General features: G+C 39.4%; 6 protein-coding genes across 12 annotated transcripts; 3 read left to right on the top strand and 3 right to left on the bottom strand.

Moving 5' to 3' along the window:
- Positions 1–17,854: 17,854 nt before the first annotated feature.
- Positions 17,855–18,248, bottom strand: RB195_005261 (uncharacterized protein; the record flags this gene model as incomplete). Its single annotated transcript, XM_064177644.1, has 2 exons — positions 17,855–17,973; positions 18,032–18,248. 2 exons carry the CDS (start codon positions 18,246–18,248, stop codon positions 17,855–17,857), a joined length of 336 nt encoding a protein of 111 aa, XP_064034768.1.
- A 5,194-nt stretch (positions 18,249–23,442) lies between these two features.
- RB195_005260 (uncharacterized protein) lies at positions 23,443–49,048 on the top strand (the record flags this gene model as incomplete). 4 transcript variants are annotated; one of them, XM_064177640.1, is made up of 19 exons in its annotated part: positions 23,443–23,604; positions 29,289–29,408; positions 34,064–34,201; positions 35,956–36,117; positions 36,184–36,279; positions 36,881–36,976; positions 37,102–37,245; positions 37,316–37,433; positions 38,450–38,520; positions 38,698–38,931; positions 38,986–39,075; positions 39,326–39,456; positions 39,618–39,816; positions 39,873–40,088; positions 41,052–41,159; positions 41,576–41,707; positions 41,840–41,911; positions 43,144–43,246; positions 43,390–43,499. In XM_064177640.1, the coding sequence occupies 19 exons, from the start codon at positions 23,443–23,445 to the stop codon at positions 43,497–43,499; spliced, it is 2,502 nt and encodes an 833-aa protein (XP_064034767.1). The 4 variants fall into 4 exon arrangements, with proteins under 4 accessions (XP_064034767.1, XP_064034764.1, XP_064034765.1 ...); XM_064177643.1 differs by lacking the exons at positions 23,443–23,604; positions 29,289–29,408 and adding exons at positions 45,605–45,697; positions 49,029–49,048 and having other exon boundaries at positions 34,103–34,201; positions 38,992–39,075; positions 43,390–43,467; XM_064177641.1 differs by lacking the exons at positions 23,443–23,604; positions 29,289–29,408 and adding exons at positions 45,605–45,697; positions 49,029–49,048 and having other exon boundaries at positions 34,103–34,201; positions 43,390–43,467.
- Positions 44,921–49,679, top strand: RB195_005259 (uncharacterized protein; the record flags this gene model as incomplete). The annotated part of the gene is made up of 3 exons (XM_064177639.1): positions 44,921–44,967; positions 49,257–49,482; positions 49,536–49,679. The coding sequence occupies 3 exons, from the start codon at positions 44,921–44,923 to the stop codon at positions 49,677–49,679; spliced, it is 417 nt and encodes a 138-aa protein (XP_064034763.1).
- A 2,902-nt stretch (positions 49,680–52,581) lies between these two features.
- On the top strand, positions 52,582–58,663 carry RB195_005258 (uncharacterized protein; the record flags this gene model as incomplete). 3 transcript variants are annotated; one of them, XM_064177636.1, is made up of 13 exons in its annotated part: positions 52,582–52,698; positions 52,820–52,891; positions 53,058–53,147; positions 53,206–53,276; positions 53,336–53,435; positions 53,985–54,107; positions 54,237–54,329; positions 55,499–55,591; positions 55,667–55,748; positions 56,956–57,085; positions 57,197–57,257; positions 58,180–58,286; positions 58,504–58,663. In XM_064177636.1, the coding sequence occupies 13 exons, from the start codon at positions 52,582–52,584 to the stop codon at positions 58,661–58,663; spliced, it is 1,299 nt and encodes a 432-aa protein (XP_064034760.1). The 3 variants fall into 3 exon arrangements, with proteins under 3 accessions (XP_064034760.1, XP_064034762.1, XP_064034761.1); XM_064177637.1 differs by having other exon boundaries at positions 52,651–52,698; XM_064177638.1 differs by lacking the exon at positions 55,667–55,748 and having other exon boundaries at positions 52,651–52,698; positions 56,956–57,053.
- Positions 58,664–60,886: 2,223 nt separating this feature from the next.
- On the bottom strand, positions 60,887–64,587 carry RB195_005257 (uncharacterized protein; the record flags this gene model as incomplete). Its single annotated transcript, XM_064177635.1, has 8 exons — positions 60,887–61,047; positions 61,904–62,003; positions 62,926–63,000; positions 63,061–63,306; positions 63,368–63,446; positions 63,503–63,564; positions 64,317–64,466; positions 64,549–64,587. The coding sequence occupies 8 exons, from the start codon at positions 64,585–64,587 to the stop codon at positions 60,887–60,889; spliced, it is 912 nt and encodes a 303-aa protein (XP_064034759.1).
- Positions 64,588–66,181: 1,594 nt separating this feature from the next.
- Positions 66,182–69,878, bottom strand: RB195_005256 (uncharacterized protein; the record flags this gene model as incomplete). 2 transcript variants are annotated; one of them, XM_064177634.1, is made up of 6 exons in its annotated part: positions 66,182–66,277; positions 66,367–66,443; positions 67,799–67,841; positions 67,928–67,975; positions 69,631–69,717; positions 69,774–69,878. In XM_064177634.1, the coding sequence occupies 6 exons, from the start codon at positions 69,876–69,878 to the stop codon at positions 66,182–66,184; spliced, it is 456 nt and encodes a 151-aa protein (XP_064034757.1). The 2 variants fall into 2 exon arrangements, with proteins under 2 accessions (XP_064034757.1, XP_064034758.1); XM_064177633.1 differs by lacking the exons at positions 69,631–69,717; positions 69,774–69,878 and having other exon boundaries at positions 67,928–68,014.
- Positions 69,879–71,257: the final 1,379 nt, after the last annotated feature.

Here is a 71,257-nt window from a genome sequence, read left to right as displayed (position 1 = left end):
GCTGTGCAACTCGAAAAGGAACTGTCTACCTTCATTTCATTTCATTCACCTACTAGGGAATAATTTTTCCCTAGTCCTTGTTTTTTCGACCGTTACCTTTGAAACAACTAGCAATTCAGAGCTGCCCCTAAGAATTGCAGAGGTTTCGTCAGATATTGACGTCGAACCGTTAGTAATTGGCTATATATTGTGCTCTCTAGGGAATGTGTGCAGTTGAGTGAGGCTATTTTGTTGGAAGAGACAAGGGAAGAAAGTAGTAAAGGAGCTTCTTCTTCTTCTTCTACATATGTGGCAAAGACCGAAGAAAAGAAAAATGCGGAACGTTCTTAAGGGGGATTCATATTGAATTATAAATATTTGAACTTCATAAGGTGCTTCTTCCGAGGAATTCTCCCCAGGAGAGCGAAGCGATCAAGAAATGCTTACGTACCAAATACAAGCTTCTCTTGAAAAAATGGAAAGCGTTGGAGATTTCCAAATAAAGTAAAATAATAAACAATCCTCATTTCCACAGAAAATGGATGTAGTTTCTCAAGAAAAAGTGAAAGATGTTTCCTGTGTGCTCTTCTATAAAAGTTTTTACCAAAGGAACTGTGGTCTTAAAAAATGAATTAGAACATAAATGCCTGTAGTTTTCACGACTATGATTCTTTTCCTTATTATGCCTCGAGTAATTATAAGAAAAAATGGTTTCATACCGGTTTCATACCTGAGCTTTTTCTTTGCTTCAGGTATACATACAAAGTACATTGTCTATCGAGCTAGGTTCTCTGTAATTAATCCTGGTTCAGCGTCAAAATTCCTGGTCGATTTGACCAGTCAGGATCATCGATTTTTCTGATCGAGGTTGGTTACGCCGAATGGTTTAATTGAAATAGTATGTGCGAAATGAAGTAGGGGTTAAAAGTTCTTCTCTTTGTTCCTCGCTGGACTAGTTGTTTACGTTTTGGTTATAGAACAATATTTACATGACCCAATTTCAAGGTTATTTTTTGAATTCACTGAATCAGCTTTGCAATGTCTTCGCTCGCATTTTGTGTTCTTTTGCAAACCGTCGCTACAAGCTCAACTTGGTGGTTCGTTGCGTACTATTCATTCATCGTTACATGTGGTTTCCATACGACGCTTGACGCGGAGCTTCAGTGGGCTGTTATTGAGTTGACTAATAGACGTGCGCTACTTGATATTCCTGTGAAAGTGCTGGCCTCTTTCAAAAGCAAGCAGGCACACAGCCGAACCGCGCATTATTCAATAAGTCCCGCTGTCTGAGTCAAGTGAGAATCGCAGCGTTCCATTATCTATTCAAAAGAAGCTTCTATAAAGTTATAGTTATTTTTTTCAAGGACTAATTGCTTAGATGCCGTACGGCTCTGAAACCTAGTGGTTTTTCTGGGCCTGAGAAGTCCAATATAGGCCATGATGTATATGTGGGTGCATTGTGGTGTACAGGGCCCGTCAATTCTCAACTTGAGAACATTTCGGCATCGTTTTCGTTGCGCAGGAGAGTATTTATTGCACGTCTCTCATCTTGCATTGATTTCTAGCACTACGGCCCACCCTCTTTTATTCGGGACGAGAAAAACGTTCACGACCATACAAGCGCCAACCAAGCCAGTATCGCCGCGCCTGGCGCCACCCGTCAACGCCTTTGCTACTCGTTGTTTTTGCTTCTTTGTGTCTTGCTTGGTTTCCAAAGTGTTCGAGTGGGTATTTCCTAACTTTTTGAATGTCATATGTATTCTCTCTCTCTGTTGTTCTTTAAGGAGAGTTTCAGAAAATAGCATTATACAAGTGATCTCTACATTTCCTCGTCCTTTCATCTATTTTCCGATTTTTTTTTGACAATACACAGTGCATCGAGCATTTCATCCGTCTGTCAGGTGTCCTGTGATTTCTTTTCTATCGCTCATTATGTTTACACTTCTTGAATTCCTCCTTTGTTTTTCATTCGTTCACCCTCATACTGGTTTTTTTCCTTTTTCTTGCAGTTTACTGATTTTTTAGTGTTACTGTCTTCTAACAGCAGATTCATGAGTGGCGTAAAATTACGTTAACACAAAAAGGGGCTTGAAAAAGCGAGACAAATTTAACCATGTTCTAAGAAGCAAAGTAACGCAAAAGCCAATTTTTGCTTTCTCCTTACCTTGTTCAAATCAATTATTTTCAATTCGTCTTTCAAAATAATTATCTTTTCAACACCTTTCCTCAATATTTAGTCAATTTTGCGACATTTAATCTAGCTGGCTTGATCTTCTCAAGTAAAGAAAGATGAGTGCATTACCATTACAGCAAAAGAGGAATCTTTTTTCTTTAAAATGTAAATGTTCTACATTTTTCGGAAATGAGAAAGTCAGGAAATATTCTGCAATCAAGAAATTTGTTCCGACAGATGAGGTTCACACAGAAGCCTACTGTGAAAGCGAGTTTTCGACAAAAAAGTACATGGTTTAGAATAACAAGATTGCCTTTGAGAAATTAAATTTGTGGTGACACTTTAACACAGTGAAAATGTAGAAATTAGGAGATTTCGAGAGGAAGAAATTTCTGAACGTTTCTTTTTCTTAGGTTTGACATAGCAGACATCTTCATAAGATTGTTGTAATACAAAAAAAAATTGAAAAATTGCACTTTTATGTAACTTTTTGGTGCGAAGTATTAGGTTTTTTGAAAAATCAAGAGTAGCCGTAGAGATCATTTTGCATTAGGATAGCGGATCCAAATTTCCATGTTACGTCCAGCAGCTCAGGGTAGATCTCGTGTTTTTTTTTTTTGAGTAATTGTGCAAAATTTGAGTACATTTCATCCGCCAAAAGTGTCCTGCTTCAGAACTCTGGCGTAGTACCCATCATGATTTTTATACAAATAATACTAATTTTCAACGAATGTTCGAGATGCTCCAAATATTGTTCTGTTAAATAAACTACGAGAACAGGTTTTCGCGATAAAGAACACCCATTTTGTGAACAACTGAAAACCCCCAGCCATATGTTTGCGTGGGCGACCGCAACGCCTCTGCAACATCCGCTCATTTCCTTCGCTTCACATACTTTTTTTCTACGCTCGCCTCTGTCCCAATCGATCGCAGTCATCTAAGCCAATAGAAGTTCTCCTTGAAATTTTAGGCAGAAGAACCTGTTCTTCTTGTGGCGAGAGTTCCAAATGTTTCTGAATGTTTTATACCTATATATCTGCCTTCAAAAATGCTAACATGTTTGTTTTTGTATGTAGCTCTTGATCGGACATATGCTGTTAGAAATTATGAATAAGAGGCGTGTGCTTTTACTCTAAATATTTCTTTCTTAATTTCTTTGTTTATGGTGCATTAGCACACCTCTGAATGCAGTAAATAAGCAAATAAATAGATAGCCCGTAGATAAATCTCCCTTCTAATTCTAATTATTTTTGAACTTGATCCAAAGCGTTGGGTTCTTCTACGATAGTAAGTAGTAAGCTAAATCATTTGATTGGTTCTAATTAAACATTTCAATTTCTTTTGTATTCTGCCGTACTTCACCAAAATATTCATTCCAACGAAAAGTTGATTCGGTCGTTTTACCCCTTCACTTAGTGAACCTACCGTGGACACTGAAGGAGAATTCTCATTAAGACATTCCATTGTTGTTGCGTTGTTTTCGACGAAGCATTGGGGACGTTAACCGATTCTTGAGCGATGTACTTTGTGAATCCCATCGTGGATGAAAATATTTGTTTCTCCAAATCTTGAACGTTTAGGGCTGTGCTTCAACAACTCATTTTTGCTACTTCCAATAACATAAGGCCCGACCGACAACGTTGACTTCGTGTTACCTTGCTTGGAAATATAGTGGGTACGTGGTTTTGTAATTTCAGATTATATTCCAGCTGTTTCTGCCATCCATAAGTATGGTGAGAACTCTGACGGATTTGCTCGTATATGATACTTGACCTAATCATAAATGCGGGCGGATGTTATCGCTGATTTTCGCATCCTCGTCGCGGTGTATAGTCCAGAATCAATCCAATCAGCGCTGTTTTACATTCCCAGCTCTGAACTTCCTTTTTCGGACAGACGGCTTTTTCTAGCTTGAACTTATGAACATCATCCTGGTGAAGCGATTGTTTGGTTCTAAAGATTTTTTTAGAAGATTGTAAGATATTTCTTTCAAGCATTGAAGCATTAGGCTGTGGAATAAAATAAATTAATAAGCTGCTTATGAAATTTTTATCGTAATTAATGACAATAGTTTCTCGTTTTACTATTAAAGTACCTTACTGGTGTGAATCGCAGCAACCACACTAAGGGTGGGGGGGGGGGGGCATTTTTTTTGCATTTTGGATTTTTCTAGGGCCAGTTTCAGTAAGATTAACTGCTAACATGAAATGGAGTGCATGATCGACGGTTCACGCTTTGAACTCTGATCTTTGTTCTATAACAAGTATGCGATATACTAGCTACGTTTTTTCTCAATCCTATAAAATATAATTTTTTTATGACGTAATAAAACAAATAAGCTAGAAAACATATAATTTATCAGTTATAAAGAAAATACGTCACGTGTGAAAAAGAGCTTAGTCATAAAAAAAAGCTCTAAACTGATTTTGTACGAAGAGGAAATGATGGAAATGCAAAGCTGTCCAAGATTTACTGTTACTATATATAATGTTAGCTTGGAATGTAATAACATAAGGGAAGAAGGCAGATCTAAACGCGTAGAATAATTTTTCGAGTGAATTTCAAAGTTCACGTTGATTTTTCTGTTTGTTGGGTTCCACCACATTCCCCTCTGAGCAGAAAAGAAAATGATGCAGGATAAATCCAGCAAGACGAATTATTCAAAATCAACCAACATTAACTCTCATTAGTCATTTCTCTGAAGATTTTCATTTATGAGAAAATGAGATGAAGTGGTATGATGTTGGTAGCATATTTGCTACCTTTGTACTCGAGCGAAGTTCATATTCAATGATAGTAAGCTTTGTGTTTAAAAGTTGCTTGAAAATAAGAAATTTTCTGTCGACTCGAGACTTCAAAAAACCTCTACAATCTGAGAGTCTTCCAAGATATCATCATTTTTGTTTCATCTTATTTTTATTTTCTGCCTTTTCTTAACAATATGTATGTTTTTTGTGGCCTGGTTAGCTACATTTCCACTATTTTTTTTAAAGCTAATGCCAATAAGGGTTTGTATATTACAGTCGGTAAGAGGTTCAGCTGCGGCTGCACTGTTGATGGCTCGAATCCGCCGTAGGTGAACTGAACCTTTCAGTCCACTGAGACATATAGATTTGTACTACGCCTTTCTGGAGAATAAAACTACTACTTGATTCGCTGACGCGCCCAGGTCATCGTAGAGGCTTCACGTGTGTTCATAAACCTCAGACCAGTTCAGACTTCGCCAGTAATCACAGCGTTGTCGGTCGCCTAGACAGGCTCTAAGGAGCTGATGAAAACGGAACGCTAAGCTCTCCATAGATGGCTACTCGCTTCCCCGCAAACCTCCCCTTTGTCCTCATTTGATCCTCTTGCTCATTCAATTCAGCTTTTCACCAGAGTGGGATTTTCATTATAAATCTATCGGCTCACTGAGCTGACTACTTATGTTTGATCCTTCAAAACAAGATAAACAGCGCACTGTTTGCGCAAGGACTAAGGGATTTCATCTAGATTAGTCTAATCTGGCGATAGGTCTTGTCCAGAAGAACTATGTAGGCAGCACAATAGTTCTGGGAACGGATGAGCTGTGTTAATTAAGTAAATACAATTCTTTTCCTTTAATCCTCCTTTTCTCTTGCTTTTATTTTGAATCATTATGGAATTGGATCCAAGAGCATAAACATCATCTCGTAACGGAGCTCATATCTGATCCACTCTTTGCAGCTTTTGGAGCAATCTCTTCTACAGCACAGTAACTCTGTTATTACAAAAATTGGGCTTCTATTCTAAGTTATGCAATAATCACTAAGTCAAACATTTCAGAACTGAAAAAGGCCGAGAAAACGAAAATACAATAAATGTTGTCTTTTGCTTTATTCATGAAGTTTGAGGACAAGAACCCCCACCGTTGCTATGGTGTTGAGAACCAGCTTAAAGGCATCACCCCACGAATCTGAGGTGGTACGGATTTCAGGTGGAGTATTCGTATACAGGGTCGTAGATTATGGAGAGAGGGGTGATTCCGTCCATTTTTTCCTAACTGCCGTAAAAAACGGCCCGGAAGAAGCGGCCCATGCACAGGGCTGGCGCGCTCCAATCGAATTCGTTGTAGAAAATAGTGCGCCGGAACGCTCGAAGCCGTATCTTTCGGGCAGTTTTCTACGGCAATTAAGAAGAAATAGACGGAATCACTCTTCTCTCAATAATCTACGATCCCGTATACGAATATCCCACTAGAAATCCGTACCACCCCAAATTCGTGGGGTGATGCCTTTAATTGCCCTCCTGGAGCAGAAGGTCATAGACCCAGAGGTGGCCATCTTGGAAGGGTTCATGTTAGTGTGGTTTATCTATCGCTACTAACTATTCTGCTATGTATAGGCTTAATGTCGAAAAGAGCACTGGAGCGATACGTTTTACAAATGCACTGCGTAAATATAAGAGAGACGCAATTGAATATTTCCCTATTTTTTAGTTGAATTTTTTTCCATGAGTGGTGAAATGTTCTGGTTGTTGAGTTTTTTTGCAGGTGGGAACTCACAGTCCTATGTCTATTCTCTTTGAAATGCATTCGGTTCACATTGCATGCTCTATGTAGCGAAGTATGTAGGCTGAAATAGTGAGCTAAACTTTCAAATGGAAACAATGCCGTGCCTTTTTTGCGCAAAGAGGCAGTTGAAGAGGTCTTTCTCTTGAGAAAAAAAAACTAGAAAATGCGGTTAGCTATAAATTCGAATAGTTCGGATCAAAATTGCGTTTTCAAATGAGAATTACAGTAGTTCTCGTTTTTACCCTCATATTTTTGACGAAATGATAGATATTGCAATGACCGGGGTGCTTTTTAGATCGACGAAAATGAACGCCAGCCGATGTCAGCGTAGGTAAAGAATTTTGCAAAATATGATTGACCTCTGAAATTTTGGATTCTTATTTGAAAAATTTTGTTGCGTAAGGTTCCGTTTAAAGAATTCCAAGTAATGAAGGTGTCTGTATTAAACGCTGATCCACTGTAGGAGCACTTCTTGCGTATAATCTATAATTTTTACGGAGGCGAAGTTATCATTTATGCGAAGGCGTCTACCCGATGGTAGATAGTTCTAAGTGCCATGCTCCCTTCATGTCGTGGTAGAAACGTGTCGAGAAAGAAGAGAAACGTCGGAGTGGAGTGGCACGGCGGTGTGATTTGTGCAGATCCCTGAAAACCACTGGTTTAGTCGAACAGACAGTTGCTAAAGTTGCTCACCTAACTAACAAAATATCATTGAGCAGTGTGATCAGATATACATTTTTCCATGCTTGAGCTTACTTCACTTCATTAAGGAATGTATTGCAATGCTGAATTTCTCCTGCGCACACAGCTGCATCTGAAAGTCTCAGTTTATAGTCTGTGCCAAATGTTTTCAATCGGATGTGCGATATGTGTCCTTGATTGACTAGGGCTAGAATTGGGACCGCGTATCGAGCAGAGAAATGGCTCTCGTTGTGGGAGTCGCGTCGCGCTCACCCTTCTGAACATATTCAATGTCAGCCATATTTGAACCTAGAAAAGTTGCAATTCTAGACGTACACTTTGCAGACTGCTAAAGGCTTCCTGTTTTCAGCCATGCGTATTTTTCGTACATTAACATCAATCATTGTTATCTAATGGTTACTAGCGTTGCTCAATCCTCATTTCCGATTACTAATCGGAACACGTTTTCTAGAGATCGTACACAGCAATAGGTTTTCTTGGCATTCATCTTGATGTTCAGCCAATTCATTTATATAGCGAACCTATTTATGGAAGGAAGAATGGCTATCCTATTGTATGGGGCTCGTCAAGGCTGAGCAATTGTTACCAGCAAGTCGATTATGCCGGTCTGCCGTGTAATTATTACATGTCTAGATCCAACTGCCTCACCAGTCCGAACCCATTAATGGTCAGTCTCGGGTTTTCTCCGCGTATCTGAGCTAAATATTTATACGTACTTGGCTAGCGAAACTTGCCCGTTCTTTAGGACAAGTGCCCAGGTATAAGTTTTGAGCTCAGATCACTTTAGTTCAAATTTCGGTTCCAACTGCTTTTAATCAATGTTTTCAAGAGAACCATTTGGCCCCACTTCCAAGGATTTTGGCAGTTTTCTGCATTTCCCTTTTTTGTGGCTACAGGTTAGGCGCGGTATTGTGTTTATTGCAGTCGATCGCAAACCACACTGCTAGTTTGAGAAGTACTAGTTTGGTGGAATAAAAAAAGTTTAGGAATAGCATTATTTCTTCGTAGAATTCTGGAGTTGACGTGATGAAGAAATGACATTCATGTTGACTCACATTTAAAAAAAAAACATCAAGAGAAAGTGGAAAGTTCTTTGCTTGTAAAAGAGAGAAGCGTATTCAAGTTTACGATCGCAGAAATCTCTTGGGTAGTTGAGCACTCATCTTCCGTTTTAAATTTTTTTCAAACGTTTGCACCTCAGGTATTCATGTCGTCTGCAGCAATGCTGCTATTCTTTTGTTTCCAGGCCTCTCGCGCGATAGGACCGGCTAGATTTTTGAGAAAGAAGCGAGAGGATACGATTGTTATCTACGGACTAAGGGTCTAACGCTGATTTTGTATTATTTGGCTCTGTCGTGTAGATTGAGGCACTTCATTTTCCGTTTTAACATGATTTTTTTTGATTTTAGGAACTTTCTAGGGCAACAAGCATAAGATCGTCGACTGGCCTGTGAAGAACTTAATTTGTTCGTTAAACCAGTTTTCGATGGATTATTTGATCCGTTAGAGACGGACAGAATCCTTAAGAATGGTCCAAATGAAATTTTTGAAAGCAGCATCTGTATGATCACACTTAAATAACGTCAGACATTAATTATGTATTAAGAATTACATTTTATGCCATAATTATGTACATTTTTATTGTAAGAAAATTCCATAATCGAGTCCCGAAGTGCTAGCGAAGTGTCTTTGCTGCAGAAGCAGAAAATATTCTCACATTATGCAGAAATATTGTTGTTTGGATAGTAATGTAACGCATATGCATAGCTAATATAAGATGTAAGTTCCTGTGGGGGCACGTGATGCTATTACTGTGAGGAAAAAGGCGATTTTTTAAAATCTTTCGTGATCTGTTAGTAGTTCAGAAGCGTATCCCTTAATTTTATAAGAGGCCTTTTCTTGAAATGCTGCGCAACATTATCTTTCTCAAAGAAATACTATCACAGCCGGATTTAGCCTCACTAATACTCTCCATATTACGGGATTTTTCCTGGAATTCTGAGAAGTAAGCCTGTTCAGCACCAGTCCTCATTTTATAATTGAAAAACTATTCTTGGTGAGTTCAGACTAATGCGTTTCTTTGGTTCCTGTGCTCTTTGAAAAGTCTGCTAACAAATATAACATCTTGCCTAGTTGCGTAATTCATATCTTACTGTACCATTACCGTGGGTAAACACTTTTCTTCTCGTAATCCCCTTAAACTTTATCGTGCGGAGTTATTTGTGGTGTTGATTATCGTTGTAACATCCTTTTTTTCAATCCATTTTTCCATTTTTTTTTCCATTTTTGTATGGTTAATTATTGTACATCTGGATGGATCCTAGCTTGATCGTCCCTTATTTTCTTTAGAAACCATAGTTAGGTCTTTTTTTAGAGTTGATAGAGTTTGAATTATCGGAATCGAAGAAGCGAAAAATGAGGAACGAGCGGCTTGTTTTGCATCTTGTTAAATTATATTTTTTAACTATTTAACTTATTTATTATTGTTTAACTCATTTATTTATTATGAAGTGAAAGCATATGGTGCTAAATCACAAGGTATTCTGATTATGGTTGCAGCTTGCTTAAGAAATGCTTGGCAGTTCCGCAAATCTAGGTCAATTTTATGATTATTGGATTTGTTTCCAAAAGATCTGATAGAATTATACATTTTAACTGTGAGATTAGACCTTTGCGTCATGCACATGGAGCACAAACAACTCCGGCACTTTTTCTTTATAAGTCCCATCCCAATTCTAAATCACGAATTTTACAAAGCAAAAATTACAGTTATTGCAATGCTATTTTTTTTGTTGTAAACACCATTACTAGCTAATTTTAGTTTATAACATAGCAACAAAAAGAGTTGTTTTTATTTTGGAAGTTCTCAAAGTATTGTATTTTTGGAACTAGTCACCCGAATGCTTTTGAAGCTTCCCAGTACAAGTATCACAAAACTCGCTAGTCTCACGTCGTTCTCTATTTCCTTGTCTGCTTGAACATACGACATGCTCTCTTTTTCTTTCTCTTCGCAATATGTGAAGTTAAAAAAAAACTAAGAAGGTAAAAGTTCAACGCGGAAAACCGCTGGAACGAACGGATTTCATTTTTTATCTGGAAGCACTGAAATAAGCTAGACAAGCGTGTCGCGCTAATTGATTCAAAGTACATATTTTCAATGTCGCACGTACTGCGACAGCCGAGTCCAGAAGGTAAGCTTTTTGTAGCTTTGTTGTAGCTGTGTCTTGGAAATGATTCCACGCTTATGAACCAGTGTGAATCTTGGATGGGGACTCGCAAAAGAAAAGAGGGAAAACTAATTGGTCCCGCGATTTTTATTGGTCGCCTCTCCTTTTTCACAAGAGACACCGTTTTTAATAAGAGAATGAATGAATCAGCGAGTAAACGAATGAGTATTGGCCGAATTCGATCAGTACGGTAGACTTAATCGTTCCTCCGCGGATTCTCCATCATACAAGTGGAGAGTAGGGTTTAAAAAACTTTTTGAGGAGTTTGGAGCATCGTTCACTTTTTTAGCTTTTACGTAACCAGCGCAGCGTGAGTCTTCAAAAATTGGTGGATTTGGAAGACAAATGAATTTCATACTTCCTGATTGATTTTTTGTTGTCAATTTATTAAATCATATAAGATCTTCTTTTTTTCCCCAGTAGATTTATATTTTGCCTCTGTTGACGTGCAGTAAAGCTAGTGCATTATTCTACATGTATCGATTTCTTTGCAACGTAGCTGTAATGTAACTTTGACTCGTTGATTTCGGAAATTTTCCGAGAATGCTCTGGAAAAGGCTGAACCTTATTTTATTTGAATTTATGCTGCAAATTTCTGACATTCGACTCCAATTCATGAGCATTTAGGTACGCTGGTTATCATTATCATCAAAGTGCATTTATCCTTGTTCTTCTAAGAAAATTCACTCCTTTGTTGCGCTTCCATTTTCTTCAGAATGAGTCGCAAACATTCCGTTCAGTGAGGTTTTAAAGAAGAAAACAGATGCAGTCGAGTTGTTTTTCAGGTGACTGGCGCGATTTTTCACAACATCCTCGATGACGTCAGCGAACGGTCGCTGCGTTGTCGTGACGTGATCGAGACTGATACCGGCGTGTCGAGCAGGTGACGACGAGTTGTACGAGCCGTCACACTAGGTGGTTTCGGTGTGGCTGTAGTGAGTTGGCGGCTGGCCAAGCGCGACCGAGGCCGAGCGGCCGGCGATAATCATACAAATTCTTCTCCAGCCAGCCAACACACACGCACACACACCCGCACAAGAGAGGCACTAGGGCCGGCTGCAGCAGCACGGCGAAGCGAAGAGAGACAGCAATGTGATCGATAATTCGGTGTGTGTCTGTTGCCCCTTCATAGTGTGTGCACCAGTGTCAGCCTCCTCGGTCCACAACCGTGTCGGCAATCCAGACTACTTAGCCGGAACGTCGTCCTTCCGGCCATGGCCCTTTTATCCGACATCTGTTACGTTCCCCCAAAGAATCTGAGGCTTTACCATTGTCGTTGGTTCACCATGCTCTATTCGTCTACAGTTCAGTGATCAGATGGTCTCCATGAACTCTAAATTCCCTTCCTCTAGTTGTAGATAAAAAAATCTGTTCCAAAAGCAAGACATCTCTTTAGATCCTTACTTTTTCTCCACAGAACTCTGATCACTACCTTGGAACTGTGCCAAATGTTCCCCATATCGCTGCTTTCGACGTCAACAACTTTAGCGAACAACTGGTTCATTCGTTCCATGAATCGACTATTTTGGACTTTTGACTCAGTCAACCATGTTTGCTTTTTTCAACGCTCTTCCAATCCTTTGCTTGCTCATTGGGTGATTACTGTACCGTGAATAGTTTCTTACAAGTTTTGTTTGATATTCTACGTCATTAGTAGTTGGTGTTCGTATAAACTCGTCCTCCTCTTGGTGCGTTGCGTGCACTTAATCGCAGTCACACAGTTTCTCCTTCAAAAAACACAAATTTCTATGCCACGCGGATATTCCACGTAGCGTTTCCAAATAACATTGGGATTACTGTAGACATATGTATACTGTAGCTTGCTGTGGATTAATTGGTATTATAGTGTACTGTAGGTGTAACTCTATGTTATTGTAGTTGTAATTGTAAATGTTCTGTGTATTTCATTACTGGACAACGGGTGCTATCTTGTTCTCCAGCACGCCTCAAATATTTGACTATATATTCCAAACTGAATAGACGAAACTGCTCTATATGGGGGCTACGGTATGCCCTACTGTAGGTCAAATCCTGAGATTGCCATTCAGACTGAGCTGTATTTTTAGTTTTTGAAATTTTCATGAGGACTTCATATACAAACTTCATCCATTCTCCTTCATGAGCTTGCATGAATTTCCTGTGCGGTCACTGCATTAAGTATTTATCAAGTGTTTGAACTGTCAGAACCCTGTAACTTGGCACCTTGTAATCTTTTTTGAAATTGTTGCGATGGTTCAGCGTCAAACAGCTCTGAAATAGCTTTTTGTTTGGACAACTGCCAAAAATCTATTGCTTTGTCGGATTAGAGAACATATGGAAGAGCGTTTTTTTGGGAATTTAACTTCATTGAGCTCTTACTTGACTTTTGTGATGTTAGAGAAATTTTACTAAAGAAAACAATTGATTTGTTTCAGTACAAGCCATTCTTAACAATGGAGTTAATGTTTCATCTATTTTTTATCTTCTATTTATTAAAAAAGTTCTATAGTAGTATTGCTTAATTAATTAATTATTTATTGATTGATTCCCTCTCATAAAAGATGAATGTGCAATTTCTAATGGTCGATTTTAATATTATATAGCATAGCAGATTATAGCATTAGCAGATTTGAGAACGTTTTTTGGGCTTTTTTTGTTGATTATGTCTCTCGTTTCCCAAGTTCGGTCTTTCTCAAAGATGTTCTGATTTTTCGGTGCCGTACGGAAATATCCCAATGAAAAGGAACAGTTGGTGGATTCTTACTGTTTCTTGATTTCTGAAGTTCACCAGTTTCACCAGGATGTTACAACCCCTCGCGGTGTTGTCCCAATGTGTTTCGACGGAGTTTATATCTCCACAGAACATAGAAGATGCTGAAAATCCCCCGAAGCTGTTCAAGAGTTAGCGACTGAAGTGCACTACGTGTCCTTAGCCGAGGCTTGTGACTTGCAAAGGTGAGATATGTGTGCAACAGACGAACGAAGACCTCGTTGCTGGTAGAGTAGGGCATTGATTGGACTGATGTTTGCCAGTTTTTCATCTCATCTCCTCCCCGCACCCGCCCCGCTGTACCATTCACTCCATGAAAGACAGCGACTAACTTGAATAACAATTTTCAGGAAGTGCTCGGTCATACAAAGCATTGAAATGTTTTTCTCCTCAAAAATGACAATTCAGAGGTTAATGATGTTTAGATTGTACTCTCCTCAGTTTGGGCTTTTTCCTACCGTTACGAAATCTCCCTAGTTAAGGAGATAAAAGAATTCTGTGAGGAACAACTATAGATTAACACTCTGACCATCACGACGTCATCCGTGCACTCCGACACTAACAACGATCTCTGCTCTGAAAGTTCACCTCGCTGTGGGTGGAGCGTTGGCGCGCTGCCAGCCGTGAACGATCTCTGTGCTCGTGTGGAATACGTGACTGCGGAGAAATTCTCCGTAATTCTTCTATTTCTCTGTTTTCTTCGGAAATATAGTGAAATGAGGTGTGCGTAGTGTATTTCATTGGGAACGACAGCAGATGACGTGTTCCTGCTGCTAGAAGCAGTGTTGCAGGGGGAAGGTTCGTGCTGGGGTGTCGCAGCCTTTCACTAGTTATTTTATCGCTGTATTTTGATCCTTCTTGTTTCTATACCAGTTCTGTTTGTTTCTTGAAGGTCTTATGCCATTTTGAATTGTTCAGTAGAGGTCTTAGTCGCACTATGAGATTGGGAGCTAAAAAAACTTATCTTTAGTGGTTTTCTTTCTTTCTCTCATCCCTCCGAAACAGAAATGGTCGAACGAATACTGTTTCAGAATGGAAAGTGAATAGAGTCAACAGAAGGATTTGCAATGTGGAAGTTGCTGAAGTCTAATTTCTCTTTTTTTATTGACTGATCCATTAAATGGACCAATACAAAAAAAGGAAAAAAGTGTAAATAGAATAGGAGAAGAATCCTTCAGATTTTCTAGCCTCAAAAATGGTTCGTAAACTAGTTGCGTAGTCCTCTGAAATGAGAATGTCTGTTTCTCTTTCTTATCTTGCTGCATATTTTTTCAAATTTTTGAAATCGGTACACAGATCCAATGTCATCCTTTCCTTCCTCTAGGTTTGAATCCACTTTCTCTGCTTGTGTTATGTGCTATGTAAATTTAGTCGTAGGCTCATTCACATAACATTGAAATTATCTCTCTTTTGCCTTCTCGCCTTTGATTTTTAGGTAGTACAGACACATAGTAGTTTTCTGTTTTTCTCTCGTCGTCCGAATTTGTTTTTAAAGGCATCACCCCACGAATCTGGGGTGGTACAGGGTTCAGGTGGGTTATGCTTGAACGGGGTCGTAGATTGTGGGGAAACGAATGACCCCGGAATGGTGTTTCTTAGGATTGCTTCTGTTGCAATTCGCAATGTTTGCGCCCCATCTGCGATTCGTCGAAAACTCATTCGGACGAATAGCAGGACAAGGCGGGCGCAAAGGTTGCGCATTGCAACAGAAACCGTTGTAAGAAACAGCGTTCCGGGATCGTCCGTTTACACCGATACGGGGAAATTAACGGAATCACCCTCCTCCCCATAATCTGTTCGTGGGCTGATGCCTTTAAAGGCATTACTCCACGAATCTGGGGTGGTACGGATTACAGGTGGAGTTTTCGTATACGGGATCCTAAATTATTGAGAGAGGGGTGATTCCGTCCATTTCTTCCTAATTGCCCGGAAGATACGGCTTCGAGCGTTCCGGCGCACTATTATCTACAATGAGTCCGATTGGAGCGCGCCAGCCTTGTGCGCGCGCCGCATCTTGCCGGCCGTTTTTTACGGGAATTAGGAAGAAATGAACGGAATCACCCTTCTCTCAATAATTTACTATCCCGTATACGGATACTCCACCTGAAATCTGCACTACCTCAGATTCGTGGGGTGATGCCTTTAGAGCTGTGATCTACGCGCACCTCTATAGTATCTTTTTGTTTCTCTAGGAATATTTTTTAGTTTTCGGCACTTTCTCTCAAATCTTCCAGTGTTTTTATAAATGTTTGGTAAACATTGTCAAACTTAAAACTACCGTCATTTCAATCTTCTCAAAGAGAAGATTCGTCAGCCAGATGGCATCCTAATGTGCGCATCATCGATTTTCCTGACTTTAACGGATGATAGGTTCCGGAACCGCGGCTCATTTACTTGATGAGAGCAAATGAGGAGACGTGACTGTTGTCCTCCAGGGACTGACTTTTTTCCTCTTTCGCATCTATTTAAAGAAAAACTATCTATCGTGAAACTGGGTGAGCTACATCATAAGTGCAGAAGTAGTTGTTTCTGATAAGCCCAATTTACTTCTGGTTTAAATACGTTGAGAAAATGCTAGACTGGTCACGTCTTGAAATGTTCTTCTGCTCTTATCTTTATTCGGAATGAGCTGGAAGTTCGTTTCAAATAAAGATTCTCAAAAAATCCTAGAACATGCAAATTCTGTGTTTCTAGGTAACTAACAAGCAAGTTTCGCAGAAAGGTTGAGCCGTAAATTTTAATTTGAAATACAGGGATTGACTGACGGTCGTTTGAAGACTTTGAATATTTTCTAATTTCCTTTCACTTGAGGGATTTGGAGATCTAGAAAATGGTTTTTGATGCAAGCGTGATGAAACAGAGGTATTGAATTGACAGTCTTTCGAAATTTTTGAATTACTCTCTACTTTTACTTTATTTGAATAGTTTACGACTCTGGGAATTGTCTATGAATGTTTGTGGCAAGAGCCTAATGGAGATATCGATTTGTTCTTAGGTGGTGAAAATATCAAATTTTTTTACTTCTCATCGATGAACACCTTTTGTAGAAATAGTATTTATTCACTGCTGTCCAACTTTTCCTGTTTGATTCACTCGGTATTACCCATCTCGCGCACGACAACCGACCATCTTTTCTCTATCATAACGTGGATGTTTTCCAGCATTTCTTCTAATACGTACTGAATCCTAGATTTCTAACGATTCTCAATTACTGTGCTTAGACTAGTACGCTTTGTGGATAACAAGACTTCTTAATTATGTATTCTTGAGTGTTTTATATCTGAGAACTGGAATTGGTATGTTTTCTGTGGTTTCTCTTCTCTCTTGTTGAAATTCCTCTCATGGCTTCTTCATTTTATTGTCCTATACTCTTTGGCTTTTATCCCTTTTTGAGTTAACCTCAACTTTTTCTTAAGAAGTTTTTCACTTTACTTTTCCGGAAGAGTTCCTTGTTTGTAGTAACTTTCAATACAGTTTGCATGCGTCCACACCGTTACGGCTCCGAACTCCTCTGAAACTTTCTAAATTTCCATGTTCTGGATTATTTTTGTCGATTTTCATGTTCTTTTATTGCTTTTTTCGAGAGGGCTTTTTTTGTTTCATTTAGGCACTGAGGAGGTTCAGAAGAAGGTTCTTTTATTCTTTAGGCGTCCCAGCACATCTCCTCTTTTCGAGTGTTTCAATCTCTAGCTCCAGAAGTAGATAGGCAGAAGAGGTAAAGTATTTTTCTGAAATAAAATATCTATGATTTCTTTCCGTTATCAGGCCAATCGATTTCGCCCTAGATTTCTCGCTAGTTTCTGTATGGATTTCCTCAAAATCATATCAAAATTTTCTTCATAATCGATTCCGTAATCAGGCAACTTACGGCCCCTTTTCAGCTAAGTACGCTACCTATACAGTGGTGCGAAACAGCTCCATTGTTAGGATTTGATCCGTCACTAATTCCATTCTTTTCTGCCTTTCGCACAAAGCGCGCTTGTTTTTCCCTTCTTCGAGCAACCTGAGACGGATATTGAGCCGAAAGCTGTTATAGTAGTCGTCCATTTGTGTACATCAAAGGAAGAGAATGGTAGGATGTGATGGAGATCAGGTTTCAGCCGCGTTTGGATAATTTCTTTACTCCGTTTTCATCGCCCGTGCTTGGTTGCGAAGTTAAATCATCCTATAAAGGTGGCATGTGTGGGCGGAGCTTGTGCGTTCACAAGTTTTACATGCTTGACACAGTTATGGAGTAGTTGACTGCGCTGCAATACGGTCCCAGTCGTAGCGAACCAGAATGAATGGAGCAATGTCGAGTAATCGACTACTCGAAACATTTTTTTGCCCTTGGAACTTTTTTTCGGAAAAGTGAGAAAATCTTTTAGTTTCTCACCTCTTCCGGTGTCACCTGGTAAGCTAGCGTTCCCATAAATGAATTTATTCGCAGTTCTCATGTGAATATAGGCAGTTATATGATTCACCAGCGTAGAATATTTCAAGTTAACAATGAGTTATTTCCTATTTCCATTAATTCGGAGAAAATCGTTATAGGACCTGTTCGTTGGGATTTTCGGTGGAACTGCATGGCAGTAGCCATATAAAGCCATAAACCTAGAGTAACTTCTCCTTCCTGAATACGTATTTTTCAGCCAACTTTATATCATTCTTATGCTAATAATTTAACTAACTAAAGCTTTCCTCAAGTGGATCCTGGAACAGCATCAGCCAGCTTCCACGAGATTGACGGAATGTGGATTTCATCCAGAGATGGTGATTTTGAATGTTTGTAACCAAAGCCTTGTATTCTACAGTAGTAAACTTGGTGATCTTTTTCGTCAGTTTGAATTTTGCTGGTAATAACAGAATCTGAACAAGTGGAAGAATTACTGGCGCCCGCTCGACCATTTCGAAGAACAACGAGACTCGAGGTAATAACAGAATAGAATGAAAATTGCAATCTCCAACAATTTTCTGACCAACTAGTGCTACAAGCACATCCATGGAGCCCTCCAACTTTTTCTATATTTATTTTAAATGCAAGAAATATTTGCTCTTCTTTCCAAATTGTTGTTTTCAAAACATGAATACTCAAGGAAAAAACAACTAGTAACTAACAACTAACTAAAAAAACAACTAACAAAAATTCGGAAGGATCCGAAACGATATCGTTTTCAGTCGCGATAAGCCGCGTAGCCTGCAACGATCTAGAGCAACCGAACGAAAGTATCGTTTTCTAGAGTTGTCGTTGAACGCTACAGAAAACCATTTCCACTTATCGATTGCCCAACATCCTAAAAAAGGCTTCCTAGGATTCTGTTTCGAATTTATTCTTAAAGAATAATTTTACTTTTGTGTTGCATGTGTTGGAATCCTTAAGATTCGCTCAGACCGATTTCTGCTTTTAGCTGCAGGAAACTTAGGAACTAGAGTGGGAGTGGATACTGTCACTGTCGGTCTGGTATCTTTTTTCTCTTTATTCTTTTTTTTTCAATTTGCGTCGTTGATCGACAGCTAGGCAGTCGGTAATGGAAGTGTGTACTTGTATTATCAGATCCAGGTACATAATTAGTTATATGATGAAATTACAATGGTAATTATGAACTTCACTCATTGAAGTCATACTGTTTGAATGAGTAGATTTTGCTAAAGGAAAAAAGCTGCTTGCTTTTACAGTCGGTCACAGATCAGCCTTATATAAAGAAAATAAGTTTCTGGAAGAATAGAAACAAAACTCATACAACCAGTTGTTCTGTTTCGTCAAAAAGATTGTAAGTTATGTATTATTGTTTAAATATTCATTTACTCCTGTAGGACATAGAATGTAAGGATTAGAGAATGAGGTCATGAATTTGAATACTGTGAGTAGCGGAGGAATGCACTATATACACAACTGTAATCTGCTCGCGCAATATTATGTAAGTTGTGGAAATTTCTAAGCACGAGGTTTCCAGCTATTTTTTTTTTTTTTGATAAAACTGCAGTGTTCTCCTTTTTTTACTATGAACAGATTTGAAAAGTGTTGATATTTTTTGGAACTAACGTACGATTACTGAAGGAGTTTCACTCTATGGATATGGCATTTATTTCGACTCTTTTAGGCCCAACTTGAGCTGTATGATCTTTAGCCTCGTTCATCCTATTGCTTCCCGAATCTCAAGTTTCCGAAGGAACTCCACTCTCGGGAAGTCTTCAGATCACTAACTCATACGTGTTCTGCAGAGCAGTTCGATGCTAATATTGCTGATACGAATGGATCCCCGGAGTTCCGTCATGAAGCAGCAATGAAGAACGCTACGGCGCGTGTAACTACACGTACAGGCGGCTGCTAACCTGCGTGCACTGACCCCCTTTTCTGGGCCGAGAGAGAGTGTGTGGAGATCGCGCTTGTATTGATTGAGTTACTCGCCCCTCGGGGGTGAGTCGATCATCCGACGACATAGGTAACGTATGTGTCCGAAGCTCGGCCGTACCATGAAAGCCTTTCTTATTCTCCGGGATTCAACTATGTGTTTAAAGTATGCTTTATTGGTTCCCCTTGTTTGTTATTCTCTCTTCCCATTCCTGATCCATTCGTCAGTATTTTCAGCGACGCATGTTTTTGCATGACAATGGCTTTGAGACCGTTGCAGCGCGTCTTTTCGGATTGTGGACGAGTTTTCTGAGTTATTAGGAAAGGTCGTTTGAGGGATTCGCTTCCCACAACACTCACTATTGCCGATAATAGGCTTCTAAGTACCAGCCTGTGGCAACAATATCCTCTCGGTAGACACATGGTAAATGCTCTAAATACCAGAAAATGCGCCTTAGAAGATGACCAGCTATTTTTTAAAGGTAAAGTTTCAGCAAAAGAAAACGAAGACGAAGTGAGAAGCAAGGAAAAAACAAGGATTGCATCCCTCATTTTTTAAATTTCCCCCTCCCCCCCCCCTCATTTTTGAGTTTAGAGATTTATATAAGGAATTTTGCAGGTCATTCCACTGCATTGCTTATGTGTAGAGAAGATGACGGAGAGAACCTTAGAATAACTACTCCTTTTCTGAGCGTTTTCCGGATATGCGGTAGAATTTAGGGTTCTTCATCAAGTCCTTCTTCAATTTTTTTTAATCACCGACTGGAAAAGTTCTAGAGAGTGTTGACGCGGTTAGGTCATTGTAGAGGGATGGTTTAATTAATTCGTCAGATGAACATCATGGGTGGGAGAGGTTCATCCAGTTTCTCTTCCCATCCACGACTACTCGCCAAAATTGATATTCTGAATTAGACACTTGATCTTTTTTGTTTTCGTTTTTGTAATTCAAATCTCGTAGTGATGGACCTCTATAATAACAGAGAAAACGATTTCATGTTTATTTTTTTTTTTGCTTTGTAACACTACTAGAACTCAGCAATAAGGTGCTAAATTCACAAGTATTAGGTTAGGTTACAATTTCCAAATGCCGAAAAAAATTAAATAATTAGCGGTGCGAAGATGAAGCAATGAAATGAAAAAGAGGAAATGCGCGAGTGTGAAAACATTGCATCCACAAAACTATTCACAACACAAGAATATAGAACGTTGAAAATATCATATTGGCCGCTCATTAGAAACTATTAAACCGTCGATCATTTTATTTTTATCATTTTATTATATTTATTTCGATAACATTTTATTTTTTAAATGTTAAATTAAATGTTTGTAAAGAGAAACTTGCATACGCTCTAGAACACTATTTAACATATCTGGAGATAACGTTGTCTTACGATTAGGCTCAGACGACTTTGTGCACATAAGACCATCCCAGATGTACTCTAGTAGAATTTTGGTGTTGCGTTGTTTTGTCAGGAAGTCATTTCCAGCCATTTTGATTAAGGAATCGCCCGTTCGTACCTTAAAAGAGCACAAAACATTTGATTCTTACAACCAGGGTGCTGTCAATCGTCTCTCCGAAGAACTGTAGAAAGGCGCCGGTGGTCGTCGTAGAGATGGCGCGAGGGCAGTCCCAGCCAGCCGGCCATTTATCGGTCGATATGGAGGCAGCTGATCGGGCAGATTGGAACTAGGTGTGGGATGGATGTAATGCTAACGTATGACGACGACTGGACGACGGATACGATGATGCGGTGGCGTCGACGGGCGCGGCGACAACATCTCCATTGTTGTTCGAGGTTTGTTAACTATCTTCACCTGAACCCAGCATTTTCGAGATACGCAGAATTTTTTGATCTACCACTAGTATGCGGCTCGACGTTTGCAGTCGCCAGCCGCTTCTATTCTCGCGTCCACTTTAGCCCTGCCTGCTACTGCTCATAAGCCCGAGGAGTTGGACCAGTCCAAGTAGCATGAGTAGCAGCAACGTGATTGTTTTGTTTGGCTTGTTTATCGATTTTCGACGCTCGCCCTGTGTGTCTGTGTGTGAGGAGTGGTATTTCTCGGTGTGTTTCGCCCCCCGCACCCAGCATTGCTTCTTATATGGCTCGCGCCCCGTCATCGTTTGGCCCTCACCTGGCGTAATCGACGACGTCATCATTGTGTCGGACTTCACGTCTTCTTACTTCTCGCTTCCACTTATTTTGCTTTGTGTTTCTTAGAAGCTTTCATCTAATTAATGGAATCCTCAAAACTCAGAATTTGCTCTCGTTTTGTACTCTGTTTTCATCATATTCTGAGGAACTTTCAGGCTTGAACCAATATTAGGCCAGACTACTGCCCATCAAAAGTCATTACTTTGTATCATTTGTACTGTAGTAATACAGCGAAAATGCAACGGGCCCGAATCAATGAACAGTGTGTTAGACATGCACTGACTGAACGACGACGGTCACCACGATGCGACGGGTTTTCTTCTGCGTTTTCTTCAAGTTCACCGAAGAGTATTAGAAGCATCGTTAGTGGGAATGATTCTTAGATTAATGACTTACGATTACGAATTTCAGCCGCTGCAAACAGCACCGCAAAACGACTCATTTCCAGATCCACTTAGGCGGCTTGCAGGGGTTTCCTAGCGTTGCTGAAGAGTTGTTCGAAATTCGTGGTCCCAGAGGAGTCCACACAACCTGGACACGCCCAGTTTTGCTGGAACACTGCCAAGCGCCGCCCATCTGTGAACTGGTCATGTCGGACCACGATCGATATAATTCCCTGTGTTTTTGCTCTGAACGCTTCAATAATCACTTTGCACTAAACTTAGATTTTGCTTTCAATCGTCTAAGATACATTTTGAGAAGGTCAACGCTTCTGCATGAATTCTGGGAAAGTGACGGGTTGAGTAGTGGGATTTCCAGGAAATAGTTGGGAAATAGGATTTCAACACGGGGAATATCCATGAGATCGTTTTGAAAACAGACTGATCCAAATATGCTAGATTTTCTCGTGGCAGATACTATCGGACTTAGTCATCCGTTGAATTTTTCTCAAAGAATGAGGATTTTTTTGGAAAACTTCTAATTCCACTTATACTTGAGAAAATGAATCAGTGAAGTTTTGCGGCTAATGGAATTAACACAGAATAACATCGCAGATAACAAATAAGCTGTATTTAACGAAATTATGCTAAATTCTCCAAAGGATGCAAAGGGTCTTATTCTTTGTATCCGGTTAGGTTTCTGCGGTTCTTAAGTTTGTAAGCACTTACTTTTGTGATGGGATTAGTAATAGCTAGAACTGTGGTCAATATACATCAAATGTATATAACCAGTTCAGTTGTGCAGTGCAATTCAGTGTGGCTGCACTTTTTTATTTTTATTTTTTATCGCTTGTCTTGGTTCTTTTCTTGTTGAAAGAGCTGATCTTCCAAAGATCTCATAGTTCTAGAGGAGCTTTAACTCCTCAGCTTCTGTTTTCGTGGGACTCCACGAAATGAACGGAATAACGCTAAATGCTGAGCTCATCTGACGTCTACGAGGCTGAGGTGAGTGCGGACAAGCAGTGGCGCTCAAGGAGTGCTGGTGAAAAAAGTTAGTTGCCACGAAATACGGATCAATTCATGGGCTCTGAGTGAGAGAGAGGGCGGCCCTGTGTGATGTGTGTGTGTGTTACTTGGATGCGCCTCGGAGTCTACACTTGGCTAGATGATCAATCCACAGGTAAGCGTTCCATGTCTCCAACAACGCACGCCTTCTAATGAACACTTCGTCAATCTGCTCCACTTCTTCACACGACGACTTCACTTCGACTTCGAATCCACTGATCGATGATGCTTTTTTGGTACTCGCTCATGATGACGCTATTGACGTCGTCGTTACGTTTCAGGAGATCTTACCAGTTAAATTTACACTGATACAGGTGAGCTCGTCGAGAACAGTAAGTGACAGATGTACACACTCGAACCGACGCCTGTGTGTGTCTCCTCCGTGTTGGTGTCATCGATTCGCGACGACTTTGCCTCTTATGGCCCTCCTCGAACCTCATATACAATTACTGACGGCAGTTTCGATGTCCGAACCATTAATTGTGCGCGCTGTGCTGTTGATTATTTGTGAACCCGTTCTTCACTTGAAGGATCAATAATATCGATCGACACTTCTTTGAAATTCAGCTAATTCCAATTGAAATTTACATCGGTACTGTGGCCCAGTTGTCCCATGCTTTGATTGAGTTCTTTGCATGCCCTTGGATGTTATCATCAATAACTGCACTGACAGGCTACGTGTGTTTTGAGGAACGCGTTGGGACCGTTTCGATGAGATCGAGAATTTTATGACAGTTGTCTCTTAGTTGCAGTAGATCATGGTTTTCTATAGATGAATACCCACTGCTTTTAATTACATCTTGAATGATGCGGACTCTTCAGAAGTACGCTTCGAAGATGTGAGAAATGTGGCGAAAATTATGAGCATATGAAATTTTCGGGAATATGCAATTTTTGTTGGTTGTACAGAAAATATTTAGCTTGACAAACATGAACAAAACATTTGCATACGATGTAAAAGGATAAAAAGGATAAAGTTTCTGACGTTAATCAATCCGCTTGGGATGCGCCCCCACGTTCACTTCAATTCAGAATCGTTTGAGGTTTACGAACGTGTATCTGGCCAACAATGACTGCGGTGGCAGCCGAGTGTCAAGTCAGTGCTTTATCCTCCAGACAAGTCTGGTACCAATTTATCGACCCCGGAGGGATGAAAGGCTTGGTGAGCACTAGGGCGGATTCGAACCTCCGATCGATCGTGCAGGAAGCGGGACCTCTAACCGCTACACCACACACGCCCCTATACGATGTAAATTCGTAACAAATTATTCTGGAATTGTTATAAAATTTTGTTGGAAAGTTAATATGTTGGTTCTTCACATTGAGAGATATTTCTATATGCTTGGAATTAAAACAGAATATTGGATGAACTTTGAAGAGAGAAACGTCAGAAAAAATATATTTTAATATATTAATATTTTGATTTTTTTCTGTTTGGCTAATTGCGAGATCCTTCAGATGTTCCTCGACAAAGGAGCAAACAAACTAAACTAGCATTAGACCTATTGTTGGTAAGCGCGACTAAATCTAGTTTGGTTTGCAGCGATCAGCACCTCATGCGTCAGCAAGGATTCACCCAGATCTCAGTTCTATTATTATTATTATTTGATGGTATAGAGTTGGTTTTAGATATTGCTGGTTGAGGAAGACGTTTAACTCGGGGTCACCGTAAATGAGTGCTGAAGTTCTTGTAAATTGTACTAATGAAGTTTAGACATTTTTATTTCAGCTCGCGATTGACGTCGAGATAGGAACCGTTGCAAGAAAACTTTACAATCTCTACTGCTACTCAGCAAAACTGGTTACAGCAAGTTTCACGGATCTCTTTTGTCGTTTGAGTCCTTAGCAATGATTTCTGGGCTTTGAGTTCAGAATTTTCTGTTAAAAAATCAGGATATTTGTCCGTCTAATGGATATAAGCCAGAAATGGGAGTAAAGAGTGATGTATGGAGTTAAGTCGGAGACATAATATAGAAAGAAATAACGTTGTTTCACTATTGAAGCTGAGGAGGAATTATGGTGATTTGAACCTTCCCAACCAAATCTAAACCTTTGCTGTGTCTGTGTTCCTGGAAATATCTCCCGTAATCCTCAAATCCTTAAATTTCTATATATTACCACTTTTAGGTCCGCTCAAGGTCAAAAATGAAACTGTTGTAGCTTACAACTGCAAGCTTCGGAAGCTTATATCTTAATAACGCGAAATTTAGTTTTTACTTTTGCATAGTATTCTTCTTTCGCTGAATTTTGTAGCCTCTGAATCGGCTTCAAATTCATCCATTCATCTAGATTACCCTACGTAAGGAGCCGAGAAAATCAAAACTTAGAAAAAAAAATTTAGGCTCTCTTTAAAGACAGATGTCTCGGTACATCTTTTTAGTACCGTCCAAATTTCCAGAATGGTTTCAAAATTGAGATGATTTAGTAGGATTTCATTAATCATAAAATGCTTGTGATAGCAAATTTTTCATTTTGCTAGAATTACCCCTATTTTAACAAAAAAAAAGTCTTCAAAGTGATCCTGTCGGAATCATTCAATATGGGAAAGACTTTGTGGTATTGCTGCGATTAAGAGTAATCACGGTAATTTTTTTTCTCATAGAGTAACTTCTGTACTCTTCGCCTTAGTTCAAAAGTTGGTTATGTGGAACATCGGAGATCGTAACCTCCAATAACTCTTCAACCGTCTTTCCCCTGCTGTTGCAGATTTTTGTTGAAATTCATTGGTGAAACTTTCACGGTCGCCTGCTTTCATTGAGAGACGACGTTGAGCATTTGTAAGTGAATACGTAATGAGTATATTGGTATTCGGGCCGTGCGGCCACGAGTGAACTCCTAGTGGACCGCCCGTTGAATAGATGTGTATACGCATGCCTATATGTGTGTATACATCTGTCTGTCTGTACGTATATATTGTGTATTCGCTATTGTGCACTTTTCGAATACTCCTTCTCTCCTCACTTCACTTCAATGACTTTTTTCCATCCTCCATTTTCTGTTCACATTCAGTTATCCGCTCACGAAACTTCTAAAATTTCTTGATTTCCATTTGCTTCTCCTTTTCATTATCCGTCTTTGTGCACATTTTTCGGCCAAACTTCTGGGTTCACGTCACTCAACAGGAGAAATGGCTCAAATTGTTATGCCAGCCGCAACGATCGAACACATCGCTGTGCTTCTCACTTCGTTTTTAGTACTATGACTTGTGGTTTAAGTACTCAGGGTGTGGTTAACGTATTATACTATAGGATATTACTGATTTGATCTTTCTTTAACTTCTAATAAAAGCAATCGGCAAAGTTTAGTCTATTTGGGATCTTTTTCCATCTCGTTCTTTCCTTTCTTAGCGTCTTAGAAGAACTTCCTACATATGCTCGGGTCAAAACGACATGAAGCACGGTGCAGTTGCGTGAGCGACAGCGCTCGAATCAGTGTGGTGGAGCGTAGCGGTTAGAATCGAGTGAGGACCCCTGCTACCACCGTTCATTGCTGTAGTTCGCGATGATCCCACCTCGATTCCAACCGCCATAGGATCGAGGTGGGACCATTACGAAGTACAGCACTGAACGGTGGTAGCAGGGGTCCTCACTCGATCCTAACCGCTACGCTCCACCGCATCACTTTGAGCGCAGCCACTTACGCAACCGCACCGTGCTCCTGTCGTTTTGATCCGACTATATTTATTGCCCACGAACTGTGAAAACTAGAAACAAATCACTCACTTCTGCTGCACAGCACCAATTTCCAAGATAAATTCTGCAAAAAATAAGCTATTTTAAAATAGTCTGTTAAAGATATGACTGACAAGTAATTCCCCATTCCCATTTTTCACAGTCAGATCTGATCTTTATCTACCATTAATAGACTTATCATGACCTAGCTGGTTAACACATTAATGTAGAGTGATGGAGTGTTTGACATCGTTTGGCAGTGGTATCGCAACGACTCAAAAGTTTCCGTAATTTGTAATATCTGTGTAGAATTCCATGAGAAAAAACAGTGTAGTTTAGAATTCGGCCACAACAGAATTCATCTATTTCATGCTCCCATCACGGCTGTCATACATGAAAAAGCAAAACTGCCGTTAAAAATAACTGGAAATTTGTGGAGTACTGGATGGATGCGTTGAGAACATACGGTTATCGCAACCATGCTGTAAAGCTGACTTAACGACTTCTTATTAACTTACAAGTCACCTGTATGTTCTTTCATATACGAGACCAGTTACATCGGAATCAGTTCGCGTTCATCGAGTCACATAGGTCTCAGAATTGCTGTAAAATTACAACATTTTAAGTTTGTGCGCATCGAGAGGGGGTGGAAAATCTTTCTAGGTTTTCTGCAAATTGATTGATCATTTGTTAATCAACTAATTTGAATAGTTCATCTACATCTCTTCTCCAGCTCGTTTTGCATAGATGTTTTCATTTTGAAAATTGAAAATGAGACAGTAGTCTACTCCTTCCTATTTTCTTGCATCCACTTTTCTCTTTTTTTTTCTAAGGTTAAGTGTTCTCTGTCTTCTTTTTTCGTTACTTGGAACTATTCGTCTATTGTTCCACACCTTTCATAATCCCGAGTTAAAGTACTAGATCTGTCCTTCCAGTGCGGAAACCCCTAATCAACTGCGTGTTTGTGGTTCTGGCTCGAGGCCAACGAGCAGACAAGTCACTGGTGGACGCAAACCGGGTACTACTAATGTTACGTGGTTTTTCCCCAGCACTTCGATCGACGAGGCCGTGTTGCATTTTGGCACAGCAGAGGACGACTTGTTGTCTTTAACGAGAATCCATAATATCACCAAGTTACTTTTTTCCGCTGAGAGAATAGCGCTGCTGCAGAAATTCTCTGCTAATTTCCCGTGTTGCCTAGCCAACTAGGTTGTTAGGTGGACACCTTTACTACCAGTGTGGCGTTCGGTTTTCGTGGATAGGTTAGCTGAGCAACGGAAAAGAAGTGATCAAGCACCATGCTTTTGTTCGTTGAACAAAGAATCTGGAACTTTGCCTGCTCAATGCATCAGAAGTGGGAGATAAACCCACTCCCACCTGAACGAGTTTCCTCACACTGGTATTCTTGTTATTCGGTGCGTTCATTGTTGGATGACGAACTCAATAATGTGAATTTATTTATTTATTTATAAATGAAAATTTTGAAGTAATTGGGACTCCTAACACCATCTACTTTTCAAAATGACCCATTGCTCAGCTCTAAATTCTATGTCTACTATCTCTATATCTGTAAGCACATGCGAAAATCGTAAACATATCTTGAAATAAAAGTAGAAATCGACAAATGATTGGAATTCTGCCTGCAGCAAAAGAAATCCACCAGGACGGAATCCTGATCAACTCTCAACCTCCTCTTTTGATATGCTCCCTTGTGAATTCAGTATTACTCTTCGCCATCCTTTTTCGACTCCTCTACTAATTTAAGTTCTTATTTGAGGAAAGCGTTAAGAAATTTGGTGATTTTACAGCAGCTCCAAAGACAACTCGTTATGCAGTTTCACGTAGGACGCAGAACAAAAAAGTGTAACGAGAGATATGTCTTCTTTCTTGAAAATACTTCTGGTGAAAAAAAAGACTTATCATTTGTTCGCAGTAAGAAGGTACGAGTCTTCTCGCCATTAATTTTTTTGCTAATGTGTGACGTAGACTCTGGAATGTTCCTTGCTGGAAAAACCCCATTTTTTCAGCAAGGCGTTGAAATTTTTCCTGAGAAGAATCGAGAACAGTTAATTAATCTTCGGGATTTTTTGTCGTTTGGAATAGTGCAGTCCTGTTTCAGTGTGAATCTTTTGTAATTGAGCCGTCACACGCGTTGAGGTTCTCGCTAACAACGTTGCTACTTTCGTGAGGAAATCATTGAAGCAGCTTTTGCAAACGCTTCCTTAGTGGTTCTGCTCTGACCATATGATAATATTTAACTTGCGGCAGATCCACCTGAAGCTTGTACTGTAGCTGCTATCTTCACTTCAACGTAGGACGTGTTTCAGCTTGGTGAGTACAGTCGTAATATTGCGGAGATGCTCGATCTTTTGTGGGGCACCAAGAGATGTCGCGTCGCATCCGCTCGCGCAACATCTCCAGTGCTACTCATGTCGGCTGGTCTAATTGTGAGTCGGCGGTCATTGCCGGCTGCTGGATTGTGCATAGCGTAACCTTATCGGCAATTGTCGTTGGACCGCCATCTTCTCTCATTTTCGCCGTCCTCCTCACCTCTCCCGCCATTGTCGGTTGGTCGGAAAGCGGCCTGCTGCCGCTCCACCTCATCCGGATGCCTGAAACGCCGATCTTTCCACCTCTTTAGAATTCTGGTTGTCATATCATTGCAGTAATTACTATTCTTTTCTCCCAATTTTTTTAGTCCTGGATGTTTTTTTCTAAAATTTCCTAGACCTCTGACCGCAGTAACCCACGATTCTCGCTTTTTGCTGCCAAATAGTCGCTTTTTTCGCGCAACTGTAATGGCGTCCGAGAGCCGCTGTGGTCATGAGCGTGAACGTTCCGGGTGCAATAGCACCCGCGAGAGCGGCAGAAACGAAGGGAAGCCCGCGGAGGGCGCAGAGGTGCAGAGCGACGCGGCGCGATTTACACGAACGCTCTTTGAGGTTGACTGCGATGATTCGTGTTGGACGGGGAAAAACGAGGAATCCGCTGAGGAAACTGAGTGGGCGGGCTGCTTTGTTGCGGTTTCATGTCAGTTGCGCTGTAATTGTGTAGTTTGATGGTTGGAGAGGATGTAAGAAAGAGATAAGCTAGTAACAATGCGATTCGTTTTAAAAATGCACACATTTTCTCTGTACGTCGAAGAACTTTCCAAACTTAAACGATCTTAAGCGAAGTATTTTTTTGTTACGGTATCTGTCATAGTGTTTATTTTTAGGGCCAGCTATTGTTTATATTCGCGCTTTTCACATTATTTGCCTAACTGTTATTATTTCAAAGCAAGAAGTTATTTATAATCTAGTTATCGATTTCGCTCTTGGTTCTAAAGATTTTTTGTAGGATTTTCCTCAGTGGCAATTTTTATCTAGAACTAATTACTATTAAAGGAAATAATCATATCAAACTAAATACTAAAAATACCTATGCATTGCTGAGAACAAATGGTTAGTCCTCGTTTGCACTTTCATTTCTCTAGAGCAATTTTTTTCAGAATTCAAGAGTTTTTCCTCTGAGTTTTCACTCATTGTTTTTTCTTGACCATTTCTATCCTCAACAACCGTATAAAAGTTCTAATTTAAAAAAAAAATAGAACTTATTGCTTTGTTCGTGTTCGCAGTCCCTGTGCTTGGTCTATTTCGAGAATCGTCTGCGGATAACAGTTGGAGCACGGTTCAATGCACTTTTTGATGTCATTTAACTTGTTGATTAATTTCATTCATGCGCATTTAGAACTTTTGGGATATAAACTTTGTAAGTACTACTACCAATTAACTCTGCTGTGGGAGTGGAGTGCGAATCCTCAACTTGTTCTTTCTCGGTAGAGAAAGGACACTTTTGTTAGTGTATACGTCACCTTCGCCTCTGCTACATAGCCACTTTTATACTCTGTCCCGGAATAACACGCCGCATGAGGTGGGTAATGCAGTTGAATGAAAACGCATTGATTGTCTTCTACAACTGCGTATGCAGTTGCGCTCGAGCTGGGTCCTTTGGTAACTCCAATCGCAATCCACGAACGAGTAAAGGTCCCATCGCATCGCATCACTCAGTCATCACTTATGCAAATGCGTCAGGCTTTAGGTCGTTTTGACTTCACAATACGAATAACGATATGTAACATATTGAAGGTTCTATGAAATAGAGCTTCTATGAGTTCGTGAGAGTAAAACAGCAATTTATGTAAGTTTACCCCTATGTAGTGAATTTTGCAACTACCTCCTCTTCTGTTTGAGCGCATCCTTGTATTTTTCACTAGGTGTTTGTTAGCGAATATTTTGCTGAATAATGAATGGTGCCGTGGAAGTTTCAAGGGAGATTGTTTCCAAATAACTACTTCATTCCGTATACAGTTACTTCCCGGTCCCGATAGATTAGTCCTACTATAGATTAGTCCGCATGTATGTTGCGCAAAATCTATCTACATGCTCTGGCGCCATCCTGGGCTCATTTTCGAGATTCCTTTTTACTAGTTCCGAAGAGGTTTACTCAGTAGATGTTACTGTGATGACAAAATCTAGCTTAGTTTAGAAAAAGATCAACTTTTGGCTATCAGAAGTGTTCTTTTCTTATGATGCTGTACACTTCGATTTTATATAGGTTAAAGGTTATGAGTGAAGCAGTTGTTTATTTGACGTCATAACGGAATTATACTTTTTAAGCATGGACCACCTACACAATATACAAACGTCGATCATTTTTGACGGGTGCGATTAAGTAAGGTAAAGCCGGATTCGTTGATGATGTAAGCCAGGAGCGGGTGTTTTTTCCACACACATGCCGCCATTAAATGTCTTTCGCATTAAGGTAATCAATAATACGCGTTGTTTTTGAGAAATGCGCCCATTGACTTTGCGCCTAGGCAGTCTGGGATGCGATCAGGCGGTTTCTTACTTTTGAACCTAACCCACTTTCGGTTTAACACTCACGAACATTCTCGACTTCGTCCCATTTTCAATGGTGTTTTTTTTTCGACATGTGCTTGATCCACTAGCAAATCTTCACTTCGTTGAATTCGCAGAGAAAACCAACAATCTGTGACGTCAGTACGCACCTTCTGACAGCGCTTTTTAGTTGCGACTATTTAGTTACGCAGCTGAGACCATAGCAGCTAAAGCTCTATCGATCGGTGATTTTATTGCCCTTTGAGGTTGAGAGCGAGCATACACACACACGCACCACTGGTCGGTGATTCGTCACTTGATTACCTCTTCTCCGAAGAGGGTGCTGTTATCGATTTTTAGCGCTGATTACTGAGTGTCAAACCGGCGTCACGTACCATTAATTCTTAGCACCCGATTCAGATCCGATCGATCAATTACCACTATTGCTAATTCCACCTTCATTGAGTCATGTTCTTCCCTTGTCGATTTTATAAGTTGGCATAAAATTTCGTAATAGTGCCGTCACCAGCTTGCATGTGATTTGGTCATGGTTACAATTTTCCGGTCTGAAGGAAGAAGAAGTATAAACTGTTGAGTTTCTCAGGTGCTTTTTACTTTTCTTCTCCTTTTTTGATTGCTTTTCAAAGTTACTTTGGTTAAAAATTCCTAGAGATGATCAGAAATAGAAAAGAATTCAGTCAGAATCAGTTTTTTTTTCGACGCTCATCTACTTACTGTGAGTGTTACCTGGAATAAATCTCCATTTTGTTAAGTTTTAATCGTCATAGTTGTTTTTCTGAAAAATTTCTATTTTTGTCTTTCTGTTAATACTGCAGGTCCTGGATTCTTCGGATATGAAAGAGTATTATCATTTAATATTCACATCTTCCCATATTGTTTCCTTCATTTTCTATGTTTAATTTTTTTTTCCTCTCAAACTAAGTGTTCAAAGTGGTTACGAACTGTGCCGTTCTTCGCTGTCGTTCTCCACGTAAAACCCAGCAAAACTGCTACGACATTTTGTGGTTGGTTCTTGTTCACTGCTCTTTTTTTACTCTCACCTTCCCTATGTGTGGGTTCGCTGTTACGTTCAGGTTCGACTAGTTTTATTCGGTAATTTTTTTTAAGGAGTTTAGAATATCTTCTGTGATTCTCCCCCAGACATTTCTGTTCCTGGAAAATGTCAGCGGAAGACAGATTTTTTATCAGAGTCAATCTATTTAAATCTGTTGAGGTAACACTTATTTTTTCAAGTGTTTCGTTGTTTTCATGTGGAAATTTTCATCTTTGAAGAATCAAAATTTGCTAGTATCATTCTTTCTCTCTAGAAAGAGTGATACTAGCAGATTTTGTTCCTTCAAAGATGAAAGAGTTTTTCTTCCGCTTTGTAGTAATCCTAAACAGTTTCATATCTTATTCGTACTTTACTTTACTTTCTGTTCAAAGTCAATAAAATGGTTCAACCACCTGATCTGTTCTTACATTTTCTGTTTTTCTTCAAAAAGTGTTTTACTGCTCTGTGTTTGTGGCCTAGTACTTCTCTAATACTAAATGCGATAGATTTCCAGTGACTGTACTTTGATGTACTTATCCTAGCTTAAGCCGTTTTCTCACTATCATTTCCCTTTTTTCACATTTTTCTCCAATCTCCTTCATTTGTTGGAGTAGTTTTGCTTCCAGTCAGCACTTCTTTGTCAGATGCACATGCCGCTGCTGCATTTTCGTTAAAGCTATATTGGTTATTTTATTCTTCTACGTTTTCTAGGTATTGTCTTTCTTCACATTCTTTGTAGTTTATTCTTTGTTACTCTAAATGTCATCTACAGGTTTCCATTCGATATTTATGGATAACTTCTTGGAACTCCTTTGGCTTTTTTGTGCTCTGCATCATCATCGTCTTCATTTTCGCTGCTTGATGCGCTCTCGCAATTTTCGTGGTTGCTTTTTCTTATAACTGAACAAATTTCTTTTTTTTCAGTTAGTCTATTCCTGGCTAACTACTCGCGACGTTCGCCGGGATCATTTGGATCAGCGTTGACGTCGCGCTAACATCCTGGAGTGCCTAATGTGTCTGTGATAGTTCTATCTACACCATTACCGAGTGTTTATACGATCCAGGACCGTAATCGCGACCAAAACCGTTCGACTATACCAAATACCAATCAAGCAGGGTGGTTTGTGTGTGCCAATCGATTCGCTATCGATCGGCATTGATTGATTAGTTGGCTGCCTACGTCACTGGTGGAGAATTCGCGCGCTCGATGACCATGGCACACGTGGATAACGAACAACGTCCGATGTCGAATGGGTGCGAGAACAACGGCGACGCTATGCTAGAACCGATGGATCTGAGTGCACCGGTATGTATTTTTTCCCCGGATTTTAATGGTATATAATATAGTTACGCGGCCACTGAAGCATTCCAGCTGATAGCCTTTAGCGAACACAGCAACAGTCGACTGATACAAGATGTACAGTGTAATATAACGAAGAAGCATTGTTGTTGACATTATTTCGCAAAACTATCACTGGTTTTATGCGTCTTTGTAAGCTATTATGAGTTAGTCCACATCTGCGGACTAGCAGACGAAGTACGTGCAATTCTTGCCTGAATAACATCCACTGAATAGGCACATCTGCTTGAGATATGAGAAGAAATCCAGCTTATTCATGGTTCTTTGCAGCCGTAAATAGTTTCAATATGAACATCGATGGAGGATGATGACACCTTACGCAATTCTGCCGTTTAATTGAAAGATTGTTAAATTTTTTGTTTGAAATCGAATAGTTAAAACGGTTAGTCCAAGCGACGTAGGAGTTCGACCAACAATGTATTTTTGCTGCAATGAACTATAGTATAAGGATGACGTTGAGTTCGGGTCCGGTTAGTCACTGAGGACGTCACTAGCGGCTTTTTCAACGATGCGACATTTCTTACGGACATATCTCTGATGAAGGAGGTTACTTCTCCGAAGATTTGCAGAAATGTGCTCATCTACTAGACTTTAAATCTTGAAAATGGTGAGCGGCATCCATACTCAGTAAATTTCAACAACGACGCAGAAAACACGTGCCGGCTTGTATACACAATAATCGATCGATACCGATTTTGCTGCTGTCATTATCCAACTGAGTGTGAACTGTATTATTGCGCAGCAAGATTGATGTACAACAGAAAAGAAAGTACAACCTTAAAATACCAGCCCCTATCACCGCTTAAATTGCTCAAATTAATTCAGTATTTGAAGATATTTCGGCGACTTTTATTTTTTCATTTTTTGCTTGCATTTTTGCTTCTGGTTCATTTGTACAGAGAGGTTTGGTTTTCTTGGAACTTATTTTTTGCACTATTTTTGTTGTTGCGTCAAAATGTATTTCATGTTCTCTTTTGCTTATGAAAATAACTGCTCCACCAGTTGCAGAAGGGAAAGAAAAATAGATTTTCTGAACATTTAATTTTGCTGAGGAGAAGGTGTATGTATTAGTTTCTTAGAGCAGTAAGCAAGAGCAGAAAGAAATAAAAAGACGGCTTTGTTCGAGAAGCGAAGTAAGGAAAAATTGGAACAAAGCATTTTTTTTTCTGTGGAAGTCCAAGTTACTTAGTAGTTGAGACTGACTGCAATTGCATCATTGCTGATAAGGCAGATGCTGCGTTAATGTTATCTGAAAACTACGAAATTGTAAACTAATCAGAATTTTATTTACAAGCTACGTGATCACCAACTTCTAAAGGTTGCAGCCTATTTTTGGTGTTCAATAATATACTATGCTAAATCCACGTTTGCACGTGCGTTGTACTATTATAACTTCTCCTAGGATTGTTTAGCCGTGGCACTATGCAAACGATACCCACAAACTGAGTTTATATGCTATGCACACTATCATACTGTTCCTTTGAACATTAATGGTGAATTTATCTGCTTTAATTGAAAAAATCTCAGTCACACCGCTCTCGCAATAGAGTTAAGTTTGTTCAAAAATTGAAGAAATTGTAATCAGTGGAGGTCGGAAATGCCGACTTACGCGTCCTAACATGTTGAACTATCGTGTCAGGCAATTATCAGCATATCACGAACTATCACGAACTCCTTGAAAGCTTCATTTGAAAATCTAGATGCCGAACGGAACGCCATCCAAGTCGACGGCGAACGAATTTCCCGATGGCCAGTTGTCGCCAGCATCGCTACGGCGTCGTAGTACCCGTGCTAGCGCCCTTAAAGCCCAAGAGAAAATCAAACTCAAGGATGACGTCGTCGTGTCGACTTCTGTGGAGAAGGTGCGCTAGCGCTAACAAATCAGATCTTTTCGACATTCTCCTCACTTATCGTAATAGTGGATTAAGGAAGAGATCGAAGAGACCGGAGAGTCAGCTCCAAAAAAGCGCAAGCTGCACGACGGATCCGCTTTTGACCAGTTCAGCCACAAATTCGGACTACGGGTAAGCGATTCGATTTCTTTATTAGTATGACACAGTAAATATGGTACAGTTTCTATTTGATCTATGATTTTTGACTATAAAATGATCTGATATGCAGTTGAGGTTGGATAGAAGATTTTTGCAGTTGCATTAGATAGATTTTAGTTTTTATTTTAGTAGGAGATACTTTTTATTTCTCGAAATTGCTTTGAGTATGATTCTATCATCATTTCGACTTGTTAAATCCCATGTAATTTAGGTCTTTCTTGTTCTTGCAGGAACAATGTCGTGCGAGTCAGATTCCCACTCTTAGTATTGTACACGATGTTTGTGATATAATTATTATCTACTGACTTTTTGGTATCCATGATTTGTGGTCGGTGAAAAAAGCCGAATACCGTTTCAAGCTCGAAGAGTGGGACCCGGCTGCTTTAAAACTCAGTGCGAGAGTTTGCAGCGTTAGAATTGCCGCATCGCATTCTCCTTCATCATTTTTGATGGAGTAAAATGAATTACTGGCTGTGGTTCTTCTGTGTTTGGAACTTACCAAACGTACAACTGTATTTGTATAGATATTTTCCTTCCTCAGGATACTCTTTATTCATTCATTTCGTTTGTTTAGGAACAGGATGGCAACGTGTATCCGCTGACAGACGAAAGCGAAGTCTCTTCGTTGCATGACAGCGAAATCATCACTCTCAAGGCCAGCTATGATAAGGTGATTAGTTTTCAGTAGTGTAAGCTTCGTATTTTATTTTTATTTCCTATTCTATGTTTTTCATATTATATCATTCTGGCGCCGTTGAATCAGCTGCATTTTCATAAGACTATCTGTTTATTCAGTTGGTAAGCAAGGAACTCACCTCCGAACAGCGACATGAGCGAACTCTCATGATTAAACAATGCGAGGCAGAGTTACGATTGGAAGAAGCGAAGTTAACGATGCTGAAGAAAATTAAAGCTAGCCAAATGCTAGCCACACAGAAGGTGGGCTCGAATTTTTGTGCTGTGAATTATGTCTTGATTTCGTCATTCGTTTCTATTACAATGAGTTTAGCTCCATGAAGCAAAGAAAACTGTACCACATATGTCTCTTAACAACGCTGGTGGTGCTTATAAGCCTCTGGTTGCACCTCCGTTGCATAAAAATGCGTCAACACCTGCTAATGGAAAGAGTAAGTGGTTGTTCATGTCTTTTATTCAACTTTTGTCTCCTCTTTGTATTTTTCTTAATTTCTCCGTATTCATTTGCCGTTAATATTATGTGTACGCGACTTCACTTTTGCATGCCGTGGAAGAGTAATTTAAAATAATATTAAGACGATTTTCTTCATAATTGTCGAGGTTACTCTTGTCAATTAGCAATGAAGTTCACCATGTTCTTACGCAGCTTATAATGTTAAAGCTTGCAGCTTATAAATTATTAAAAATCGAATGTCTTGTGGGGTTCCTCCTTTCTTTTTGAGCTTTCTCTCAAGGTGGAAATCCCGCTTCCTTCTCATCAGAAATTCGAATTAGATGGAGCAATCCAGTGCGTTCAATGTAGTTGTGCGTAAAAAAATCAAATCAAATTAGATGTAGGTGGCTCGCCTAGTATTTTTCTTCGTCGGTAAGAAATTTCGACCGCGAATGCTTGGCTTAGTTTGACAAGCCGCTTTTTTGGATAGTATGCCATCAAATATTCAATGTAAGCTGAAAAAAGCTTAAAGAGCGTATATGGCCGAAAATGTTGTTAATTAGAAAACGTTTCGAATTAGTAATAATTTGTTTCTATAATTGTGATATCGGCGTCCATGTTGTAGTAATCAAATGCGTCGGTGCCTTTCTGTGATAGGATAAATAAACGTTGTACCTAGTGAGCAGTTGCACTTTACACCAAAACTTCAAATTAATCCATGGACGCTTACCCTGCGAAATAGCATTTTTTTATTGTCCTATTTTTATGCCTGGCTTCGAACTTTTCTACTGTTATTTGTATTATATCGTACTTATCGAATAATCTCTCTTAAGCAGTAGTCTGACGCAACATTCAGCCTACTTCATAACACTTTATGTAGTAGCACTTTTTCTGATAGAATGATAGAGCCTTCAGAAACATTCATTCCGGACGTTTTCCATTTGAACTTTTTGATTGATTGTGGGATTTGGCTCATGTTCTCGGGCCTTTTTATAGCAACTATATGTCATTTAGGCTCAGTTGCGTCCTCGCGGCCGAATCCAGTTCTTGGGTTGGCAGGGCTTACACCACAGCAGCAGCAAGAGGTAGATTTTTGTTTTCCACTTTTCTCATTCCTTGTTCCCTTACCGTTGTTATATTGTATATGAAATACTGTTGACCATCGAAAGCCCTACGTTTATTTACTTGTTATAGAAGTTTATTGATCATCATAGAAGAAATACCTGTTACTTCTTCTGTATTTAAGAAAATTTTCCTTCCAGCTGCTTCGAAGCGCCCAAGCAAACCCTGCAGCCCTGCAAGCACTGCTCATGCAAGCTGCAAAAAGCGGCCAATCGCCTGCTCAAGCACTGGCCGCCTTGTTCGCAAATCATGCCTCAACGTCATCCCAGGCTGCCACTATGGCTCAGCAACTCAAAGAGCAACGAGCTAAAGAAGAGCAACTGTTGAAGGAGCAGGCTGCCGCTGCTAGTCAGGCGAACACTGCTGCTCAACAGGTGGAAATCATCAGTGGATACTCACTAGATTTGCCCAAGTACTGAATGTTTCAGGCTAAGCTGCTCGCTGCACAAACGCCTCAACAACGTGCTGCAACCGCACGACAAGCCTTTCGAATGCAGGCGGATAAACAGTTGATGCAGGTTTGTACATAACTTTTCTCATATAAAAAGAAATGATAACCAGTGTTATAAGATGTGCAACAACGGATTCAAAACACTGCGCAAGAAACACATATTGAAGAATGAATTTACGCTTTTCTTGCGCAGTGTTTTGTGTGTGCTGCTGCACATCTTAAATCACTGGTTATCATTTCCCTTCCTTATTGAAGTTGACCCCATTCCTATTCTTGTTCGAAGTGCCTGTCCGCTTCTAAATGCTTCTAAATTTCAGCAGATCTCTGCTCCTAAAGCTCCGCCGATCGACTTGTTTTTCATTCCAAATGGTTCGCAACCGGATTTCTGCTACCTCATCGGTTTGGATCTCGTCGTTCAACGGGTACTTAAGGATAAGAACGTGTACAGGTCAGTTTTGCAACGTTTCCAAGATTGTCATTTTCTATCTAGAAGCTTCTTCATGGTTCCTTTCATTTTCTGGTATATTGATAATTCCTGTTCATTGAAGTTATCAAATTCATTCAATTTTCCTCTGTTTTACTCAAGATCGAAATGCATCTATCTCTCAGAACTGTTAGCGAGGTACCATACGAGTGCGAGGAGTGTGGCACAGATTTCACTCCCTCTTGGAAAGCTATAGGGACCTCAGCTACGGATATGCATCTGTATTGTGAACAGTGCGTCAGAACCGCTCAGAAGCGGAAAATACGAACAGATCACACAAATGTGCTCAAAAAGGCTTACAACAAGATTAATAGCCAAGAGAAAGTATGTTTTCTTCGTTTCACCTTGAAAGCATCAATGTTGTAAGTAAACGTTTCAAGGAATTCGAGAAGCAAATCGCTGATGGGAAGCTTGAAGCTGCTCTAGCAGCAGCAGCACAAGCACATGCTGCTGCCGCTGCTGCTGCGGCTTCGTCAAGTGGTGCATCCACGAGCCAGGCGCAAAACTTGAGTACGAAAACGTTACCGAGTGCATTGGCAGCAACACAACAACGTAGTGGAACTAGCACCCCTACTGTGCGGAAAACAGCTACACCGGTGCGTTTTTATGAACATTTCACTTCACATTCCGTTTATTCCTTTTTTTCTTCTTTTCTCGTTTTTGAGAAAAAAACAGCTAGAAGTTTGGGTTGGGGCGTTATTAACATAATATCTATCCATGCTCGTTTTAGCCACTTACCTCTTGGACATGTCCCAAAGCTACTACGTACAAGATTAATGTTTTTCCCTTATAGCTATTTGATCATTAATACAAGAGTTGTGTGTAATGTTAGGAAAAACTTATTGTTAATAAATAGTGTTAGCAAAATTTTTGACACAGTTTTTCAATATTTCCACGGTTATCTCATAGTCTTAGTGAATGTATGTAACACTGAGGACGTGCAACTTTCGTGGACACTCCTTTCCTATTACTGTTAGCCTTCACTTAAAGCAACCTTATCTTTGTGTCAGGAACTCCGAGGCGTTGCTGTCGAGATCTTCTTTCAAGCATTTATTAAAAGACATGCACACTGCAGTGGAACCTAGAAAGAAGTAGACAAGTGTTAATATTCGAAGCAAGGATTGAATGCGGATTCGGCATTTCTTGCGGATTATGACGCAAACGTATTATTAGTGTATCTGACTTTATGGATACCTTACCCATTTAATTGCTTTGGGCGAAAAACATGTCATTCTCCTGAAAAGCTTTCGAACATGAACGTAATGAGCAGTGGACAAGATTTCGATGGATTTGATGAGGAGTGACTCAACTCGTAGAATACTTTTGTTCTTTGAGCAGTTGATGCACGGATCTGAGTTTCTTGGATGATACGCTCTTTAAACGAATTTAGTTTAGACATTAAATTTCATTTATATTTTGATGATTTCTCTAAAATTTCCTTATTATCATTTAATATAAGAATATAGTGCTGAGTGAATAGTATATTTGCATAGTAATAGTTTCCATCACCATCTTCTGTAACATTTAGATTTCAGCTGTTCTATTTTTCCTTGGTTTAGGTTCCACAGTCCTCCACTCCATCAGTATCTAAGATAGGTGCAAGTGCTTCGTCGGCGTCAAGTACTCCAACAATGAAGAAGTCAAATAGTGCTCCAGGACTGAGTATGGTAAGTGTACCTTTTTGCACATTAGTTTTCCTATTTTTTGTCATCACAAAATTAACGTGTTTTTACTGAATTTGTGAGGTGGTTCGCAACCTGTTACATCATTTATGACTTAGAAATTTCGTAATACTTCTTTTTCTCTTTGCTTCGCATGCAAGCATCCGACAGCGTAAGCGTTTGAAATGTATTAACTATTTATGGACTTTGATTGAGAGCACAGTTTCTTTTTAAAATGGAAAACCAGAAATAGTTCTCTTGTATTAACATTACTTGATTAATTTAAATGACGTTTTCCTTAAGAGAAGGGGACGAAAGCAAGACATTTCTTGTTTGGGACACACTTCTGTACTTTGGGCGGAATAATTTCCAACCTATTTATATTTTCAACTTGTGATGAAGCACCGAAAGTCATGTTTCAGGCAGCAATGCAACAACAGATGGCAGCCATGCAACAACTTGTTCGCGCCAACCCTATGATGGCAATGGCAGCTAGTCAAATGGCAGGAGCCGCTGCAGCTGCTGGAAACCCTATGGCAACTATGATGCAGCAGGTGAATGTGTGTGTTCATTTTATTTCGGCTTTTTCGGCAACATTTTCTTTTTCAATTCCATAGGAAAAGTGAACATGATATTGTTTTCTCTCGTAGGCAGCTAGCGCGTCACTTAGCAGTTTTGGTTTTTAGATGTGGAATCCTATGATGCTACAAGCAGCTGCCACTCAAATGCGTTTGCAACAACAGCAAGCGCAACACCAGGTACAGTTTTGGAATTTCCTTTTCAATCTATTTCCGAACCAACTGTAGAAAGGCATTGTTGAAGCCATGGAAATGAGTAAGAGTGGGAATTTCATCCCTGCCTTTACGATTTCCATTACTTTTTTAATGTTTTCATCTTACTCATGTATTGAGCTTCAATTATTCTGATGAGAATAAGTTGGGTGAGCACGTGAGGCACAGTCAGAGTTTTTCTTGCTTATTCTGAGAAATAGTAGTTGATTTTGAAAAAAAAAATCTTTCATAAACATGCAATTCAAGTGAGTGATGTGGATTGCAGTGGAAAATCTAGCACTTTCGTAGCTCCGTGGCAATTCCCTCTCCACAATATTCTTGAAATTGTTATCTTAGAGAATCTTAGAGAAGTCCAAAAAAATCTGATTTTGGCAGCACTGTACCCTAATCAGGTTTCACGCGTCCTCAGTTTCACACAATATTGAATAATATTGCAAATCTGTATTCCTAATAATCATTGCTATCACTGGGAAGGGACGGGTGTAGTGTAGAGGTTCCGCTTCCTGCGCGATCGATCAGAAGAGGTTCAAGTCCGCCCTGGTGCTCACCAAGCTCTTCATCCCTCCAGGGTCGATAAATTGGTACCAGACTTGGCTGGGAGGATTAAAACACTGAACTGACAGATCGACTAGCCATCGCAAGTCATTGTATAGGCCAGCTGCACGTTCGTAAACCTCAAACGATTCTGAATTGAAGTGAACGAGGTGGCACATCCCAAGCGGATTGATTAACGCAAGACACTTTATCCCTTTAATTTTATCCTTTATCACTGGGAAATAAACAATTTTTGTTCCGCTCGCTTACAGTACCCTTTCTAAATGTTGCTTCAATATGACGATGTAATTCATCAACGTCTAGTTCATACCTAACATCGTAAGGCAAACACGAACCGGTAAGGGTATGTTTGCTTTCTAAACGCATGAACTTGTTTGAGTAAAGAAATTCAAGTAGTATTCCTGAAAGGGATTTGCTCAAGCTGAAACGAAACGACGTGATGTTACGCTACTGTGTATAGCTACTATGATTCGTGCGTAAATAAAAGGTCCATAAAGGTGATTTTCAGTCACTCACTATGGCAGTCACTATGATCTTAAAAATTTGGAAAATCATCTGAATTGTTAAGTCTCAAAACGTATTCAAATGGCCAAAGTTTTACTTACAGAGGAGTAACTCATTCTAAAAAAAACCTGTTCTTTTAGGCAAACCAACCAAATATGGCTATGACTATGCTTGCGCAAGCTGTTCAGCACGCACAGTCATCAGGCTTATCCGGTCAGAGTAGCAATCCTCTTGCTCAACTCGGTTAGTTCCCCAAATCCTCGAACCTTTTCTTGTTTTTGTTTTTTGTTTTTTTGTTTTTTTTTGTTGTTGTGGAAGTTTCACCTTTTCTTGGAGAAGGTTCCTATGTGGAAATATATATTTCTAATTCGTTTTTTATTTTTCAGCTGCTGCGGCGGCGATGAACCCTGCTTTGATGAGCAATCCTCAATTGTTACGACAAATACAACAGATGCAGAGCCGTGGTTTGATCGAATCTCTTCGAGGGAAGAAATAACGACAAACGTCGTTGTAACTTGTTGTCGAGCAGATTCCACAGCGTTACCGCGAAGACATGGGGGCGCGTACTGCGACAAGATGACGTCATGACGTTGTGTCGGTGGAGCGCATCAGTTGCATCGTCATGTTGAAGTGTTTGTTCCATTGTTGGTGTTTCGTTTTGATTCCATGGCGCTTCTTCCTTCGTTATCGATTAGTATATGCGTTTCTCATAGATTACCTCCTTTTTCATCTACGTCTCTACCCTGCATCATCCACCCTCTTTCTTTTCCACTGTTAAACTATACCGGTTGTTCGCATATCGCCAAGGTATCGAGAACCAGATACGCACACCCCATCCACACACGCATACACTTCGATGAAAACGTGTCTTGTTCATGTAGTTTTTATTGTTTGATATTTGATTAGTTGCGATTTCGTCTATTCTATACACGTCCATTACTGGTAGCGGGTTGTTAATCTCTTTTTGAACTAGTATATATTTTTACATGGTTATTGTGTCCTTCGTTTGCAATTTGTAGGGATTTACAGGGTGGAGCTCCTGATCACAAAGATCAGGAGTCCGTGACTAACCCATTATTGATTTCCCTATTACCCCAAAGTTCCATTGTCTGTCCAATGCTGCCTTTTCTACCGATCTTCCCTACTTCCTTCCAGAATTCTTTATACATCCACCGATATGAATCGGTGTACTCGGCCAACCCAATCAAATGTTCACTTGCGTTCATTTGTGTCAATTTTACCCCGTCCCGCTACCCTTCGCGTTCCTCATTTGTTACAGTTTCTTTTCCCTCTCTACGTTACTTCAGAATGGGTATCGACAGGACTGTGTACAGATAGCAGTGGTATACTAAAGTTTATGCGAATGTAAGTTAATATCTTGTTGCATTATCTGGCGTTATTCGGTGCGCCACTGCCTTCTTCCTTCGTTCTCCGTTATCCAGGCAGTCCTAGCGGAATTATTGGTCCTGACGCAGAATCGGGTCGATGTCGTCAAGGCTGTCCAAGTTACCACAGATACTTGTTATATTCGAAGGGGCAAGTTGTTGCATATTAATCTCATCATTGGGCTGGGGATATATTCCTGTGTAATACGAGGCGTGAAATCTGTGTCAAAAGTCATGGTTGCAAATCGCCGTGAGTTTTGAGACGGAACGTCATCGGTTCGACTTTTTCGATTTTTTTCATTTCAATGCATAGAGAGATGTTTTTCGTTCTTGTGTCTTTGACTTTTATAAATTAATTTTTATTGCTGAATATTTTCGTTTGTTTTCATCATGCGTTGTTCACATGCATCATGTGTATATTATTTTTTTTCTTTTTCATTCACACGATATCCCCCGAGTTTGTGATCTTTCGAATGTGAATGGTTGGATACGCGTTTACAGTCGTGTAGATTTGGTACAATTTTTTTTTGTAATGAACGGTTACTTGATACTATCACTGGTATTACTTGTCATTTGCGCGTAACTGCCGTGAGGCAAATTCCAGCAAAACAGTTCCGTTTAAATTCATTTATACAGTTTTTGGATCCATGGTGACACACAAACATGATATTTTAAGTTTTTTTAATGTAGATGTGGGAACCTTTAGGAATTTGCCAGAAAGTGAGAACAGCTACCGTCGCTTGATTCTAAGAACTTCCGCGGTATTTATTTCTTAATTTGTACTTAGGGTAGAGAATCCATGCAGAACTGAAGAAATTACAAGGAGACCATCAATCAATGTGCATGTTTCTAAAAAAGAACGAAATAAGCTTCGCTTGGAAAGAGTGCTTTTTATTACTTGACGCGAATTAACTGGAATTGCTTCTGCTATAAATTTGCATTCATAACTGAGGGTAAGCGAAGGGAGAACCAGAAGAGGTGTGAACTCCTGCCTTAGTCGAACATTCAGACTAGTAAATGAGTAAAAGACGGTAAACAAACTAGTGAACGCACTAATAGAAAGTACATGAAAAGCTGCTAAATAAAGCAATACAAGGATAATCGATGGTGCGGTCGCAAAGTGTTTTGAAACGATTGGTTACAGGTTATCGTCCGTCATTGCTTTGACGGAATCATATGACTGCTTTATTGACGACAGAAATCATCCGTACTTCAGTCACTGAGCGTCTGCGCGCCTCAGCCTCACGAAATCTTAATCTGACATCAGCATCCGTTCTAAAACAAGCACAATCCAAACAATTTTACTATGGTAAGGAAATCTCAGATTTTCTGATCTAAACCTAGTGTGAACTTAACATTAAACTGTTTCCTGTTTTAACTATTAAAATTTAGTAATCTTATTTTAAATTTGGACTTTGAAGTCTCATTTCGGGGCCTAGCTTAATAAGCAGAATAGAACTCCAAAATAACATAAAATGTAAAACCAAGAATAGAAACGTCCAAGATTTTAGATGTGGTGGAGGGGATAAATGCAGTTTGGTGGGGCATTCAGAACGCCCTTATTTCCGGAGGCTCTAACTTACTTTTTCTCTTAGTAACCTTAGTTTACATGCCAAAGATCCTCTAAGACTAATGCTTAGGCTTTAGGGCCCGGATTGATTTGATTATTCACTTCGAGAAATAAAGGCGTAAAATGAAGTTTTGGACCGACTGTATTACTGTGCTACCGAAGTTTGGTGAATTTGCGTCAGCGATTACGCTCGGAAGGACGCGGTGGTGGAGACAGCGGTTGAAATCGAGGTGGGAGCATCGCGAACTGCAGCGGTAAATGGTGCTAGCAAGGGCTCCGCCACGTTCCACAGCGCGGCTTCGAGCGCAGCCACTTACGCAACTACACCGTGGTTCATTTCGTTTTGACCTGACTGTTGTTCTGACCCGACTTGTATCTTGCTGGGAAATGTGCATGAAGGAGGAGGTAGTAGAGAGAGATATAGATAAATAAGTATCTTGCACAGAGATAAAAAATTTAAATTTTTCCATTTAATTGGGAAATTCGAAGGGTTTATTATAGTCATTGATCAACTTAACGTAAGGATTTGATTAATTGTTCACCTTAATTAATTTCTCTACGTGTAAATAGGTAATTATTTTGCAGGAGGATGCACGAGCAACTCAAGCACAATGTTGAAAACAGGCGGGGTGAGCAGCAGTTCCGCGCATAAAAGTAGGATCCAGAATGCAGTCGGTGTGATGTTCGGCTGCAAATGTCTAATCGATGGTTTGATACCACCTTAGGACCAACCAAGCCTTTCATGCATCTGGGTTCGATAAATTGACACCACACTTCTCTGAGAGATTGAAAACGTTAACTCGATATATCAGCTGGCCTCAGTAAGTCACTGCACACGCATACATAAACCCCTGAATTGAAGTCGAACGTTAAGCGTATCGACACTCTATGGATCCTGCCAGAAATAGTGACTGACCACCTCCTTCACTGTCTCCGAAGTTGTGGAGAGTTTGATCTCCAATACGCATTGGTGGTCCTGGAATTAAACATGCGTGCGTGTCAGGTGATGAGTTTGCCTAATCTTCCTTGAAATCTCCTCTTACATCTCTTTTCTTCGTTCACTTCGTTGCTTGCAACTTTCGACCTGCTATCTAGGAACTGTAGTTTTTATTCTGATTTTATAGACAGACTACAGATTATGCTCAAGCTTCTGAGTACTTTAAAATATGGCAAGAACATTATTGTTCAGGCTATTTTTAAATGCTTTATCAATAACAAACATATTGTTTATAAGTATCCTGAACTATATAGAATACGTAGTTTTAAAAAATTTACTAACGCGCTTGCATCTAGTCTGTTTTCATGATCTCCTTGACCTAACACGCACTCACATATTGTTCCTTTTTGACGCCTTAACTGGCTATAAATAACAGGCTCTATATCAATTACACGTTCTATTCACTATTTCTTACTGAAGAGCCTCAGCAGTGAATAGCGCTTACTACTCCTACTTATTCTCTACTTCTTATTCTGTATTCAACTCCTTCCGTTTAAGGGTAGAGGCGAAACGGAAGTCTTTGCTACTTACTAGACTACTTTTCTAATATTCAGCTATATACTAATCTATTTTTCTATTATTCTACTGTATACTACTATTCCACTGGGCCTAAGGTGACCCACATTTGTTGTGTTTCTCTCGGTTAGGAAGAGAGGAATACTCGAGACTGTCCAATCTATTGTAACTGCACTTAGGGCACAAAAATCGTGCCTAGGGCACAAAAATCGTTCCTGACTGCCAAATAGCTTGCTCACTCTTACTGATAATCAGGGGCAGAGCATCATGATTTTGACGTGGTGCGGAACTCACAGCGAAAACATGTAGTTCGGGTAGTAGATTGCAGAACCCAGCATGGTTCAGCCCTTCTTTCCTTAAACGTCGTAAAAAAAAGCGTCGTAGAAACTGCTTTAGTTCCTACTAGGTACGCTGGAACGCATTTCTATGTATACGTTCTGGTTCCCCTCAGCAGCCTATTCCTTTTCATAAGTTTATTTATCCGTTTATCTCTCTTGATTACGTGGTGTGGAGACCCCATTGATCATTGACCTCTTGCAGTTGGATGCGGGGCGTGCACAAGGGTGGTGCGGTGCAACTGAAACCGTCAACTGATTAGAGAAAATTGAGCGGGACCTCGTCGAATTCCGCAACTTACTACCTAAACTCTATAGTCGGGTTAAAACAACATGAATCACGAGCGTAGTTGCGGTCAGGGTGAAACGTGTGTTGAGCATTTCTCAACAGGGTTCGTAAGAAGGGGTCGGAAAATTGAGAAAAAATTAAACTAGAGGTCGGAAAATCAGAAAAAATGTGAGGAGCAAAGAGAAAAGGAAGACGGGGTTATCGATAACCGTTACTCATAGTATGATACTCATAGTATGATACTATGATACGTATGAAACTCATAGTTTATAAAAACGAATTCGGTTTGAGGTATGTTGTAGAGGAAGATTTTTGCTATCACAATTTTTTCTTACTTTTTTACAGGTGGTTTTTGTCTTTTGAAAAGCTCTTTGAGAAAAAGTTGAGAAAAATGCCAAATTTCTCAATTTTTTCTCAACTAGGTTTCAAAAAAACCAGAAGATCCCTGCAAAAGATTTTTTAATCATTTTGAAGCGCAAATCTTCCTCTACACAATGCAGCCAGCCTTATCTTCCTACGTCTCTTCGTTAGTGAGTTATTCATGTTTATTTCAAGGTAACAAAATCCGACCAGTCCAGCAGTAATTTCCAATTAAGGCCTGGTTCTAATCGCTAAAATAACCTCTGTATAACACTTGTATGTAGCAAACAGTGCTCTGAATACAATTAAAAAAAAACTGCCAGTGAAATGTTCTCCTCAGTGACTTTTTTTATTTTTATTTGTTATTGTGAAAATCGTTTTAAAAGGTGTTCTCCTTCTTTTCCAGCTGTTTTTTCGTTTTGCAAAAATAATGGTTCCGGCGGGGATCGAACTTTTGATCATCTCTATCAATGTCAAACAGTACAATTGTGTTGCCGAATACACATTTAGAACTCACTTATCTTTTTAAATTATATGTCTACATATATACTGACTCACTTCTAATTCTTGCAGTAACGTCTACATCGTACTAATCCGAGCAAATATACCTGAAGGAAATTTTTGGTGAATACGGAATGGGTCGCGGCCTACCGGTAGCATCTTCGACAATCTGGCTGCCTTCTAGTTAGTCTTTCTTTATTATCTTGAATCTTATATCTAAATATTATCTTGTTATCTTTTAATCTTCTCGCCTAATGATAATCGTTGGATCTATTTATACACTAATTGCAGTATTTACAGATGTACCGCCCTTTCTCCTGAGGAGAGCTTCATGTGTTTTAAAGAATTTAACTCCGAACCAAAACCCTCAGCGGAGTGGCTGGCAAAGAAGAAAAAGTTGAGAGATATATGGCTCACTTCTCAACCTAAGACGGCGACGACGACAGCTGCACCCTCTGATCAATCCTCTACACTTCTTTTCGCAGTACTCGGATTTCTTGCTTTGATTACGCTCATCGCGCTACCGGTAAGGGTTGTTTTTTTTGCAAACACTTTTTCCAATCTAGTCTATCTTTCTAGTCTCGTGAGCTTTTTGAAATTCGTTTCAAAATGTTTTCTGCTATTATCGTTATTTCTGCTCAAACTTGGGCTGTGAAACGAAACTCTGTGAAACGGCAAAGGAATCGTGGCCCCGAAGTCCAGGAAAATCAAGAGCTACTCTAGCAGTCTCTCCGCTTGAATTTTTTGCTGCTCGAAATAGAAGATTAAAACCATTTATTAAATTTATTATATATGTAATTTCCAATAAACATCTTCCTCTGTTGTCTTCTCACTGCACTGTTCCACATCTCCATACGAGCTACCTGGAACACACCTTATTACAGAAATTCTACAGAAAATCAAACACAATATTCTAACCTTGTCTAGATTAGTCCATCCAGAGGTTGAATGCTTTTCTACCTCGACTATTATTCTTGATCTTCTTCTATCTGGCACACGTCACGCGGCAAAAATAATTAAAAACAAATTATTATATATGTAATCCAATAAACACTTCCCTCCCGTCCACATCCCACGAGCACCGGAACACACCTATACAGAAATCTACAAAAACAAACACAATATCTAACCTGCAGATTAGTCCATCCAGAGGTTGAATGCTTTTCTACCTCGACTATTATTCTTGATCTTCTTCTATCTGGCACACTTCACGCGGCATCTTGAACATATAATTAACATGAACATATAATTTCTAGTTATTATTTATTCTATTAATATCGCTGTATTACAATATATATTTTGTTTTGCTTGTTCAGATGTTTGTGTTCGCCTTTTTGTTTTACAAAGAAAAAAGTTAGAACTCGAGCTAATAATGCTTTATGCTTCCCAAACGCTCCTAATAAGTTTACTGGAAGTGAATAAGTATGTCACAACTCACTTAGCGGTTTCAACGAAGGGGAAGAACCAAAAATGGTCTGAGAGATGGCTTCTCCGCATTCCGCATTTGAGAGTTGGCTACGATTTTTGGGCTATAATTAACAGTTCGGGCGGGTGTGGCGCAGTCGGTTAGAGGTCCGTTGTAGCCACACGGTCGAGGGTTCGAAACCGCCCTAGCGCAAACCAAGCCTTTCATCCTTCCGGGGTCGATAAATTGGTACCAGACTTGTCTGGGAGGATAAAAACACTGACTTGATCATCGGCTGGCCCCAGCAAGTCATTGTAAAGGCCAATACGAGTTCCAAAACCTCAACGATTATGAACTCCAGTAAAACGCGTTGGCGCATCCCGAGTGGATTGATACGCCAGTGACTTTATCCTTTATCCTTTTTATTAACAGTTCGATTAGAGCAGTTTTGAGTGCTCCCCCTCCCAGAACTCCGTCATGAAGTTGAAGGTTAGAGAGCGGATTTGTAATAATCTTACCAGATGGGAACACCCATCTCCACGGTATTCATAGAATCTAGCACGGCTTAGTTTGGTGTGAATGGTGTATTGTTTGCAAACAGAGGGGATATTAATTAACAGGACAACATTCTAGAGGGAAATATCATCTGGAAGCTTGTTCAAATCGAAAAAACTTGGGAGTTGATTTACATACTGTTTTTTAAAAGTATAATCATTGCGGAAGAAACGCAATAGCTGCATTGGACGTCAAAAGAAGTAAAAATAAAGTTGTTTGTTAGGGTTTGCTTGCAGACAGCCATAAACATGTTTATGCGAATGTTTTCCCTGATAAACAAGTGTGAAGAGACGTAGGTAGCTGGATTATTTTACTTTTTTAAAAAGATTTTCAAAGATCTGGCCAGCGAAAAAAAACACGACTAGCACGGCTTCTTCGCGGAGTCAAGACCTGGACATTATGTAGTCCCTGGCAATCCTCGGAACCATTTTCTCCGCTTTTTTCCGTCACGAACCCACACTATAGTTTTATTTGAGCATCCTGGCATTGTTTTATGATCTCTCAGCTATTCAGAATTAGCGTATATGGGAACTTCTGTAGTTGTTCATCTATTTTCAGGACTTCGTCGGATAAATAGCTCAATCATTAGAAATGAAGGATTTTATGCATCGAGACATCTACAGAGAACCTCATGACATTGAAGAAGATTTTTCTTGTTCAAATATTTCCAGCAAGATTAAGATTAAGGATGCCATATTCATGGATATCACCTGTGATTGTAGGCCTGCAAGCTTTCCTTTGATCTACAAGCAACTCTTTTTTCCTGTACTTGACATGTACTGTAGTTTACGCTCGAAATGACTTTTAATTGTGTTAACAGAAGCGCAAAGTCAAATAGAAGTAGTTTTTGTGGTAAACAGGAAAATTGCTAGGAAATTTCCTTAATTATTACTTCTAAAATTAATCTCCACTATTAAGGGCCACTCTGCTAAGCTTGCAGTTAACGTGACTTTCGTAAACATTTCCTACCTCTACATTTATTGTGCTATAATAATCTTATTGTTCGTTATTCCAGCAGGCATATCGGACTTTGTAGGTGAATTTCGACTGAGACGCTCGAGAACGACTGCATTGCCAACATCGTTCTATTCCCATGAACATGCCGAATCGACGTAACTTTTGACGATAATTATTGACAGCACATTCCTCGCAGGATTCCACCCAGTGAGTTCATTTTTTTTTTGTGAGTTTCGAAGTGGCATCACCAAATAACGACCTATTAGTCAGTTTTTTTTTTGCACGTGTTTCACGCAAGTGCAGTGAAATTTTATAATTCTACGTAACTTTTGCTAATTTTATTTACTAGCACTTCTTGAGGTAGTCGCTGTTTTAATGGAACCCGATCCGTCGCTAAAGATAACGATCCCGAATCGGCTGAACCCATTGTTTTCAGCGTGTCTTAAGGATGCTACTATACGTAGGCTCAAATTTTCCTAAGTTCTACTAACTAGATTGTTTTGTGTTTTGTTTATAGCTGTTTATATTTACTGGTTATTTGTATTTTATTTTATTTATTGTTTATATTTTTGTATTTATAGCTGAGCTTTGTGTACTACTTTTACTTTCGTCTCTTTATATTTTAGGAAACTTGTGCACCAAGCGAAAGGGACCTCTGGGCCATTATCAGTTGGATTTTCTTCTATTAGAATCTTTATATTCTTGAGAATGCTGCATATATTTCGGGTGTTGCTGACTCAGCTAGATTCCGGTTATCTTTCAAACAAGAAACCGTGTATGGTTTTGTTTATTGCGTGGTTAGTCGTAGCGAAGTCCTACTATGATGTAAGTTTTTCATGTTTTTCTTCACTATCTGAGTAGAACTTTCTCAGACATTACGAGAATACATTCCAACAAATCCTATCCTTTGTGGAAAATATTATTTGTGTGAACATCTGACTCTCAGGCAAAACCGACTTTCAAAAGATGGGGACGTATTGGACGAATAATTGCGAATGTTGACGAATATTCGAAGATTGTAGGTATTACTTCATTTTATGAAATAAATTCGTATTTTCTGCTTCTTAGTGTTGAGCCTTAATTCTGCGTGGAATATTGTGTAACTTGCGAATTTCACGGAAAAATTAAGTTTTCCCCTTAGGTCCATTTTGTTCATTTCTACAACCGTTCTTATTTATTTGCAGCTCTCTCGTGAAGTTATAGCAAGCGATGAGCGATTTTTGAATTTCACAAACTTGTTAGCGAAAAGGGACCGGCCTCCTTATCTACTCTATGTACGTGGCATCAACATCGCCTTTCATAATACTGTAATTGTTTGTATTTTCCCACCAGATTGATGAAGGATACTTCGATGTGACACTGAACCATCTGTGTAATCTGGAGTATATGCGTGGTTCCACTCAGTAGGATTTTGTACTTCCTTTGCAACGTTGCTGTGAACTTTTATGCTTTTTTTTTCTAGGAGGTTGGCTGTGGTTTCGTTTGATCCCGAAATGGAGAAAAAACTGAATACCTTGCGCCCGAGCATCCCAACAGTTACTCTTGATTTTTCGGTGGTGAAGGTATTTTTGTATTTTTCCAACGTAGTAGGAAGGGTTTAGTGTAGCGGTTAGAGGTTCCGCTTTTACGGATTTCAAGTGGAGAGTTCCTGAAAGAAATCCAAATTGTCGTAAAGAGGGCTCGGAAGATGTGGCGCGTGCACAAGGCTGGCGCGCTCCGATCGAACTCGTTGTAGAAAATAGCGCACCGCAACGCTCGAAGCCGTATCGTCCGGGCAGTTTATTGCGGCAATTAGGAAGAAATGGGCAGAATCACCCTCCTCTCCATAATCTACGACCCCGTATAGGAACTCTCCACCTGAAATCCGTACCACCTCTTCAGATTCGTGGGGTGATGCCTTTAACGGGTAACCACAAAGAATAGAACATGAAACTACTTTGGATGAAAGATAAAAGATTAAGAATATATGTGATAGGTACATAAGATTTTTTTCTCGACACTTGTCGAGTACCCGTAGGATCTTATGGTATGTTTTCGAGTCATTAGCGAATAGTGGGCAGTTTTCGGCTTATCTTTGCATTAATTTACTCTTCTCACGATTTACATTTCAGAAATCTCTCCCGAAAAACCTCGAAAATCGGAGCTATGTCATCTATCAGCTTGTCCTGATGCTAAGATCACACATCGCTTCTATTCTTTCCAGCCGAGGAATAAGTTTTTGGTCAATGCAGCAGGTAGTGTAACAGCTCCTACTAATTTGGATTTCGTCGCGTTTAGAGCGATGTTAGCTTCCTCTTTTGAGAACAGAATGATACCGTGCGTTGGCACCATTACTGTGGTGAAGTGTATACCTCATAGTTTAGGACTCGATATGGACTGAAAATTTCGTCTCGATGAACGTGGAACAACATTACCCGAATTCGCTGCTAATATTTGATACTGTCGGGAATGATCAAGTATGGATGTAAATTAATAGTTTCTTGGCAAAAGGTTTGGAAAATGTGTGGAGATGTGTATAGCAGCCGTAACCGTCAAAGTTCCTGAGATATAGTTGAGTTAGAACGACCTGAAGTGTAACCGGCTGCGATAAAGTTCGCCCTTATTCATCTTTGCGGTCCGTTTGCGGCAAGCGAAGGTCTCACCTCGGTTGAAACCGTTAACTGCACTGCGTCCATTCGAGCTTAGCTGCTTACGCAGTTGCGCCAGGCTTCGGGTCACTTTTAACCGTCACAACTGCATACATGTGACTGAGATCTGCCGCTATTTTTCCGTAGTGTGATATGTGAATCCAGACTACTACAGAGTACTCAGTGAGAGCGTCGAAGCACAAGAGACATCAAGAGAAACGAGGTATTTTGCGAATTTTGCGCGTACATAACGACATTTTTTTTTCTCGTTTGGGTCGATGTGGCTTTTAAGAAGATTATATGCTAGGTGCAGGTGAACTTCAACAAAGGATTACATTAATCTGGATGAGAAATGAGAGCTGTGTTCATAACTTGTGCGTCTGACACATATGATAAATGGTTACTGGTTTCAAACAAAAAAATGTTGCATTTATCTTGACTTTAAAAAATAAAGGAAATATGGAGCACCGCATTATTTGTGGGGTGACCTAATATATCAATCTGAACGATGACGGATTCTAAACATGGCATAGTGTCGCCTCGTTCGCATTAAGTAATGTGTAGAACTTTGAAAAAATATGAGCACATTTCCGGATTTCCTTTTACAGAGTCAAAACAGTTATTATAAGAACGCTTTGTTCCTTATTCAAACAATGTCCTAAGGTTTTCGCAGTTTTCGCAGCTGAGGAAAATGAGAGAGGATCATTCAAAATCGATTCTACAGCTACATTCCCTTGACACCAATATAACTTGGAAATTTCGTTCGAAATTTTCGAAAAAAGGGAATTGTTTTTTTTTCATTCCAAACAGAGCCTGATGCACGCATGAAGAGAAAAAAAATAAAGATGTAGATTTTATAGCGTATTGCATTGTTGGTATGTTTTTGTAGTAATTTCTTCTTGTAGTAGTTTGTAAGTAATTTGTAGTAATTCTTTCTAACGAGTTTCAATATGTGTTAATTCAACATATGTGTGGGCAAAAAACTCCATCTATTTCAGTTTTCTAAATACGATAGGCTAATGCACGGTTGGATATGCGGATCTACGTTCTTTGTGCGAGCTAGCCCAGTCACGGTGGAATTTTTTAAGAAGGTCCGTTTATATTTCCGAAAGTTAGATAACATGTTTGAAGCCTGCAGTTACGGAGTATACACGTCCGTTATATAGCGATGCGAAGTGAACTGGACGGGCGAAAGAACTAAAAAGAAGCATTGTAAGCGAACGAGCTACAGACTAATCCAGTGTCAAGGTTATACATTTAAGAGACAGTTTTAACTAAACGTAGCAATCAATACAAACGAAGTTTTAAAATAAGAGGAAAGGCCTCGCATTGATTATCATAACTGTCTTCTTCAGCACTGAGAATGTATAAGAATCTAGGACTTTTTCTTACCACAGTACCACTTTCTTACAAAAGGATCTTCGACCGTCACCTGCAACTCGTTGTATTCTGCAAAGATATGAAGGAACTTATGCCTATTTTAGAAGTCCACTAAGAACTCAGCGGTGCTCAAATCGTACCGAACTTTCCAGCACAAAACCAACGAAAGGTTTCCTCATTTGAAAAGGATCTGAGAAGGCGATAGTTAAAGGCATCACCCCACGAATCTGAGGTGGTGCAGATTTCAGGTGGAGTATTCGTATACGGGATGGGAGACTATGGAGAGGGGGGTGATTCCGTCCATTTCTTCCTAATTGCCGTAAAAAACGGCCTGGAAGATACGGCTCCATTCGTTTTGGCGCACCATTTTGTACAAGAGGTTCGATTGGAGCGCGCCAGTCTTGTGCGGCGCCGCATCTTCCAGGCCGTTTTTTTACGGCAATTAGCAAGAAATGGACGGAATCACCTCCCTCTCCGTAGTCTCCCATCCCGTATACGAATACTCCACCTGAAATCTGCACCACCTCAGATTCGTGGGATGATGCCTTTAAATCGACAGGTCATTACTGAAAGCGAATAGCTGAGTCACTTGGGGCCCTAGAACCTAGGCATTAATTTTAGACGATGCATGACATGTAGACTAAAATTATTAATTAAAATTAAGGTGAAAAAGGAACATGGAGCTGGAAGTACTTATGGTTTAACTTTCAATACATCTAGGTTACATTAGACTAACTATTAAATTTCTTGGACTCTTGAAGACTGAAGCTTAGGTTTAAGGCACCGACCAACTTAGCTGTTCACTTCCAACGATGAACGGTCGATTGATGAACTCAACGATTGTACTCTCAAACCGAAAAGGCATTACTCACTTAAGAACGGTTCTTCTGCTTCATGAAGGTTTTTACCCTCAAAAGTAGAGTTCAATTAGAGTGGGATTGAGTTTCTCCATCACACCTAATTACCTTTGTATCATATAAATATGCCTATTATTGCAAAGCTGTCTACTGTCCTTAAATTAGAATTCTTATGTATTTATTTGGACGACTAACTTTTGAATGCACCTTCAACCTAGGTGGCACTAATGATGACTCGTCGACAGTCTCCGGATTCATCGATTATGACCTACCTGTGCGGTGCACCACATTACCAGTGCGCCAAAATGCCTCGATGGTTCGTTCTATCGGTTTATTTACTCTGTCGTGGTAAGTGATGACCACTTCAAAAAAGTGTGCAATCTCGCTAAATGATGTGGTTGCTAATCTACAAGGAGTCGTAGGACCATGATTGTCCTACAGTACTGAAAATTGTTTCAGGTTGGTTTCGTCCTCAAATTTCTTCATGGGTAATAGAAATGTGACGCCTGTCGTGATACAGGTGAGTCGTTACTGTCGTTTTTGATGTTGTGGGGGTTCAAACGTCATCTTTTTTTGCTCGGACTTCAATTGGAAAAAAAAACTTCTTTATGGATGAGAACATGGAGGATTTTAACTAATGATTCATTCACTGCATACATCTACTTCTCAAATTCGTTGCCAGCTTGACGGATGGAGGCGAGAAGCCGAGAATGTTTGAGATGCTGCTTGCTCATGAAAAAATACCTACAAAAGCGATATTGGCAGGTCACATCGTTTGAGTCCCTTTCGAGAAAATGTGTGCTTACAAAAAGGAATCGGAAACTAGATGGAGCAGCTAACCATTTTCCAAATAGCACCTCAGTTCATTTTTCTAAGAGTACTGAGCATCGGATGAACGAACAAACCTCTTTATTAGTTTTGTGATAGTTCTCCTGCGAGGTTTTTAGATGGAACCTTTTATTTGCCTGACGTTTCGGCTTTTTCGCCGTCTTCAGAGGTCTAAATAGAGGATGACTGGAGCAATGCTACGTTTATCCCGTCAAGTGCCACTATCACAAAACACAGACAGATTATGCCGAGGTTTCAAGATAGAGAACATTCGAACCTCTTTATTAGATTGTTTGAGGTTCGGATGACGCTCACTAGATCCTATTAATTCCTACGTCAGCATGTAGAGTATAGACATGGTATGGTGCCGCGGAAACAGCTGGCGAAGACTTCGAGACTGCTTGGAGCTGATTTATAGCAATGCGTCTTTACGGCGTTTTCTTGTTTAGAACTTAAACTTTTATGTCCACGTGACTTGAACAACATTTAAATCGGATGTTTTTTTTCACATGTTAGATCTGGCACTTAAGGTTTCTTCGCTAAATAAACATAATTCTAAATAATGCTTTGCTCGTGATGATTGAGGAAATGTGGCCTCCAAACAACCTTTCCAGGTAGATCATAAATCGGAGCTATCAAAAATGGAACTGTTCAGAAAAGAAGGTTTTGTATTCATTAATGATGACCACACGTGTAATGCGACAGCCGTTATTCGTATCAAGTGGGTTACCCTAATTTCTGTTGATATTTTCAATTCTGGTTTTTATCCTGTATTTCTTGCCGTTTATCAGTGTCACGCTCTCATTGATTGGTTCACCGTAACTTACAGGATTGCCTTAACGCGCTAATGGTTTGATTGGATTGATGGAACTTTTACTGCTCTTTAAAAAACTGTAATTAATGTTTGACCTATTCATTTGTCTTTTCTTCTTATTCAGGGAGACCGTTACTGTTGCACTTGACGAAGTTCGGGCAAACCCGACTGAACAAGATGAAGTGTCATTCTTCACCCACATCCTCTGGTGTCTTCATCGTTGGATCGGACTAGATCCATACTATAACAGGCGTTTCTTACGTGTACATGAAGGAATAGTTTAATAAACGATCATCCCTAATTTTTTTCGGTAATGTAAATCCAGTCCTCGATCGCTGCTTATTTTCAAACTTTGCTGTTAATGTGGTTATAAGCTGTGCTGGTAGGAAGTTCCGTAGGTGTTAACCATATTTCTGTCGTACTTGTAGTGGTACAAGTCCTTTGCCTCCCTCGAAAGTTTCTGCGGCAACTGTAGGGGATGACTCATGATGCTGACTGAGGACGATAATCTTTCGTAAGTAAATCGTTGAATTTTTCGCAAGACTACTGAATTCTTCGAGTTCGTCTACATTCATCGGAATGGGTTACCAGTTTACATTAATATGAAGCAATAGGAAGTAAGAGGAGAAAAGTATTAATAAAAGATGGTTGACAGACACCGGATACTCCAATCCGTTCTCATCATCCTACATAATGGGAACTGTCTCTATAATTATCTTGAGGGTGTTTGGAGCCATTTCGGGAAGTGTTACATTTATAAAGGGCTCCATTGAGATCCATGTCTTATTCATATAACTTAGTGTTAGTGCAATTTTTCCATCAATTTCTGGTTGATGAATCTTGGTGGATGCTATCATGTACGCAATAAATCGTATGTAGCCAAACTCCAGATAGACAGCATCACTTTCGTCATATTTCTCAGGTAGTGCGCTCCGACCATCCACAACAGATGCGATGATTTTTCAACGGATCGCAGCGCCCAGCATATGTAGCTATTGTTTGCGTAATACACGAATCCAAACAAACACATTTCCAGATGCTTTTAAGAGGTATTTTCCTCTTTTCCTAAGGTTCCAGGATAAGAAAATGCTACTAGAATTCGTTTCTTGTGATGGTCGACACCAATTTCTCCTCCAGCGGAAACTCGAGTATCTAATTTCGGCTGTTACAAATTACATTTTGAAATAACTTTGAAAATGCCTTCTTATTATTATCTGATCAAGTTGAAGGAAATGCAGCAAGAGATGAAATGGTCTGCGTTACACGTTTTGTCTGAAGGTACCGAAGAAAAGGTGGTGTAAAATTGTACGCGGTATTTTCTATTGGAGGTACAAGTTTTGAGGGATTCGTAAAAGATGACGTAAGTAGTATCAAATCGCATCGGACTATCTTGATCATATTCATATTAAAGTGTCATCATTTCTCTCTAAAAAATCAGTACCTGCCAGTAAAAAAAAAATAAAAAAAATAAATAAAAAAAGTAAAAAAAGTAAAAAATCAGTACCTTTCACAAAAATGTGAACAACATATTTTCTTTATTGTCTAACCATATCGACTGTTGTCCCAGCAAAACACAATTTGCTGGAAACGCTGCTTTTTGTATCAATTTAAAGAAATATGTAGGTGATGGACATCGATTGCTGTGTGGGGCACATGGAAACATGCTTCATCAACGAAAACATGTGAGTAGATGTTTCGGGGAATTCAAAAGTGGCGGTTTTGACACTAGTGACAATGAACGTGAAGGGAGTGCATTTGGTGGGATCAGATGATTGATGCAATTGAGCATTAAAACTCAAACGCCCTCAATATGCCAGGAGTCATGACAAAGGGCACAACGCTTGGTCACATGTTGCAAAAATCGTCAAGGAAGCTTTGAAGGCGCTTGGGATGTCCTACCCCACCCGAAGTATCCACTAATCGGTGTTCCTTTCGACTGTGACTTGCTCCAGTCGATGACTCATGAATTGGCCAAGCAGCACTTCACTTCCTACGAAGAAGCCAAAAATTGAGTTGATTCTTCTTGCATCGCCTCAAAGGACGAGGGAATTTTTCAACGAGGAATCCGTGTGCTGCCTGAAAAATGGGGGAAAGTCGTAGCTAACGGTGGACAGTACTTCGAATAAAATATATCACAACAGTTTCTCTGCATAAAGCTTCAAAGTTACAAAAAACACCCATAACTTAGTTGTACAACTAATATTTTAAAATCTAGTGAACAACAGCTGTTGATGCTTTATAGTTGATTGTAAGAGAAAGTAGAGAACCAGTAGAGAAACTGAAAAATAATTCAGCCTTAGAAAACACACTGTTAGAATTAATATGGGCGGTATCAGTGTGACAGCAGAGCATTCTTTTCACAATTTTATCCAGTACATGACTAACATCGAACTTGTGCACAATAATGAGGTGCAAATCCTATTAGTCAAGCACTTAATATTAACCTTCTACTCAAATTTAATTCACATTCACTCAAAATTGTGTTGTTCGAACGTTCGTTCATTGTATCAACGTTTCCCAGCAACTTTTGGAGGTGGCTTTGCTGTACATGGCGGCGGTTTCGGTGGTGCTGGACCCGTTTTATTTGGTGGTGGTTTTGATGGTGGTCCTGGAGCCGCGTTATTTGCGTCCGGTTTCCCTGCTTCCTTTGATGCTTTCGGCTGTGAGGCTAAAATTAGATCTTACGCATTGTGTAACTTTAATCAAATAGATGTATATATATATATATATATATATATATATATATATATATACTTGGAAGTCCGAAGAATCACGTTGAGGTTCAATTGTCAGCACGTGGAAATCTTTCGCTTTTAGTAGCAAAGGTTTGCGAATCTTTCCGGTTCTTATACACAGCTTCGAACATTGAACGTAAAGAAATTTTTCCTTACTGTTGCTTGCTTTGCGTTTTAAGGTTTGTGCCGGAACGCGTAAAAACGTCAATTGTTATAGGAGAAGGCAGCAAGAAACTACACATGAGTGTTCTGCATGTGGGACCAAAAATTTGGAGGTTGTTATATTAGATGGATACAAAAAATTGTTGTTATATCAAATGACATATGAGAGAACCGATAGTTCACAAACTCCATTAAAGATATGGATTTTGAGGAAAGACACGAGTGCAAGGATTTCTTGGGTACGATTTCAGTGGCTGTGCTGCTTTTCGAATAGCTATAAATTTTCTTCTTAATAAATCTCACTTTTCTTACACTTAAGGATCGATGTCGGCGAAAGGGAAAGAAGCGTTGAGGATGTCCTTCATTTGGGTTTTTCTTGCACACATTCGGCGACAATTTTACCACTAACGAAACCATCATAAGGGGGAGTGACTGACGAAACGCCACTAAGCTGTCGTCAGTCACTCTACTTTATGATGCTACTTGCTCTTCACGTTTATGTTCCGTCACTAATCCAAACTCGAAAGCCTAGATCTGTCTCATTCGTTAGATGACACCTTTGCATGTGTAAAAAGTCATTTTGACTTATGCTCACTACCGCAAGCGTTTTCGAATGCAGAGACTCACGTTGTTTCACCGGCTGGGCGTTGTCTGCATCCTCGTCATCTTCACCACTCAACGAGTCCTCTTCTTTAGGATCACGATACATCATTATCACAAGTTTCTTCTGAAAGAAAAAAAGGACTTGGTTTTGAAGTCAGTGATGAAGTGTTGCATTGAAGCACTTTTTTACGATTGCATCCCGAAAAAGAAAATATTTGCATAAGTTCTATGAAGTGAATTCCATATGTTCATACTTCTTCAGTTAGTGCAGGTATTTCTTCGACATATAATCGAATAATTCTTCCACCGTATAATTTATAGGAAATTTCTTACTTCTACGTAGCAACATTGAAGCACTTCGTGCACGTGCGTTTTCGCGACTACCTAACGAAGATACGCGTTCACGACTTTCTTAACGTGACGAGAAGAAATATAGCGCGTGTTCTGGCTATGCTGAGCTTAAAAAGTGCGCTGTGATTCATCAACGATCCTTAATCGAGTCCAAGCGAGTGTTTGTAATGTGGTCGCGGGGTGAACGGAAATTTCTAAAGACAAGGAAGCCCTGCTGATTTATCTGGGACCCCTTTTACCTATGTTACTACACAAGTTCTGTAACCATCTGAAGGCGGAGATATAGGTGATGACTCATTGGTGAAGCTTAGAGACTTAGAGGATCGGAAGCAGTAGGAACGTGTCGAAATCCAATGCTGTGAGCTGTTGAACGATCGATCGCCACCGTAATGTATGTGGATTCGGAGGGCGATTCAAAGACACCAGCAACACGCGCCGTTAGTGCGCCCATACTGGAGTTGTGCCGATGAACGAACACAGTTACGTCAATAACAGATGAGCTTAGAAGAATATAGTTTCCTTGCGGATTATGCATTCATTTCACAAACGTGATGTGTATTATTAATTACAAATAATATATATATATATATATATATCGTGTACCGTATGATATATGCATCTTTTCGTTCAAAAATTAGTAGCATGTGAAATTTGTGTGCATTTTTATGGAACTCTTGTATGTGCAAAAGGCTTACTGCTGGAGCTTGAACGAATTCTTTCTTGACAATGACATTTGTTATGATTTCCTTCTCCTTCGTGATGTTGGTGTTCTAAAACTTATCCTTTGTTTGTTCTGGAATTTTTTTAACGACAAGGCACAACTATTTTACCTTAATATTCTCTTTCGAAGTATCCTTGACCTTCTCTTTGCTCTTATCCTTCTCCTTTTCCTTCTCTTTACCTTTATCCTTCTCCTTGTCCTTATCCTTTTCCTTGTCCTTATCCTTATCATCGGCTGCGTCGGGTTTCTTCTTCTCATCTGCTTTTTCTTTCCCCTCATCGTCCTCCTCTTGGTCGTTTATACCGAAGAAGAGTATCCGAAACTTCTTCTTCCCTACGTCACCTTCGCATAATTTCTGAAATTTGCTGCACCAACGCCTCGAAAACTGTGTTTCTGGTCTGTTGAAACAGCGCTACCTCTTGATATTTTGCCTGTTTCCAGACTAGTTCCATATTTGTTGTAGCCGAAGGGGCTACTGCTGTTACAATAGTAAATCTGGAAATGCGTTTTTTAAAACTCCACTGATTCTCATTTCAGAGGTTTTGTCGTACCTTTCTTTCCTTGGTGCCTCTTGTCCAGGTCTAAGACCTTTGAAGATTAGCTTGACTGTTGTCTAGAAGATCGATAGCTCTGTTGCGAACATTCTGATCCATTGTAAAAAAAAAAGTCATGTGCGACTCAGTGGAGTGTGGAACGTTGAACCGGAAGGGGTAGAGTGAGAGGTGGTAAATCTCTCACCCTGCCCCTTCGAGCTCCTCATTCTCTATTTCTGTCCTCGTCATCCAGCTTTAAATCAAAGCTCCCTTAGCTTGTTCAACTCTCACCGTAACTCCCGACTATGCTATCGATCCAGCCAATCCACCGTATCTGGATTGACTGGATCGATAGCATAGTCGGGTCAAAACGACATGAATCACGAGTGTAGTTACGGTGCATTTGCGTACACGCTGAAAACGGCGTGGTGGTGCCAGCAGTTGGGACCGAGGTGGGACCGTCGCATTTGCTGGTATGGGTGATGCCAGCAAGGGGTTCACCACACTCCTAGCCACTACGGTGCACCGAAGCGCCTCGAGAGAAGCTGCGTACGCAATTGCGTACGTGCTTCATGTCGCTTTGACTCTACTCTAAGCTTGCGTTAACCAATGGCCAGCTGCGAATAAACTTGTACTACATGTATCGATACCAAAGCTAATAATCACATCATCACAAAAAATAAGACGAGCTAGAGATGAGGTCAGGTGCCTTATTCCGTCCCGCTCCCCTTCCTGCTGTAAGCCAGTATTGTATAAATATCACAATGGCGTCTCCTACACCTATTTTATTCATACTTTACTCTTAAACCTTCCTGCGCAAACTCTAGCCCACCTTTTCATTAGGCTGAACTGCTCCATAAACAGGTCGCATTTTAAACATTCCTGGCCTTGTGCTCTTCATTTTGAACATGTACGTTTTGTCTGTATCATTGGTAATTGTCATTTCTGCCATTTGTTTGGAAGTGTTTGGCATAAAAGTCACCTAGAAAAGAACTTGACAATTCGAGAAACAAACGACAACAATAAAGCTACAGTAGTAAATTATTTGATAACAAGAGACTCACACTTTTTGATGGAACAAAAGTGAGGGCCGCTGCTGCCATTGCGGTTCAGAAGGTTAGTAGTATATAAGTCTTACTCGGGATGTTCACAGTTTTTTATACAAAACCGCTATCAGTCCTTCTAATCACTTTTTTTGGTGTAAATAGAAGCGCAACAGAAAGATATGAAAATAATAAACAAGTTCGTGCTTGACACCAACCCAGCGGTCTATGCACTCTCTCCGCTCTTAAAAATGATTACCGAAATGAAAAGTTATTGCAAGGATTAGCTCTGTTATGTTAAAATTTTCTTCTCTTTTCAAAAGAAAAAAATCTAAAATGGGAGTGTAGAATGAGAACATTTTGTCTTAGTTTGGAATATTTTTTAGTTCATTAATCTGAACCATTATTATTTTTTTATATCAGAGTTTATTTCAGCCTTCTTCCTATTGTTTATTTAGAGTTCTTCTTTTTACTGTTATTCAGAGTTCCAGAAATTCCTTAAGTGTCTCAAACATTGTAGCTTAAATCGTCGAATGCTCTAAAGATTGACTTTGTTACAGTAGTCATTTGAAATAACACACAGAATGACAAAACCGCAATTTTTTTCATTTGAGATTTTCTTAGAAAGACATCGCGTTTCTACAACTATTTTTATAGTTCATGGATCGTAAATGGAGAATTATAAGCGACGAGTAAGTCCGGTAGATGTGATAGTTGATGCTGTAATGTTAAAGATATGAAAGAGAGCTGAAATTTGATAAAACTGCCCGTGTTTCTGTTGTAGTTGCTTGATGTGTCCATCCACAGCAACCTGCACGCTTGCATAGGCAAATCTTCTCAATGAGAATTGTCAAATCAGCAATACCTTTAGTTTGGTGTTCTATGGGTAATCTTTGGTGATCCTACCCGTGTTCTGAGCTCTTAAGTGGTGCGCGCCTGAACACAAAGCGCACTCTACAGCGGCGGCATGTTGCAACCGCATGTAAGTATAAACGTTATATTCATTAAAATATAAAAAGGTAAAGTCACTGGAGTATCAATCCACTTCGGATGCGCCAACGCGTTTTACTGGAATTCGTAATCGTTGAGGTTTTGGAACGCGTGTTGGCCTATACAACGACCTGCGGGGGCCAATCGATGAGCAGGTCACTGCTGTTTTTATCCTCCCAAACAAGTCCCAGACCAATTTATCGAGCCGAGAGGGATGAAGAGCTCAATCGAAGGACGTCTAACCGACTGCTCCACACTCGCCTCGTCATATTCATTAAAAATTGAAGATTTACACGTCATGGGCATTACAAACCATACGACTAATGTTATTGGGCTTCGCTCATTTTTCTACGATGCGGATATATACGTCATAAGCGGTACGATGGTCAAATGACAATGACAGATATGGCATAAGCGCTTAAGAGGTTAAACCTTGTCAAGGTTTCTCATACAATTTGTTCAGAGGTGTCATCTATGATAGTAAACCTATTTTGGGAGTAGTTCAAAATTTTTGAAACGGTTGATTGTATCTAATGGAGCTATTATTGTCTTTCTACGGACGAATCTCATTTGGTGTGGAGTTACAAATCGTTTACGGTAGTTGACGGTGACCAAGAACGAATGAGACCCCTATGCCAACGTTTATTCGAGAGCGAATTCTTGATCAACACTTTCGCACGCATCTGTTTGTTTTTTCGTTTCGAAAATAGCCTGCTCTGCATTTACATCCACCTGGCCCGCATTCCAGAGTACAAATGGGCTGTAACAGTCGTTAACATTTCTGCAGTTATTCGTATTTATTATTTTTTAAAGGCCTTACATGATTATTAAACATGAAAAGAAACCTACGTTACGATCTTTACATTTGGCTTCACATCGTATATTGAAGCATTCGTCATAAACCTCGTTTTTTCTGCATCTTTTTGCTGAAATTAGTCCTACGAAACGAAATTCTAAGATTACGGCTTCAAATGAAACCCAAAACACCGAAGCGGGAGACGAAATAGGTCAGATTTGTACCCACTAATCGTTTTTAAAAGATCTTTTGCTATCCTAAAGCTCTTCTAGCACGAAATGTCACATATTATTTCTTTATTTGTTTTATTGTGCAGGAGATATTTTTGCTGTTTTTTTTTTGGAAGCTCAATGGGGAATTTTAGGAACATCCTTTTTGGTCTCTTGACTAACGGTTCCCTCCCTAAAGGCTACGCTTGGGAGATATTCGGTGTGAGGAACGGTCAAGAGGTACCCGTATGATGTGCCGCCGCGTATCCAGGAGGCTCATGAGCGTCGTTAATTGCACCGCGCGTCTCCTGATACCGTCATAATCGCTACAGTAGCCTGACTGCTCCTCTTGTGCTACGTCTTCAAGACGCCCCGCCTACGCCACCCTCCCCTCCCATTTCGCCGCATCTACTGCTCATATGATGCGCTTTTAAAATCGAATGGAAAGGAAAGAACATGATATTAGATGTTGTTGGAAGGTCTACATAAAGTGTGCTTGCAAGTTAATATAAAAGAAGGAAAGAATGAAATAGATTTGTATAAGTGATATGCCATTTAGAAATGCGAGTGAAAATGAAATTATCCTGTCTCGACTTGTTAGGTGGGAAACACTCATTCATCTCTGGGAATGCAAGAGATGTTTCAAAAAATGTCCCACTGATCGGTGTTATGCTACCATTTTTACTTTTTTCTTCGCTTTCTAAGGATTTCTTTTTGCTCATCTAGCTGGGTAAAATTGACGTCCAACGATCAACGAGGCGCGAATAATGCCTCACAGACATACACTGTACCTAAAGGTATATCTCGAAGATACAAAGGTCTCTGTTCGACACTAATATACCTAACCTGTCATATCGATTTTATACAGAGAATAGATAGAAATGAAGCGATAAAACGCTGTTGAAAGAAGTTTGAAGAACCATACAATTTCAAATTTCTATTATATAAAACTGTATAAAACGTACAAGCATGTATTGTATATTTTGACCACTTTGAAGTGATTTCATTTCATAGCAGCTAGCAAAACTCTCGGCCTAACTTCATATGATTCTCTCGCAATGTCTTTGCGGACCACACTAGGTAACTCTAGGCATATAGCTGGAATTTGAAAAGTTGTTTTGGTTGTTGTATGGATGCTTGCAGAGCAGCTTCTAGGATTTTGGATTGGTCTAAGCCTCGACTTTTTCTCGTGATCTACGAAGAAATTTCTCCTTAACTAATAGCGATTGTAATGGAATTTATGTGCGAGATAATCTTAGCTTTTCTAGAGTCTCACCTCTGCGACATATCACAATTTGAGCGATCAGTAGGATGAGAATCTAAAATTTACAACAATAAGCAAGGTTCATTTGATTTTCTTTGCTCTCATAACTTAGACTAACTTCGACTTACATTCACAACTTACAATTATTAGCGATCTCATAGGTCTCTGTTGATGAGCTAACCAAATACCCTGGAAGAATTTCTTTTTTTCAGGTATTATTCTAGACATAGCAGTTTATACTAATAATGGTTGAGGTGATGAGGTAGCTTAAATGAAGTTAGGGAAGCTGCGATAAATATGCTCAGGTTTGCCTCTCATCCTTTTATGCATCGCAATTTTTTTAATGCGTTCGCCAAAGTCATTGAATAAACAACAAATTCGCTAAATAAACACGATGCCGTTTTCTTCTTTATCACTTTCTTTGATTGCATGAAGGGATTTTCCTTTGTTGAGTAAGTGGCCCTTGATGACTACAAGTCGTGAAGTGCAGCTATACTTGAAGGATGAATCACACACTTCAAAATTTGGTAGTTTAGGATCCCTAAATTTGCTCAAAATTATCGATTGTGTACCATGATTTGGAAGTTCTTTTGAGGAATCTTCACCCATTGAAATGGAATTAGTTTCTTGTTTCATGTTTCATATCTGCGATACATAGCTTTACAAATGAAGTAATGCAGAGGAGAATAAACTTAGTTGAAGAATCCGTATGGACTTAGTAATCCCTTTAAGGCGTGTGAAATGGAATGGATTTCATCCAAAGATGCCTTAAATGGAAATTAAACGTCTGCACGAAATTGCATAAAATTCTTCATTTCGCTAGGTATCACCGTCACCTGTGCTCCCGTTGTTGATCGATTTGCTCGAGCGGGCACCAGTGATACCTTTATTTTCTTACATTATTTTCTTATTGTTATTGTTTTTTATACCACGTTATTATTTCAATGAATGTTTTGTTAGGACTAGCCTTCCTCACCTACTGAGGAGCCTCAAGGAAGGCTAGTTCTTAATTGGATCGTCTAGGTAGAAGCGAAACGATCCAATTAAACATTACCTCTATTTTATAATTTTAGCCTTTTTGTATATACTGAGTTAATATGTCTGTCTAGAGGGAAACCCAGGGACATAATAACTCAGCACCGCTTAGCGGGATTGTCATTACAATATACTCTTTAGAGGTAATTTTTCCTCAGTCACCAGTGGTGATTTTCTGGACCAGTGGTCTAGCGTCTCGTTGACGCGTTCTTTTCCTTTCAATTATAACATAAACAAATAACATATTCGATAACACAACTTTATTCAACTAATAAATACTTTTTTCATATCCATACTATTACAGAGTCCTCAGCACAATCGAAACAGCTATTCTTCAATATAGATTTTCTGCTTGGGTTTAGGTGGTAAATTCTCGTCTTCTTCAACAGTTTTAGCTAGTGCACGTTTTCTGACTTTATCCGTATTAGCAACCTCTGTACTTACAGACAATTCCTATAATAGGTGATGTCAATTCAGCGTTTTAATCTATATTTATATTCTGAATATAATTATATATATGATGCTCATTATATATATGTGTATATGGGTATGTGTATGTATGTATATATGTGAGTATATATATGTATGTGTATGTGTGTATATATGTGTATGTATATACGAATATATGTATATATATATATATATGTATATATATATATGTATATATATATATGTATATATATATATAAACGTAGCTCGCTATTTCTGCTATAATCATTATAGGCTATGTTGATATATATATATAATTTTACTCAAGTTTAACATTACAGGAACCTCAACTATTCTAAAATGCATATATGAATTCGTACGTTTTCTGTGTCTTCAGCCACCTTATCGTAGCATTCTATGGCTTTAAACTCCTCGATAGACATGGATCCCCAAGTAAGTTTACCGTCCTGGAACACTTATATTATTATCAATTTTAGTTTTAATATGATTGGAATGTCATTACCGCTAGATTTTTCTTTTCGGTATTTATCATTAGCTTTCTTATGCATATTCCTTGCCAGTCGTTGTACTCCCATCCTAATACTATCGCCAGCTCAGTCGCTCTCATCCTCTAAAAAGTATTATTAAACTCGTTGTTTTTAGTATTTGCCATAACTTATTTATGTAACCTTTTTTCTCCATTATTGGAAGTTATTGTGACAAATCCATTTTTAACCGACATCTCAGGAGGGATTCCTTTTTTGGACTGATAGTACTGTCTTATTTTCTTTCGCATGTAAAGGCTAAAATCATTTTTCATTCAGATTATTTGTACATGGCTTTACATAGCATGCATATACCTTTGTGAGAGTATATGTAAGCACGTGTATATACTTGTACATCTATTAGTCTTTACCTTAGATTCGCTAGATCGGTTATTGGAATGGTTTGATCCCGTAGCACTCTAACATTACTCCTTTCCCTCCGATTGTATTCCATCAGCCTCTTTCTTCCTTCATTTAAGAAATATTGCCAAAAAGAGTCGGACATTTTAACCTAAAATTAATAATTAAATAAGATTACCACATTGGAAATTTGTAATTTGATTACCCTAAAAGAACTGGTACCGATATTGTTTCCAGTCGATGTAGGACAGGTTAAAGGTTGTGTATCTTTCTGACTTTGGTACATAAAAATGAATTCTTAGTGAATTATAAACTAACCTTTTCAATCAATTAAAAATACATCACCTTACTATTTCATTTAGAAACTTCTTAACAAGTTCTCGTATACCCATTTTTTCAATGTTTGGCACACCAACGATCCTTATGTATTCTGATAACACTCTTTTATTTACTTGCTCTTGGTGAGCTGCCATTCTTAATGTAGAGTCAATATTTTCATAGTCGAATCCAGCTTTCTATAATTTAATCTTATATATTAATTATTTGGTAATTTCCTTAACTGTCACCTGTGCATGTGCCATAAGCGCTGATCTTGCCTTTAAAGACGGATTTCTGAAATATCCATATTTAATATATCAATATTGCAGAGAGGTTTACCACATGTCACACGTTATTCATATCTAAGTAAAATTATAGACTAAGGATCACAGAGATTAGTTACATCAATGTAAAAAGGGAGTCACAAATATAAAATGGATAGGAAAAAGCAGTAATACCGTGCAAAGAGACATAAAATACATTATACACATTGCCTACTATTGCCCAAAAATTTTGAGTAATTCTGGGTAATACGGTATTAATACTACGGTATTTCCTATAAAGACCAAGATGTATCTACATTGCTTGACCCTTTATTTTTAACATTTTATTGGTCTAATACCAGGTCACTTTATTTAGTTATAGTTTTTACTGTTTTATAGGGATTTAGATATAATCCTATTACCATCCACTCACTCAAATAGGAGGGCCATACCTCCTACTAAAAATAGGGATTAATACTGATGGGTAATACAAGCGGAAAATGGCGCGAGGGGTTAGTTTT

The sequence above is a fragment of the Necator americanus genome, chromosome I (assembly GCF_031761385.1).
Source record: "Necator americanus strain Aroian chromosome I, whole genome shotgun sequence".
NCBI classification, from domain to species: Eukaryota; Metazoa; Nematoda; class Chromadorea; order Rhabditida; family Ancylostomatidae; genus Necator; species Necator americanus.
The sequence above is the reverse complement of the archived record's forward strand: the minus strand, read 5'-3'. Positions and strand labels throughout refer to the sequence as shown.